We start from the raw sequence: 71,545 nt of genomic DNA, 5'->3' as shown, positions 1-71,545 counted from the left end.
TCATTACTTTGGTCTGGTTGTTGGTTCCCCATCTAGGATGAGGAGACATTTCTCACCTCCCCAGGAATGCCGTCATACACACCCTTCCACTAAGATCTCTAATGACTACATGAACACAGTCTCTGAATCCAGTCTTAGGAACAATGCTCACAGAGAAGGCTCTGCGACACAAGACTTCTCCCTATCCGTTAGCTAGCAAAGAAAACTTCCTGTCTGATCAGGAAGTAACCGTTTGATTATTTACCAATTTAACAAGTACTAAAAAGCACTGGGAGGAAAAGAACATACAGATTTGGGAACACACTTTCCAAATCTATTCCAAATCTCTTTTCTAATCTATTTTCTGTCTCCCTGGATTTGTCTATTATGAAAATTCTATGTAAATGAGAGCTTGCCATGTGACCTTTCCTCGAATTGTTTGACTACCCACCTGGGCAGGTACTAGTCAGGGTCGGCCCTTAAGAGGTCAAATCCGTTCTGGGAGAAGAAGCACCGGCAACAGAGTTACTCAGCCTGGGAGTGTTTCTGTTGCTGTGTAGATGAGAACCTCCCAGCAGAAGAGAGGGAACAAGGGGCAATGGAGATGCTGTGTGTGTCGTGTGACGCTGAAGACATTGCTAGTGTGTGCAAGAGGTGTAGGGGAGTAAAGGGATGTGAGGGCAGAAGACAAAGCTACAGATAGGTTAGGTCCAAAAGAACAGAGCCTAAGAGCTACTACAGGAGGAGGCTGCAGTTGCCACTCTGGACTCAGGAGAGCCAGCCAAGGGACACAGGCCAAGCAAAACTCCGATGTTGGAAGGAAATACGCCAAGAGGGTGAACTGTGAAGGGAAGAGACTTGAAAGCAACAAGCTGAAGCCAGCATCCAGGCTTCCCCCTTTTCCCGGGATTCTTACGGGGTTTCTAAAGCCCTGTGGGACTTAGGTCACCACCTCACAGGGCTCTTCCTTGCCTCTGCCTGCCTCCAGCTGCAGCACTTGTACTTGCTGGCCCTTCTGGCTACACACACCTTCCTCTTTGCCTCTGCCTGCCCCTTAGGCCGGGCTTGGTCAAATCTCTTTGTATGTATCTCCCAGAACATGGCATGTGCCTTCATTGCTAATGTACCAAAGGTCAGTTTTCATCAACACGGATACAAACTAATCCTGAAACTTCACGAAGGCAGGAGCCTCGGCCGGCTCAGCTCTTGTATCCAGAACCTACCAGCATTTGGTATGCAGTTACTTTCCCATTCTGCTTGGTGAAAAAGAAGTGAGCAAATGAAACAAACCTACAGCCCTTGGAGACCTGTTGGGGGCAGTGGGAAAAGAGAGCGTCTTTGAAGTGAGCATTTTCACTGGCGCCTCCTCCAACCTAGCCTGTGCCTTCTAGATAGAAATCTGCTTCCTAGCAGAGCCGAGGATGGCTGTGGCTCCCTGAGTAAACCACACTGGTGCTTTGCTGGCTCATCACCCTCAGGTCACAGCATAGTATGCTTTTTACTAAAGAAAAATGAACGCACAGAGCAATGAGGATGTTTCTCCCAGACTGTAATTGTGTTCAAAAGTAAATTCATTCTGCACTTTCTGCTCAAGAAGAAACCCTTGCAGTGCATTTGCCCCTTTGTTGTTGTTGTTCCTTTTGTCACTGTGACAAATGCCAGAAAGAAGCAACTTAAAGGAGGAAAGGCTCATTCAGGTCCCTGGAGTCAGAGGTTTTAGTCCATGCTTGGCTGGCTTTGGTATCTCTAGGCAGAACTTCACAGCATGAAGCTGAGATGGAGCAGAGCTGGTAATTTCATGGTGGCCAAGAAGCAGCAAGACAAAAAGGAAAGAGGGAGGGACAGAGTGCATTTTTCCAGAACATTCTTCCAGGGGCCTGCTTCCTTCAGTAAGGCCCCACCTCCTACTTTCCACCATCTCCCAATAATACCATAGATTAAGAATCCATCCAGGGATTAATCCATCCAGGGATTAATCCATTGATTACTTCAAAGACCTCAGGATCCAATTAGCTCTCAGTGACGTGATCCAGCAGCTGGGGACCAGGCCTTTAACACAAGAGTCTTTAGGGTAGGTGCCGCGACCGCCTCGACCAGCAAGGAAGACGCAACACTGGACTCTTCTCAATGCAGTTTATTCAGGAACCTTGAACAATCTTCTGACTCCCGGGAAGCCCAGCCCGCCAATTAAATAGCCTATGGCCAGCCAATCCTGACAAGCTACGTGGGCGCCTGCAGATTAGTCGACAACTGCGGAAGCGAGCCCGATACACATACACAACCACATAAGGAGTTGTTTACCGAGAGCTTTTGCCTACAAGAGGCGGAAGCCAGCGCCATCTTTAGGGCGCGGCAGAGCTTGGCTCTCCACAGGTAGGCATTTCATATCTAAGAGCTGACGCCCAGCCAACCTCTCCGAAGCCAGCCCCTCCACACTCCAAAATCACGCCCTCTCATCTTCCCAGCTACAAGAGTGAACGGCTGAATGTGCTAAATCAGGAGACAGAGTTCAGCAGAAGCCTACAGGACTCGGATGTGGGAGGGACAGTTCTGTCCAACGAAGCCTATGCTGACTTCTCTCTGTGCCTTAGCATCCTTGTCTGGGATTGCAGCTACCTCTATGGTCTCTCAGTCTCCTTCCTGCCCAACCATGAAAATCAACAAAATTTGTAATAAGTCAGAATCCTCAAAAGCACAGTGAATACTGCTGAGGAAGATGAGAGACAGACAGAGAGAGCCTCATTTTGGTTTATTTTCTGAAACATCTCATGTCGTGCATACAGGCTGACTTCGAAGGACCTTTACTGATCCTGCACCGTCTGAGCTGAGGAATTGCAGACATTATTGGAGATCAAACCCCAGGCTCCCTGCTAAGTGAGCTCTCCACTGACCAGAACCGTTCCCAGTCCACACATTCAGCTTTCCAACAGGTCTATCGTTAGGAATGTTTCTTGTCTTCAAGCCTGGAGATGCATTCCATACGAAAAAAGATGTTCTAACAACCGTTTTCCTCATCCTCCTACTGCCATGGACATTTGTCCTGCAGGCCGCGCCTCACTCCACACCCCCCCCTGGGGTTCCCCACTCCAGAGCCTCACTTCCGGAGTCCTTACAACAGCCATTAGCTTCAGCTTCCTTCTCGGTTCTCCGAGTCTAACCTGGTGTTCTGTGCTGTGATCCGTCCTGTGCCACAGGCTTTGCAACCACAGCCAAGCTAGAAGAGCAAGAGCTTCTGTTACCCCTGCACATCTCCCTGCGTTTCTTCTATTCCTTCTCCTCAGCGGCTCTGCCTCATTCAAAGCATCCAGTGCGCCCCTCTAATCCCAGCGCTCAGAACATGGAGGGAGGCAGAATGAGTCCCACCTGCTCTACACAGCAAGTACCGGGTCCGCCAGAACTACATAGTGAGACCCCATCTAAAAGCAAATAAGTAAATAAAAAGTAAAATAAAGCCTCCCAGCTAAAACGCTTGCCCAATCTCCCTAAAAAGGTTCATCCAATTCTCTCAGACTTCCGACAATTCAGGACTTCAGTGTCGCCTGCAGCGACCCGGAGCCTCTTTCTCTGCTTTTGTGCTCCGCCACCAACTTCTCATGTCTTCCACAAGCAGGAATATAAAGGACGCAGTGTTGTTGGGGGTGGGGCAGAGCACAAGCAGGTCTATTGTGAGGAGAACATTGGGCACAAAGCCTGAGAGAGAAGAAAGCTGAGGTACCTGCTGTGTCTAAATCTCCACCACACACTCATTCAAACAGGACTTTTAAACATTCAGCTATACAGTTCGTAAAAAAGGCTGTGCAACTGTGGGCCAGATGCATGAAGACCAATTCGCCTCTGTAAGAGAAGCATGCCAGTCCCGATAATTTTGTGCCTACCCACTACGCTTCTATACACTGTAAACCACCTTCATCAGTGTGGCAGTTGGAGGCCCAGCCGTGACGCCCACATTCTAGGAAGCACAATCTAGAAATGGCGGAAAGCGAAACCTCAGCCGGCCAGTGGAATTTGCCCCGGCCTGCGGGGCTTCAACGGGGTTCCTAAGGTGGAAAGATTGGAAGGAATGGGGAAAAAAGGTACAAGAGACGCAAGAAATGAAAGCCAGGTCTGTTCATCTGATCAAGGCTTCCATTTATTAGAAATTTTTACCCAACTTATATAGGGAGAAGGCAGGAAAGGGGGAAGGTTAATCTACTGCTGCAGGAAATAGGAAGAGTGCTTTCATGGGTTAACTATTGTACCTGCAAGATACCATAAGGATGGTTTCTAAAGATATCTTACGGATGCTCTAACAAACGGATGTCCTCACAATCTATCACCCATGATTTAGGGTCTAGATAACTCTTTCACTACATAGCTTTAGGTCTCCACTAAATGACCTTTGCTCTCTACTTGGCTTTGGCTTCAGTAACTACCTTTGTCTCCACTAGATAGCTTTGACTTTGGCTTCCGTAGATAGCCTTGGCTCACTAATTGACTTTGGCTTCCGTAGATACCTTTGTCTTCACTAGATAGCTTTGGCTCCCGGCAGGAATTCACACAGCATTTCTGGAATTCCCCATCATATTTGCTAGAATGTAAAATCACACTCTCCTCTGGGGGCTGAGAGTGGAGTTCAGTGTCAGAGCACACACTTCCCCTCACCAGGCCCTGCATTCGATCTGTAACAATACAGTCAGCCCAGCTAAGTATGAGGGAGGGTGAAAACAGGGTTGTTTTGTTTGGAAACAGGGTCCCATTATGTAGCTCTGGATGTAGTCATGAACTCACAGAGATTCACCTGCCTCTGCCTCCTGAGTGCTGAGGTTAAAGCACAGGTCACTATGCCCAGCAAAAATATGAATATTTAGTTATTTATTTTTAGTTTGTGTGTGGGAATGTGGGAATATGCAGGTAGAGGTCAGAGTTCATTTTTGGGAGTCAGTTCTCTGCAGTCTGGGCTTTGGGGGTCAAATTAATGTTTGTGCAGCAAGGTTTCTTTTGGTTTTGGTTTTGGTTTTTTATGTACTGAACCATCTCACTGGCCCCCCAAAAGGGGATTTTAATTGGGCCTGTTGACACTCAAACAAAATGATCATCCTTTTGCTGAGAAAGCTCAAGTCTAAATGGCAGTTATCAGTTTAGTTAAGAAGGGCAGGGCACGTGTCTCAGCCATCAGAACCATTCCACGCCTGAACCTGACGGCCTGGGATGATTCCACAGTGGAGAAACCAACAGTTGCTCTTTGGCCTCCGCAGACAGCACACGTGTGCTTCCACAGGCACACAATGTTAATAATGCCAATAAGAGCATTGCATATGCATACGGCAGTAATAATATTTTTTAAAGACAAGTCCAAATATTTACTGTTACTTGAAAGAAAAAGGTAAAAGGACAGAGGAAAGACCAAACAGTCTCACAAGAATTGCCAATGAAACTCAGATAAAAACCTCATTTGGGAGGGTACTGGACAAATGAGTGATGATTAGATAAACTCTGAGAAAGTGAAAGAAACAAGAAAGCCATGTAAAGCTGGGCGCCTTTAATCCCAGCACTAAGGAGGCAGAGGCAGGCGGGTCTTTATTAGTTCAAGGCCAGCCTGTTCTACAAAGTTAGTTTAGGACAGCCAAGGCTACACAGAGAAACGCGTCTCAAAAAACAAACAAAACAAAAGTGAGTTCCATGACAGCTGGAGCTACACAGAGAAGCCCTGTCTCAAAGAACAAGAAAACAAATGAAAAACAAAGGCAAAAAGAACAGAAAAGGAGAAAAAGCCATGTAAGTTTCACGCTCACTGACCGACTCCAGATGCCTAAAAGCTCACTCAGTGTGCAGTAGCTGCTCAGCAAATACATTGGAACAGAACCTATCTGAAAAGCCAATATTAAACAACAACCACAAAAAAGCATTTGAAATAGTACAGAAAATATGTCTGGGTTCAATCAAATGAAATTCACGTGTATGCGGACAGATTTGATTGATGAACATTTCAGTTACTTTTCTTCTTGCTTTGACAAGAAACAAGACCAAACAGAAGAAACAGAGGAATGGTTTGTCTTTAAACTGTAGCTTCTAAGGCTTCGGCCTCACCCGCAGAGAGAGCAGGCAGCAATGAGGCGTGTCTGTGGTGGACAGTAAAGGGAAAGAAGGAACCAGGACCAGTCAGCGAGTCAGTGTTCTACAGCACATTCCAGGGGTTTGCTTCCTCTAGGTAGTCCCCCAAAGGGGCTAGAGCATCCCCCAAACTTCCTACCAGCATCTAGGAACCAAGTGTTCAATACATGAGCAAGCCTAGGCGGGAATATCTCATATTCAAGGATAACAATGGTCAAAGACATATGACAGATAGAGCGAGCCAGAAGGAACAAAAGAATAATTAAAATGATTGGGAGCAGTCATTTTTTTTTTCTCTGAACAATGACATAGAATCTGAAGTAATTTGTGTTTTCTTATTTTTGCTTTTTTGGGGCTTTTCAATTATTCAAAATTAGCAATTCATTAAAGTAATTGATGTAGTCTTTAAAAAAAAAAAAGAAGTTAGGGTATCACTCTGTGGTCCACACTGGCCTGAAACTCCCTATGGAGCTTAAACTACCATCTAACGCCTCCTGCTTCAGCCTCCTGTGCAACATGATTAGATGTTTGAGGGACTGTAACAACTTGGCTGTATTTAGCTGCCTCTTCCTCTCCCTTTCCCCCTTCCTTTTCCTCTTCTTCCCTGGAGATTAAGCCCAGGGCCTTGCACATGTGAGGCAAATATCTAACAACTGAGCTGCACGGACCGCCCATATTGTCTTTAAAGGCGATGTCAAATCCATTTGAGGAGAAGTCGATACATGCCTCATGTCCTTACCTACCAAACAAAAACTGTGGATGGCATTCTAAATAAGAAAGAGGTGAAGAGTGCGTTTAAAACCGCTTCTCGGTGGAAACGCTGACTCCCATGAACTTGTTGAGATAGGGAACCCTCAGCTTTCTGGATTGAAGACTGAGATAAGCTGGTCCTCACTGGCCTTTAAAGCTCTTCTCCACCCTGGGATTCTGGTCAGTAGGGAGTGATTGGTGCCTCCATTTACCCACAGATACCATGGTGACATAAACAGAAGCTGTGCATGCTTCAGCCAGCCAGATTTAAAAGCCAGAGCCCCTGACTCCCCGCAGCACTCCTCACTCCGGCCGCTCTTTCTCTGCAGGTGTAGCTGACACCCCATGTCATAACGTGGCAATGCATGTGAGGACACTGAAAACCTAACCCAAAGTGGCTTCACCAAGCATGAGCCCACCAATAAGAGATGTCTAATTCTCATTCCAGAAGGGAAAGAGACTCCTTTGCATTTTACAGAGTGAGTGGTTGCAACTGAAGTCATCGGGAGAGATCAGCCAGTGCGGCCGTTATTAGACCTCACTATAAAAGGGATTTTGTCCCTCAAACTCATTCATCTTCTCCTTATTGCTTTCCTCCTCCACCATTCTGTGACATTGGCATAAAGAGACATTTGCCAGTCACTGAGGAAAACAAAACCCTGATTTCAAGAGCATGCAGGAGAGACAGTGGCTGCCTTTAAACAGCCAAGAAGCTCAAGAAAGAAACTCAAGCAACCTTTCATAAGACAGAGATGACCAACTTCCTCCAGCTTTTAAAAGGAAACTTTATTATTAAAAATTCCCTTTCAATAAAACATCATACACCAAAGTTAGCCATACCCACAGTCCACGGAACTTAATGAGCTTACATAGAGTTAAAATTGGCATCAAAAACAGAAGCTGGGAAGCTTCACTTCACATTTTACACTTTTGGTATTGAATATATTTTATGCACATGTCCAACACCAAATCCAAAAACTCCATGACAGAATTAGAGCCGGAAAAGAATTAGCCTTACATCCTCCCATAACTTGTGTCCATTACCCAGATCCACATCTTTGTCATCTGCTTATATTTCACAGCAATTCTCCTAAACTTGTTTCACAAACTCGAGAGTAAAGAAATGTACTTTATGAAGACAGTATCATCTTGGTGCCAAAACCAGGTGAAGACAAAAACAAAAACAACTACAAAACAATTTATTTAATGGACACAGATACAAATTTTTTAACAAAATATTTACAAACCAATCTGAAGAACACATTAAGGAAAGAATACATTATGACCACATGGGTTCATCCCAGGGAAGCCAAGTTTGGTTCTGCATACAATAAACACACCATATAAACAACCTCAAGGTCAGAAACCACGTAATTATTTCAAATCACACTGAAAAAGCATTTTAAAAAAGTTCAACATGCATTTGTGTTAAAAGTCCTAGAGATTTTAGAAGTAAATGAAATGCAAATAATGAAGGCTCTATCCAGCAAAACAGTAGAGCCAACAGTATAGCTATATAATGGAGACAAATGGAGAGCATTTCCTCTAAAGTCGGGAATGAGAAGTGTTCACTCTCCCCTACTCAGATTCTTAGCTACGGCAATCAGACAAGATAAAGACATAAAGGTGGGAATAGGAAGCGAATAAGTCAAACTTGCTCTGCTTTCAGACATGATTCTTTATTTAAGAATTGAGTCTATTATTGAGTCTACTAGAAAAATCCTGAACCTCATAAGCATAGGGAGGTGTGGGAGAAAAAAATCAATATTAAAAAAAAACAGACTTTATTTATATTAATAGCCTACTTACTCTCTGATGAAGAAATTAGAAATTATATTCTATCCAAAATAACTGCCCCCAAATTGAATATTTAGGAAGATATCTAACCAAAAAAGTGGAAGGCCTCTACAATGAAAGATGTTGAAAAAGAAAAACCACAGAAGATATTAAAAGATGGAAAAATATTCCATGTTCCTGATAGGCAGAATTAATATTGTGAAATGTCTATACTACCAAAATTAATATGCGGAATTAATGCTATACTTATCAAGTTCCCATGTCATATTTTACAGATCTAGGAAAGAAAACTGTTTATACAGAGCCTCAAATGACCACAAACACTGAAAGCAATCCTAAGGAGTGAGATCAATTCTGGAATTACAATTCAGACCTCAAATTATACTGTGGAGCTACAGCGGTGAAGAAACCGTGCATTGGCACAAGAGAAGGAAGACTAATGTTATAGTCAGAAGACTCGGAAGCAAAATGGCAAAACCATGTCTGGGTAATTTTTTACAAAGGAGGCAAACACATGCTTTGGGGGGAAAAGATAGCTTTTTTTGTTGTTGTTCAACAAATTGTGCTGGCAAAGTGCATTTCTACCTGTAAAAAAATGAAATTAGGCTATCTTTCACCTTGCACAAAAATCAAATCAAAATGGATCAAAACCTTAACTTAAACCTGAAAAACAGAAACTAAGGGGATGCTTTTTATTCCTTCTTTCTTTCTTTCTTTCTTTCTTTCTTTCTTTCTTTCTTTCTTTCTTTCTTTCTTTCTTTCTTTTTTTCTATCATCTATCCATCCATCTATCTATCATCTATTTATTTGGTTTTTATTTTGTTTTGTTTTTGAGACAGAGTTTCTCTTCCGTAGCCCTGGCTGTCCTGAAACTTCAGACCAGGCTGGCCTCGAATCCAGAGACCTGCCTGCCTCTGCCACCCGAGTGCTGAGTGTGAACCACCACCACCTGGCTCGGGGGTTGCTTTTTAAGATATCGAGGTAAGCAAGAACTTTAAAGTTGAACCCCAGTATCAACAGATGGACACCTGAACACAGAAAGTGTCTGTCCAGCAAAGCAGGAGGTCAGCAGCTTACTAACAGCCCACAGAACGGGAGAAAGCACTTAGCAGACAGGGGCTGGGACCCAGATGTTGTAAATAACTGCAGAGACTAAATACTAAGGGAACGAAACTGCCAATCAACAAATGGACAAGTGAACCACATAGATAGCAACACAAATGACCAATAACTATTCTAAAAGTGTTCAGTATTCCCAGCCACCTGGGAAATTCAAATTAAAACCACTTTGAGATCCGACCCCACCCCAGTCAGAAGACTGTCATCCGCAAATCCGACAACAATGTTGGAGAAGATCTGCTGATGAAGAAACTTTCCTAGTTGTTGGTGGTGGAGTAAGTCAATACAGCCATTGTGGAAATCCATTTGGAGAGCTCTCAAAAAAATAAAATTATCATATGACCCAACTATTTCAATCCTGGGCACAAACCCACAGAGCTCCATCCCCTAAGAGAGCTATTTGTATATCCATGTTTATTGCGGCTTTATTCAGCATAGTGGAGAAGTGGGATCAACCTTGCTGTTCACCAACGCAATGGATAGATAATGAACACATGCACAATTTACTCGGTTCTAAAGAAAAAATGATAATAGAGGATAAACATACTAAAATCTGTACACCTAAAGAAGCTAAGCAAGAAGGAGGACTCTGCATAGGATGATCAATCCTCATTCAGAAAGGCAAACGGGATGGACATCGAAAGAGGGAGAAAACAGGGAACAGGACAGGAGCCTACCACAGAGGGCCTCTGAAAGACTCTACCCAGCAAGGTATCAAAGCAGATGCTGAGGTTCATAACTAAACTTTGGGCAAAGTGCAGGGAATCTTATGAAAAAAGGGGGAGATAGAAAGATCTGGAGGGGACAGGGGCTCCACAAGAGCAACAGGACCAAAAAATCTGGGTCCAGGGGTCTTTTCTGAGACTGATACTCCAACCAAGGACCATGCATGGAGATAACCTAGAACCCTTGCACAGATGTAGCACATAGCAGCTTAGTATCCAAGTGGGTTCCCTAGTAATGGGAACAGGGACTGTCTCTGACATGAACTAACTCAGAGGCTGGCTCTTTGATCACCTCTTCTTGAGTGGGGAGCAGCCTTGCCAATCCACAGAAGAAGACAATGCAGCCAGTCTTGATGAGACCTGACAGACTAGAGACCTGATAGGCTAGGGTCAGATAGAAGGAGAGGAGGACCTCCCCTATCAGTGGACTTAGAGAGGGACATGGGAGGAGATGAGGGAAGGAGGAAGGGATTGGGAGAAAATGAGGAAGGGGGCTACAGCTAGGATACAAAATTAATAAACTGTAATTAATATAATTTTTAAATTAAGAAAAGAAAAACTGAATTGGGAAATAGGAAAATGGATGAATTTTAGAATGTACATTAATAATTGAGATCACACAGCGTCAGAAGGACATAAACCACATACTCTCTTTAACGTATACATGGATATAAACAAATGTGCACATGTGTAACCTGAAGAGGAGCGCAAGAAAGACTAAAGCTGAGGGGATGAGGAAGGACCGAATGTAAGCAGTGGACATGGGACAGGAGAAGGACTTAATATCCAGACTTGATATTTAAAAAGCAATTTGTGAGGCTGGGTGTGGTGGTGCACAGCCCTAGTCCTAGCACCTGATAGGTGGATCTTTGTGAGTTCAAGGCCAACCTGGTTTACATAGTGCATTCTAGGCTAGCCGGGGCTACTACAAGGAAATGCTGTCTCGAAACAAAAAATGACTTGTACACTGGGCTCATTGGTGCCCACCCGTAAGGACACTGCTCAGAAAGTGGAAGGACAACACTGAGTTTGGACTTGAACTGCGTGGTGGCACTTTGGTACAGCTTATTACTAATAAATAAGTCAGGTAATAGTGTTTGAGAGTTCTGAAAACATCAAAAGGGCTGGAGGCACCCAGCACATTTTAACTCTGCTGCTTGGAATGTAGAAGTCTAACAAAACTTTGTCAGCATAGATTAATTTTTAAAAGTATTTTTTGGAACAAATTCCTTTGTTCAGACTGAATTTTATAATCAATTTTCTCTTTACCACAGCTAAGCTGGCTCTGATTTTCCACCTTTTCGTTGTTTTTGAAAGAGTTACTTTTTCATTGAGCATGGGTGTGCACAGCTTTAATCCTGGCGCTCAGGAGATAGAAGCAGCTGGATCTTTGTGAGTCCCATGCCGTTTAAGAAAGAAGGAAAGGAAGGAAGGAAGGAAGGAAGGAAGGAAGGAAGGAAGGAAGGAAGGAAGGGGTATTTGTCTGTGGCATATTCTTACTATGTTGTCAGCATGATCTGAAACTTGTTGCATAATCCACACGTGTCTTAAACTCATAATCCTCCTGCTTCAACTGTCTAGGTGCTGTGATTGCAAAAGTGGGTCGCCATGCCTGGCTCTGCTTCTATTTTTTAAATAAAAACTTGCCAAATCAATTACACTCATGCTTCTTAAGCAGCTTTATGGAGCTTTAGTTCACATACCATACAATTCCAGGACTTAAACGCACACCTGGATGCTGTTTAGTCTTGGGACAGAATCATACACTCATCATCACAATCAACTTTAGAATATTTTGACGGCCCTCATAGGGAAATTTATATTCCATTGTCATTCCCAGGCACTCATAACCTCAAAGAGACCACTGAGCTGCCTCTGTCTTTGTGGATTTACTCATGATGAACATTTCATAAGACTGGAATTCATAATATGTAAGCTGTTGTGATACCTTTTTCCTTGTAAGTACAATTATTTTTAAATTTTTATTTTATTTGCATTGGTGTGGGATCTCCTGGAATAGGAGCTGCCATGTGGGTGCTGGGGATTGAACCCGGGTCCTCTGGAAGAGCAGCTGGTGCTCTTAACCACTGAGCCATCCATCCAGCCCGTAAGTACAATTTTTTAAAGACTATTATGTTATTGCCTATGTCAGAACTCCACTCCACTTACTGCTGACCATGTCACTGTATAGACATGCTATGTTTTATTTTCTCCCACATCAGCTGACCTTGTTACTGCTATGACTGTCAGTATTTCTGTATGTAGTAGATGGTCAATTCTACATGTCTTAGTTACAATCCTATGCGTGGAGATGGCAGTTGAGGTTGAACCTGACTTCACCTGTATTTCCTGGCTAACCCTCCAGTCTTGTGTTTCCCTCTATAAAGGAGAGAAAGGAAGGAAGTAAAGAGGAAGTGGAGGAAGGACGAGAGGCTGTGTCTGTTCCTTTGTCTTGTCTGAAGGTCCTGAGTGCACAGCAGATACCAGAAGGCTGGGGTTAAAATGCTGGCATCAAAGTAATCGGGTCAAATTTCCTACAAAGGAGAGGTTTTGTGAGAATAGGGACGTTTGGGTTGGCAAGATGGCTCAGTGGGTAAGGAAGGGTCCTTGATCCCAAACCTGATGACTGGAGTTCCCTCCTCTGAGCCCACATGGGAGAAGGAAAGAACCAGCCCCCATAAGTTGTCTTCTGACCTAGCACACACACAGTGGCATGTGCTTGTACATGGTGCACACACACAATCAATCAAATCAAATTTTTAAAAGAAAAGAAAGTCTGATTCTACATTTGAAGAGCTGAGGAAGTGGGGCCCACAGCATAGGCAGGGCCTGGTAACTGGGCTGGGAACAGGGTGCTTAAAGAGTAAGAGGTGGCAGGCAAAGCTGAGGTGGCCCCACACAAACACACCCACTCTAGAAATCTCGTAATCAAAGGTGTTGAACTCTAACCTCAAAGATTTAGACAGCAATTTTGTACAGAATTGGGAAGCCATTGAAGAGTGAGGTTTAGAGGCCTCAGTCACATGACGAGACTGAATGGGCTGGATGACAGCAGTGACTGGCACTTAGGGCGGACCTCTGTGAGGAAACATTGCCACAGCAAGCCGTATCCTTAGGAGGCTGTTGCCGCAGCCCTGGGCTGAGGTAAAAGCACTGAGGATAGTCAGCTGGCAGAGTTAGTGGCCAAGTGGGCAAAAGTCACATTCATCATGGGGCTGGTTCCCTAAAGGACCCATATCTATGAGCAGAGAACTCATCATCTTCCTATTACATAAATAGACTTGACACTCAGTGCTAAAATTGATGCCAAGGGCTCGATGCTAATCAAGCTGGAATCACAAGCGGGAGGGCAGGGTGGGTAGGCCCTCTGCCAGCTGGGCAGGGAGCGCAGGAGCCCAGGACACTGCAGTCAGGCAGCCCATCCCTGCTCTGAGAGTCTGAGCAAAGCCCTGACAGGCCTGGTAATGCCTTTCAGGGCCGGCTCCTGAAATGACACCTCTCAAGGCTTCTTTCTGAGCTGACCAGCCAAGTGGGGCTCAGTCCCAGAGATCTATGGCTAGGCCATCCTCATTGTCTGAAGGTGCTGACTGAAGGAAGCAGCTGGCTTGGCACCTGCAGGTGGCTGAGAAGAAGCAAAGGCTGGGGAGGGGAACAGTTGACATAACAGTGGTTTGCAGTGGCGGTAGTTGGTGACTGGATAAAGCTCCCACTGTGTGCTCCACAGTGAATCAGGGCACTCGGGGCTCTCTCGGGGGATGAGTGCGTTCCTCCTTGAACCAGCAGTAACCACTTGCCACCCAAGCCACGGTGCAGTGCGCTTCTTCCCGTCTGCACACACCAAAAGGAGCATGGTCCACTCCACCCATACACTGGAGCGGGGTCTCTAAGAGGCAAGCCTATCTCCATCCCAAGGCAGGTTCCACTCGGCATTCCACAGCTCTCCTGCCTCGAGTGCCGGTCTGTGGGTGAGAGGATCCCAGGCTCATAGCTGTGATATGCTCGCTGAGTGGTGGAGACTCATTCAGGGTCCTCAGTGAGTACCCGCCACGCTGCAAGTACCGCTCTGAGTAGGTCTCAGCTTGATGTTTTCCTGCTGAGGAGGCTATCTAGCCTGGTCTTGACCTGCGGAGGGGACGAAGGCGAGTCTGCGGTTTGCCAGGGTGCTCTCAGCCACCTGGGGTGCCTAAGAAATCAACATCATTATTTTTCTTTCCTGTTATCTATATTATTATCAGTATCCTCGTCGAGGCCAATAAAAGACGGAAGGGGGCTGGCTACCCAGAGACTGCGGGATTATCTGTTTATACCGAGGACGTTCCTCACCACACAACTTTACGACCCCAGCCAAACTGGGTTCTGCTGGGCAGAGAATGACCGGCGGCTGCGCGCACCAGCCCGCTAGCTTTCCCCTCCAAGGCAGGGCGGAGGATGCTTTCCTAGGGTGTTCCAGAGCACGCCATTCCCCTTGGCGAGCCTCTACCCTCCTCGCCCTCCACTGCACCCGGGTGTAGCCAGGCTCTCGTCCCTCGGGCGGGCGAGTCGGGGCAGCACAGAAGCCCGAGCAGCGCGGGGCCTGAGATCCGCCTGCTCTGGTGGCCTTGAGTCCCCCACCTGCGCGTGACTCCTCCTCCTGTTCCTGTTCCGCAGCGTCCGCAACCCGGCGACTCGCTGTTTCGGCGACCGCACCTGCGTCAGGGTGGGGTGGGGGACTCTCCGGAGGTAGAAGGGGAAAGAAGGAGGGTCTGGGGAGCACCGCGGCGCCGGGTGAGGAGCCTGGCCCCCGGTGGCGGGACCCCGCAGCCTGGAGCCTCCCACCCGCGGGCTGCGGCACCGACGCGCTGTCCGCGGTGCTGACGCCGGCCGGCCGCTCGCTTCGGAGCGGGAGCAGGCGCCCTGGTTCCCGCCGCGTCGGAGCGCGGAGCCCCCGCCTGTCCTCGGTTCCCGAGCCGGCTACACCCAGAGAACTCCGCCGGAGTCCTGGCGCTGAGGTTGGATCCGGGAACAAACGGGTGAGCAAAGGGAACTTAAACTTCAGGCTAGAGCCCAAGAATCGAAGCCGGGTTTGGTTTCCGATGGCTCCCAGCCTCTGAGCCCTCAAAGCACCAAGTTGAACAAAGTTTCCCCGTGGCTTGAGAGAGGAAGAGATTCCGGAGCCCAAGCGCAGGGAAGGAAGGACCCGGTTGTCTAGCGCGCTGCCAGCCAGCACGGCAGTGGGACACCTGCTCCGCTGGGGCGCACTGGTGTCGCTAGAGCGACCTGGAGGCTCAACAGCCCAACTCTCCACCCCTTCCTCCCTTCTTCACTCACCCCTCCCCAACACCCCGCCCCAGGCTCGGATGACTCCGCCTCTCCGTGCCGGGTAGCTCTCCGGCGGTAGCAGGGAAGGGAAGGGAGCGCTTTCCCGGAGGGCTCAGCTCGCCTCTAAGGCTCCGAAGCCAGCACCGCCAGCTCAATTACAGGGTGAAACAGGACTGGCCGCGCACCCTACACCCAGGCGCCACCGGTCCCCAGCAGCCTCATGGGACGCCCCAGGGGACTCTCTCTGTGCCCTGCCACCGGGTTCCGATCCTAGGCGTCTGGACTGCACGGTTCGACCTGCCCACAGCCCGCGGCCTGTCCTGAGTGGAGTATGCGGCCCGGGGCCCCGTGGACTCCGGCCACCGGGCGGCGCTGGCCTAGCTTCGGGGCCCGGAGCCCGAGGGCAGCCGGTGAGGAGCCGCGGGAGGCGGTAAGGCGTCGGGGCGCGGGGAGAAGCGCTCCAGCCCAGGTGCCCGCTGGGCCGCGCGCCCCGTGCGTGGCCTGAACGCCCGGCAGGAGGCGGAGGCGCCCCGCCGTCCCGGTCTCCGGGAGGCTGCGGAGGGGCTCCGGCGCGGCCCCCGACCTCGGTCCACCATCCTCACGCTCCTGCTCCTGCGGCGGGGATGTCACGGCCCCGGCTCCGAGCGCCGCCCCAGCCCCGGGGCTGAGCTGCGGACCATGTCCTCCCGCAGCCCCCGGCCCCCGCCCCGCCGCTGCCGCCGCCGCCTGCCGCGCCCCTCCTGCTGCTGCTGCTGCTGCCGCCGCTCGCACCTCAACGAGGACACCGGCCGCTTCGTGCTCCTGGCCGCGCTCATCGGCCTCTACCTGGTGGCGGGCGCCACCGTCTTCTCCGCGCTCGAGAGCCCGGGCGAGGCGGAGGCGCGGGCGCGCTGGGGCGCCACGCTGCGCAACTTCAGCGCGGCGCACGGCGTGGCGGAGCCCGAGCTGCGCGCCTTCCTCCGGCACTACGAGGCCGCGCTGGCCGCCGGGGTCCGCGCCGACGCGCTGCGTCCGCGCTGGGACTTCCCCGGAGCCTTCTACTTCGTGGGCACCGTGGTGTCGACCATAGGTGAGCGGCGCGCCCCGCGCGTCTTCCCTCTGCACTCCTGTCACTCGCTGCCCTTTCCACCGATCGAAGCCCGGGCCCGCGTCCCCCGGCTCCTCCCTAACATTCTGATACTCTTTGCCTACTTTTGTCTCCGTCCTCCCGTCCTCCCGTCCTCCTACCCCTCTTTCCTGCGTTCGGAGCGAGAGGTGGCCCGAGCCGACCATCTCTAGCTCTCACCAGCTGTCACTCACAGCGGACTGTGTTGTCAGCCAGGCGCCAAGCGCTTTGAGGGCTCCATGTCCAGGCTCTGCTCCTCCGTAAGAGGGTTTGTGAGAACTCATGTCAACGGCTGCTAGTTCCCACCCCGCCCGGGCCTTGGTGTGTTACAAAACAACCATTTCCCCGTCCACTCTCAGTGTTTTAATTTCCTCTTCGCGTTCTCTGCTCCTGCCCCACCCCCCTCAAAGTAAAGTCCGTTATTCACAAGCCAGCCTTCCGCTTAACCGCTTCACACCATTCGCCTCGCGTTTCCACTTCCTACACCCCTAACTTCTCCAAGTTCTTGACCTCTTGTCTTTGTTCCCCCTTTTCGACCAATAGTGGTGCCAAAGGACAAACTGGGGTTGGTCGCCTTTACGTTCTACTTTTTATACCAAACAGCTCACTTTTCGTAACCTCGGGGGAAATGGGCAGACTCTTGAGACCACAACCCTCCTTCTCAGCCGGACTGAAGTCCCCCGGTATTCTCCCTGGAGAGTGAGTCTCCAGCCCCTCTCACCCACGCCTCTTCCTAGGCGCTTGGCATCATGTAAAACAGACACCTCCCCCCCCCCCATTTAAATTAGCTGTGCAGAGGGCAGAGGATACAGACTTTGACGAGGCTTGGTCATGTCTCACTCACTCCTGTTTTGCATCTCAGGGTTGCAGCAGTACTTGCTGGTCACAGTAGTCGCCCCAAAACCTCCTCTTCTGCTGATGAAATTTGGAAGAAAGGGGCTGTGCTTTCAGGGCTGAGAAGTGAGGAATTTTATAAACATCATTTCCTCGTGTCAGTTCAGAGCACTGGCCACGAACTACTTCCCTACTGCTGCCTGGAGGCTGAAGAGAGGCAGCAGGTTCATTCAGGATGTGCACAGAGGGAAAGATCTCTCTGCATTTCGCTCCGTGTTTGTATGTATAGTCTGTGAAGGTGCTTCCTTGCCTCCAATCGTTTTCTCCTGTGTCATGCTTGATCTGATTATTTTAAATAGAAAAGACAAATACGGACTGAGTCCAAAGTCTATACAAATTAGATAAAAATACCCTTTAAAAATATATCATGTTGTTATGGTGATTGAAGATATAAAACGACCCCCTCAAAAATCCCCTTTTAAGAGCTACATCGAGTTGCTATAGCAACTAGAGGATTTTTTTAAGTGCTTAAAAGTACTAAGGATGCTTAATCTTGGAGGATGACATCATGTGTTTATAGTTCATTGTTAGCATGTACTCTTCTTGTAAACACTCCCTGTTGCTTCTTCTACCTAGAGGTACACCTGTGAGCATGTCATGTCACAGTATCTTCTTCCCAGTGACACGCTCTAGCCTACTAATGTAGCTGCAAAAGAGCAGAAGCTGTTGCCAGCGCTCTCTTCCCATACAGGCTGTGAATCCATCCGGAGACCTTATTCTGCGACCTGTGCTCGCTGTGTGTCTTTCATGAGCCACACTGTCCCCTCAGAAGCAGTGATTCTCTCTCAGCTCTGTGGACAACATCAAGCCAGCTTATTTGGAAACTGTTCCATGCTTCAGTCTTTAGTCTACTGTCAGGATTGTCTGTCTGTTAGTCACGTGGGATGGAACTGTGTACTCTCTTGACTTGTGGTTTTAGACGTAGGCAGGCAGTGTGGACAGGCTACACGGTATGGCTGAGTTATGAATGACCTAGCATGTTGCTTCTAAGATCTGCCGGGGAAAATTAACACCAGCTGTGGACGGCTCAGGATGGAACTGGCCAGCTTCAGGGCCAGTAAAAGCCTGTGTGGTATGGTGTTAGGAGATCTATACACAGTTAGTGAGGGGCTCACCTCAATTCAGAGCTGAGTTTGTGTGGTGTGTATTACAGTAATTCCATGCATATAGCAATGGGAATGTCCTTGTGTGAAACTAAAATATTAATGATGTGGATCTATCCCTGCCATTTGAGTAGTCTCTGCAAGCTGCCTGCCTGGTTCAACACAGTGATTTAAACTGGTCCTGATAAGGTAGTCAAACAAGTTCTACTGAGTTATCAGCATGATCATCCCCTCAGCCGTCTCTGTGAAGAGCTACATGTGTCCGTGTATTTCCTGCTTAGATACTTCCCTCCCTTGAAATGTCCAGTTGTTATTATTACTTATGTATTTATGGATGCAATCACACAGGGAACCAGAGCTCAGTCAGGCTTCTCTAGTCTGCCCCTTCATCCGGGAAAGAGGAAACTATCACATTCTGGGTTTCACTTGATCAGCTATCACATGGCGTGTGGTTCATGCATCGATGTAGAATTCACGTGTCCAGGTTTGTATCCTGCTTAAAAATAGAGTATTTCTTTTGTTGTTATTTCTCTGGCTCAGATAAACGATCTGTATAGTTTTGGTATAGACAACCCTTCATTCACTTAATAACTATGAAGAACTGTGTGCTCCAGCCCAGTGCAATGTTTTGAAAGGTCAACCTTTGTTCTACATGCCAGGGGTTTAAGCATATTCCAACATGGGCAGCTGAGATACAGTGAATGTTAGCCATCCTCACTAAAGATGACCAGAACAAAAAAGAGAACGTTGTCAAGTCTGTGTGGTATAGTGTTAGGAGATTTATACAGTTAATGAGGGATTCACCTCAATTCAGAGCTGAATTTGTGTGGTGTGTATTACAGTAATTCCATGCATATAGCAGTGGGAATATCCTTGGGTGAAACTGAAATATTAACGATGTGAATCTCTGTTTCTCTCTCTCTCTCTCTCTCTCTCTCTCTCTCTCTCTCTCTCAGTGTGTGTGTGTGTGTGTATGTGTGTGTGTGTGTGTGTGTATGCACAAATCTGACACTAAGGCAGGGACTAGTTTAATTGTCAGGCCAGAAACTGATTAAGTACAGAAAACTTGAAGGATAGCACAGATGTTACAGGCAGATGAGCTAGAGGCAGCTGTGGGGCCTTAAATGGCTGGATAGGCAAGAGCCAATAAAACTACAGAAAGTCGAGACAGGCACCAGCAAGCAGGGGACACTGTGTTGAAGAGTGGTCCTAGAGCTTTCTCTCTCAATAGCATGCATTCCTGGGCAGCAACAAAAAGAACAGGAACTGGCCTTTAACAGTAGGCAGCACAGGGGAAACTTCACTCTGGCCATGTGTATTCAAGGTCAGATGGAACATCAGAGTGGCAGGGAATATTTGTCCTGACATTTGGCTTGAAAGGAGCCCCATCTCCTGAGCTGGGCACTTTGCAACTGTGTAAACACACACATGTTCACACAGCACAGACCCTATGGGGAAATGTGCCTGCAATTACTCAGCAGGCTCTACCAAGTCTCTCTGAGTAGCTCAAGCAAGATATTTTAAAAGTCCACTTTATACTCTAAATTATTCATCCTGATTGCTCATACAGATCTGAGACCCTGGGTAATTACTACTTCTCCCATTTACCCTCTGTGACATATTTCCTAGGGGGTTGGAACTAAGTTTATTTTAATGTGAACATGTTTGTGTCTGCATTCCTCCATTTAGCAAACACCAAAAACAACAGCACTCGTGGCAGATGCAAGTGTGGCCTTTGGCGCATCATTATCTTCAGTGTCTGGGTCAGATGAACAAACAATGATGACAGCAGCTCTGGCTCCTCTAGTTCCTGGCTGAGTTCTTAACAGCAGCACTCCGGCTTGGAGAAACTCAGAACAGCCCAAAGAGTATTAATCCATCATCTCACATCTTAAAGGATGTTTTATTGGTTTGCTTTGAAAAGATTAAAAGGAAGCTCTCCCTTGGGGCTTTAATTATGCATCTGCTGTCAGATTTACACATACAGAAGAACATCTTTAAAAGTCTTTCTCAAATGGCAGCTCAATCGAAACAGAAATATTTTTGCTTCCTTCTATTAGGTTTCCTGGCAGAGATTTTTAGCTGCAAAGCTAAAATCATGCCCGTAGAGACGATATGGTGTAGGTACCAGAGTTGTCGCTTTTGGCACTGCATAATTTAGCTTGCTGCTTTCGGAATTAGGTATACTTAATTATTCGGCCACGAGATTAGTAACAAGTCCTAACTCCACCACCCCCCTCCTTTAAAAAATGGATTTTTCAAAAGTGCTTTTGCTGCAGAGGACACTAAGGCATTATAAGACCAAGATGTCACTACCATAATTTGTTTGGGTTTCTTCTAACATGTATGTAATGTAGCTGGAGGTGGCTTTGACACCTGACATGACATATGTGTCCCAGAAGAAGGGGAATGCCTTCTCTCACTTCTTTCATTGACTGGTTTTTATTGGAAAGTGATACTGTAACAGAATTGAAGGATACTGGGGAAAACATATATTGGATTTAAAGCTGTTGATGAACAGGAAATACATTCCTATGTTCCCTCTCTCCTTTCATACCCTGACCCGGGCCACAGTAAAGAGCAATTGTTTGAGTGATTCAGAGAACAAGTCACTCTAACACAGCACTGCACCGACATAGCTCTTCTGTCTGTAGGTCCTAACTGACGAGGGAGGCACTATTTCCCCCTGTTGTATCATCAATGTCATGTCCATGTTTCCTCTTGGCCTGCACACGTGGCTTTTGATAGGTGCATACTATTCTTTGTAGTTGATGCTTCCTTACTGCAGGCTGGCTGGGTGGTTCCCAGTCTGGGCTATTTTGAGTAATGCCACAATGAGCAACTTCATGCATATGGCCTGTTCCTTCTGGAGAGCATCTCTTCAGGGTGAGTCTCCGGCACTGAAACTGCTGAGTCAGTGGGTGCTGTGTGTGAAGTCGCTGAGTCAGCAGGTGCTGCTGTCTTCACAGCTTCTGGCCAGCCATCTTGGAGGGGGGAATTGTTGGCTTTTTCCTGAGGTGAGCTGCTGGCTTCTATAAAACCTCACGGAGGTTGCACAGCCATCCACTAATTGCTCCATGGATACAGGCCACATATATACTTGATTTTCTCCAAGATCCTGCTGAACTAGGCATCTTCAGCCTCCACTGCTGCTTCCTATGGGAAGCATTGGTTGAAAGGAGAAAGACAGGGAGAAACAGATGGGGACAGCTGCAGGTTGTCAAAGACTAAGACGGGAGGAACATCTGGGCCCTCATCGTTCCTGTCTCTGAGGGAATGGTTTGTCACTGTTCCAAGTCTCAGCCAGCTGATCATGAGCATCCTTCCACTTAGTGCTGACTCTGACCATGGACCCCAGTCTTAAGTGGCTCAGAGCTGCGCCAAATGGAGCAAAGGCACATCCTTAAGTTCTGTAGCTGGACGTACCACGAAGAGATCTAGAACTTTCCCTAACCATTTAGAAGAACATTTTGTAAACAAAAGTCAACAACCCATTATAGACTGTAGCAGAGCTGTGCTGACTGGAGAACAAGGAAAGAACCCCAAGCTCTAGAGCACCCCACAGATGCCATCTACTATCTGAAACATTTCTGTCTCTCTCTTTCCTCCCCTTAAAACAGAGTCTTGCTATGTATCCCAGGCTAGCTGCAACTTACCATATGTCCTAGGCTGCCTTAGAACTCGTTTCCCAAGTGCTAGGATTGCAACACAAAATATTACACTTGGCCCTTGAAGTCTTTGAGGAGCCCTAGAGCTCTTCCCAGACTAGTCCAATAGAAGCCAAGTTAAATGTATTCCTCCTCTTACACAAGGCCCCGGGACGGGGGCGGAGGGCATGTGTTCCCTGAAGATTCACAGCAAGACTAATGAGCACTGAAAACTCAAGCTTTAGAAAAGTTTTGTCAGAATTGCTGAAGTAGATGTTGCCACTCTTGCACACTCGTGCTCACAGAGAGAAAGGGACAGGGAGGAAGGGAGGAAGGGGAGAAGGATAAGGTTCTTGTATGTTCTCGCATACACTGCTCAAATGAGAAGTCAAGGGCTGAATCAGGCTGAAGTTTTCCCAAGTTGGTACCTAGGCTTCTAGAACAGTGTGTGCTCAACTCCACATAAAAAAGAAGACTGTACAACTCCCTGATCTGAAAGTGCTGATCACAGCCTTTAGTATGTGTTTGGAGTCAAGAGTAGGACTACCCTTGCCTTGCAGACTGATCATCTTAGGAGAAGCTAGGAGACAGCCAAAGGCCTTTAGTCATTGGTCTGTTCCTGGGGTTGTCCCAGCCACAGGTCTTCTCTGAGTGCTTGGCCCTTCCCCTTACCTCTGTCCAGTGCCACTGATACCAGGTTCTGGAATCAGTACATGGGCTAGCAACCAAAATGTATAGGGAGCCCAGGGAGTCCGCACTGGGAGGCTCCTGAATCAGATCTTCACAGAGGTAGACTTCCCCCTGGAGCAGAAGTAGAGGATGGGAGACCGTGAAGCTACAGGAGCCTCTCACTTTCTCCAGGACTGAGAAAAGCCAAACCACAGTGCTAAAGGTGCTGGTGGAGGGCAAAGAAGGAGACTGATGCTCCTTGGGCCTCACCCATGCTGGCGCTTGGATGCTTAGGTCCCACAATGGGCTGGGCCCTCCCACATCACTCACTCATTAAGGGAAATCTTTTTAGGCTCGCCTGCAGCCTTCTCTTATGGAGGCATTCCTTATCCAATGACTTTAGCTTGTATCAAGCTGATATAGAACCAGCCAGCACAACTAACCCTTTGTCAGCTTGACACACAAACGAATTGCTGTTAAGCCATAACTTCCCTTTCTTATTCATCCCCGAGACTACACATTAATAAAGACATCACAAGAGAAAACATTCTGCAAACTTACAAAGGTCCACAGCTTTTCAAAATTCAAACAATTAAAATTAGGTCTCTTTAAAATCCAAAGTCTTTTAAAATCTAATGTCTCTCAACTGCAGGCTTTCTATAAAAATGAAAAATAGGCTAAATACTTTCTTACTTTCTGAGGGAAGAACCAAGGTACAGTCATAATCAAATCAAAACAAAACCAAACTCCAACTGTGTAAATAACTCAGTGTCCAACGACATCTGGAACCCTCTCCCATGTCAAGTCTCTGACTCCGCCCTCTGTGGCACACAGCTTGACTTGGGATGGCTCCACTTCACTGCTGTTTTTCTTGGTGCTCGCATCTCCAAAACACTGGGGTCCTCTGCTGCAATTTGGGTTCACTTTCACCTCTCATAGCCTCTCATAGGCTCTCTTCATGGTGCCAAGCCTCAACTGAGGCTGCACCTTCAGCAGTGGCCTCTCCTGGCCTCTCAGTACAAGGCCTCAGCTGTTCTCCGTGACCCATTCATGCCTTCAAAACCAGTACCAGCCGGTGACTTTATACACCAAGTTCAGCTGCCAGAGTGAGGTACAACCTTGGACACCTCTGAAACAGCTTTTGTGTGCTTACTCTAAGGAAATATTTTCCAGATTTCACTAGTGATGCTGTTCTCTTCTTAAACACCACTATTTTCTCAGCTCCAGCTAACCAGCATCAATTGTCCCAGTAACACAAAGGTTTTACTTCAGTGGCTGATTCTTCAGTCCCAGCTGACTAGATTCTTAATTCACAATATGCAATGACCCTGATAGAATCTTTAAGTGACTCTCAAACTTCTCTCTGGAACTTTGCAAGTCAGGCCTCCATCTTTTATTTCTCTTAACATTCTTATCTTCCACGCTCAGACAGAACAGCTCACCAAGGTTTGAACTTTCAATGGCTATTCTAGCCCAAAGTTCCAAAGTCCATCCACAATCTTCCCAAAAACATATGGTCAGGTCTGTCACAGCAATATCCCGCTCCTGGTACCAATTTCTGTCTTAAGACTACTATTGCTATGTTAAAATACCATGACCAATGCAAATTAGAGAGGAGAGGGTTTGTTTGGCTTATACTTCCACATCATAGTTCATCATCAAGAGAAGTCAAGACAGGAACTTAAACAGGACCGGAACCTGGAGGCAGGAGCTGATGCAGAGACCACAAAGGAGTGCTGCTTACTGACTGGCTTCCCATGGCTTGCTCAGCCCACTTCCTTATAGAACCCAGGACCACCAGCCTAGGGATGGTACTGCCCACAGTGGGCTGAGCCCTCCCCCATTAATCACTAATTAAGAAAATGTTCTACAGACTTGTGTATGGCCTGATCTTTTGGAGGCATTTTCTCAATTAATGCTTCCTCCTCTCAGATGACTCTAGCTTGTGCCAAGTTGACATAAAACCAGCCAGCACACATACCAAAAATAAAAGGAAAGGGTTCTTGCTCATGAGCTGCTCTAAAGGTTGAAAGGGCTCATCCTGTGTGCATGCCTGATGAGTCCACAACAATAGCAGCTTTCCAGAGCTGGCCAGGCTTTGTTGGTGAGCCCTGGGCTGCCCTTGAAGCTCCCCTGGCCTCACCACTCTGTGCAGGGCCCTTTGGATCTCTGCCACACCACTCTGAGATGGCCTCTGTCTCCAAGGCATGCTACGGTCCTGTGCTGTTATATAACCATTGTCATGATTTGGTTTCATTTGCTTTAGAGGCAGGATCCTGTGTAGCTTACCCTGGCCTTAAACTTGAGGATGACCTTGACCACTTGATCCTTCTGCCTCTACCTTCCAAATACTGGGATTAGAAAGGTGTTCTTTAAAACACTTTTTTTCTTTAAGCATACTTAGCTAGAGTTTTATATACTTATTTTTTTATTTACTCATTTACTTATGTGTTTTTTGAGACAGGGCCTTATGTAGTCTAGGCTAGTCTTGGATTTGCTAACCCAGTATGACCCTGAATTCAAAATCTTTCTACTTTTATTAGCCAAGTATTAGGATTGCAGACATGTGCCAACTCTGACCCATTTTATGGGGTGCTAGGGGTCAAATCTGGGGCTCCGTGACTGCTAGGCATGCACTCTGCCAACTGAGTGCATTCCAGGCCCCATCAAGTGTCTTAATCATTCCACACTGATCTGCCAAAGGCCTAAGTGATTGAACCCCTGGCTTTTCTGCCTCCAGCCTCCACAGAGGTGCCCGCAGCCCTGTTCTTTCCTCCTTCCTCTTCCTCAGCAGTACTCAGTCGCAGAAGTTTGTGGTACTGAAAGTAACAGAGAAAAACATGAAGCCAGGTGTGATGGCACATGCCTGTTATCCCAGCACACGCTTGGAGGCAGAGGCAGTGAGATCTTTGTGAGCTTGAGGCCAGCCTGGTTTACAGAGTGAGAGCTACACAGAGAAACCCTGTCTCAAAAAAAAAAAAAAAAATCTGGCCCAGGTAGGTCCTACCCTGTTTCCTGGGTGGATCTGGTAACAAGATCACTGGGTAGGGCCTGATGGAGAATGATTCCCAAGCTCCTCTCTCCAGACTATGCCAGTAGAAGAGCCTGTATTCTGGGATTGAGGGAAGGACCAAAGCGTCATCTCATCATCACGTTGGCTGACTCCCCTCCCTGTCATATCTCTTCTGGCCAGTTTATCATGCACATTTTCATTATGTTTTCCCAGAACATCCTCAAATCCTTTGAACCAAGAAAAAAAATTTATTTTGTGGATATAGCAGCAAGATAAAAGAGGTTGAGTGCCAATCATTATGCAAGTCAGTCTGGACAGAATGGGAATCCGGGGTCCTAACTGCCCAGGATCTTATCTGCTGTTCCTGACTTATGCCCTACCGCACACAGGAATGGGTGTGACCCATAGCCCAGCCTTGGGTCTGCCCATTGTGGGAGATGGAAGGCGAGGGGAAGGAAGCCGAAGGCAGGAAGTCTATAATCTGGCTGTGCTGTGCTAGCCTCCACTGCTTTGCTGAAGCAAGGGCTGCCTGCTCCATCCATCACAGCCCACGCCTCTCTAGGAGGAGGCCACAAGCAGGCAAGCATGGTGATGTCTCGGAAGGCTTGGTACAAGAGTCTGCTCAAGGTCACAGCCTAAGGGTAAGCCGTGGCCTGCTGTTAGGCAATGTAGAAACCATGTGTCTGTCAGTATATCCCTTGTCTAGCCTTAACTTCTGGCTTCCTCATTGCACCTCCAACTCTTCCATCTACCCACACAGCCCTCACACTTGCTCCAAGCACTTCAGCAAGCTGCTGGGCCATTGCTCATGCTGTTCTCTCCACCTAGAAAGCCCTTCTCTTTCTTCCTTTTTTCTACCCATTGAAAATGGTCTTCGGGGTACCATTTTGGTACGTAGCCCTTTACAGCCCTCAGACATGTGCTAATTACTCATGTCTGTGGCAGCTTCCCCAGCTCTAACTAAGCTTGTGCTGGGTAGGATAGGGAGTGGGCAATGCTGGCACATACCCTAGCCCTTTGTTGTTGTTGTTTATCCTTCTTTCATTAGGGCAGTAGCTTTGTCTTAGTAATGCCGCCTTTCTAGTGCACTCAGTAAGGTCATGGCCAGATCAGCACTGCTATGCTGAATGACTACTATGAAGTAGTGCAGAGATCATGAAAGCACACACTGGTTCCTGTCAGTCTTGGAACATGATGCTTGGCACGAAGTACACCGTTAGCCAACGTATGTTGAATGGGTGAAGTGAGTGAGTGAGTGAGTGAGTGAGTGAGTGAGTGAGTGAGTGAGTAACTGACAACCCTGGACCGCCCCCAGGGCTCCTTCCCCACCCCCACCCCTGTGGCTGTTAGAGCTGAACGTGGTCCTGCTGTCTGGCCACAAGCTGGCAGGTGTGCGCTGCGCAGCCGGCTCCATCATCTGGGACTCCCCTGGCTGGCAGTCTTTGTGGCTGTTGAGTCAGATGGGTCCTGCTCTGACCCTGATTGAGGGCTTTTGGACGTAAAGATGCCTGGCCAAGCCAGAATTGCTAGAGTGAAAACAAACTAGGTGAAACAAAATCTCAGCCCTGTCACATATACAATATTGCCCCTCCCACACACACTTCCTCACTGGGCATGCTGGGAAAAGTTCAGTCCTGAACAAGAATACTCGATTCTGGCCTTGTTTCTTCCATTGTCTTAGAGTCCAGTCTTAACCCTGGTCCTACCTGTGTCCCTCACTCATGAGATCTCCCACTCAAGCTCTATCCCTAGCCCATGCCTTCACCAGCTCAGGACCACCCCACATAGATGGACACTGGCTCTCAAAGTTGATGGAAGTTTTTAATCCGTAAGAAAATATAATTCCACAAACCAAGAAAAGCCACACCCACCCACACAGCCCAGCACCTCCACGATGCCTCCAGAAATACTCCAGGAAGCTTTTATTGGAATTGGGTGTCCCAGCTTTCTGGAAAGTTACAGTTGAGATCAACGCAAACTCTGAATCACAGCCCGTGTGCCTTCTTCTCCCTTTGCCTTTCCAAATGGCCGAGATCTCTTCCCCTGCTGCCAAGTGCTCTGAATTCTGAGCACCTTCAGAATGCCTGATTGGCTGCTCATCCTAAACCCAACCAGAAATGCTGCAGGGACAGTTCCTGCCTGAGGGAGAAGGAAACACGTTGGTACTTGCTGGGGAACAGCACTGGGAGGCATGGAGGGTTCTCCTCTTCCTCAGAAAGCTGAGGTGATATGTTAGCCAATCCTGAAGAGGGTCTAGCAGCCCCTACCCACATGAGTACAGATATAGGACCTCAGGCCCAACCCTGCCAACAGGCTCACCAGCATCCTCACACTTCCTGTTAGGCACATCCTCCCTGTGGGGCTAAGCCTGTGGTTAGCATCTGTCTCCTTTGCAGATGTTGGGTTCCTGGGAGGTGAAGACCCTGTATCTCTGGCCCTTCTTTCCCCAGTGCATCAAACATGGCACATGACTCCAGAAATATTCTTGAATTGAATAAATGGTTAGGGTTTCCCAGTCTACCTGCATGCCTGTTAAAGGAAAAGTAGAATGTGAAACCTCCACTTACAAACCAAATGACAAGCTGGACAGGAGAGTCAGTTCAAGGTCACACGTTGCTGCACAGTGAGTGAGTCTGAGGTTCACCTGAGCCACGTGAGAACCTTTCTCAAGCAAAACCAACCAAACAAAAAAAGTTAAAATAAAAGAAGAAGGAGGAGGAGAAGCGGAAGAAGAAAAGAAGAGGAAGAAGAGAAGAAAGGAGGGAGGGAGAGAGGGAAGGAAGGAAAGAAAGACAGCAAAGATAATGGTTTGTAAATCACTTTGTAAAAGAAAACACCAGTTTTTGAGTTACTCATGGCAGGGCTGTTCTGAGCCACGTGTCTTAGCACAGTGAAAATGGACAGAACTTGAAATCAGCAGCTGTAAAGAGTCCACTTCTCCACCTTGCAAGCCCCTGATGCCTAGAGCAGTCTAGGTCCCTTGGGTTACATTCATGGGCAATAAAAACATAAGACCGGCTGGGCCATTGAGAAGAGCATATAGCAGGCTTGCAGCAAGCACTCAGGCCATGGGGCTGCCCAGCAGAGAATGGCCTGTGGGGTAGAACTGGCCTCACAAACCTCTATATGAGCCATGCGTGAACGGCAAGTATGCATCACTCATGTCTACAGTTTAAAGATGAGGAATCTCGCATCAGGAAGCAGCTCACTCTGAGCCTATGTGCATAGTGCTAGTGGGGAATGCTGAGGACTCCGCCTTGGTTTTAGGTTTTGTTCTAACTCTGTGGTTCTATCACTTGCTCCTGCTCCTTCACTGAGTCTATTTCTGCGCCTTGCCTGTCACCCTGGACCATGACCTGGGCTCCTTGACATCTCCTTTAAAGAAATGCTTTTCTCCACCCGACTCCAACAGGTTCTGTTTACACCCTTGCAATGACCAATAGCTGCACAATAGGAAAAAATAAAAATAGAAGCGAGGTTTGGTGGGTGCACACCTACAATGGCAGCACTTGGGAGGTAGAGGCAGGAAGATTAGGAGGTCTTGAACTTGGTTTACAGAGCAAGTTCCAGGCCAGCTGGGGACATGTGGTAAGATTTGGTTTCTAAAACAACAAAAAAGGCTATGTAAAAGGCCAGAATATTAGTTCCCGCCTTAGCTCTTCTTTTCCTAGTCTTCATTTCAATAAATGTCACCAACACCACAAAGTTACCCCAATTCTTTATTCCTAACTTTCCATGTCCAATACACCATCGAATCTTGCCAGCTCAACCTACAGAACCCGTCACGACCCCCTCTTCTAGTCTCCCTCACCATCATTCTTACCCTCCCCACGCCCCCCGCAGCATCTTCTTGTGGGACACTGCCGGGTCCTAACCCATCCTAGATTCCCCTCTGCGTCTTGACAGCGTGTTTTCCAAAAACAAAGACATCTTAAAAAGGGGAGGCGGGGTCTCATGTGGCTCAGGCGGGCCTATAATTCATCGTGTAGTGAACTTCTGATCCCCCTACATCCACCTCCCACATGCTGTGGTTACAGTCATGAGCCACCAGGTCCAACTTAACAGAGAACTTTAAAAACACAGGTCAGGGCAGTTCACTCTCTTGCTTGAAACACTCCAGTGAATTCTTACTGCCCAAAATCATGCTCTTCCCCATTTTCTGCAGGGCCCGTGCTTTCTCCTTTTCTCATTCGATGAAGCCATGCTGGATACCTTAGACATTAGGACATTAGCATTTACTTTCTTATCTTGGGCACAATGCTCTGTGAGTCACAGATGCCTAACTTCTCAACTGCAGTCAGACCTCATTGTCTAGAACTAAAATGTCGCTCCTCAGGGAGCCTTCCTGGGCCCCTAACTATAGTCTCCTCTCACTCGGTTACTGCCTGCCCTAACAGCATGCATTCTTTTCAGAAATCCGTGTCACATTTCCCACCCACTCCATGCAATATGAGAGTACCACTGCCTGGTGTTTGCAGAACGGGTGAATAAGATTCCAAGGTTTTGTGTGTGTGTGGGGGGGGGTGTCTACTTATTTCTTAACAATTTTGTACATGTGTGTAATATATTTTGATCACCCCCACTCACTGCCATTACTGTCTCTTATCCCTCTCTCCTCTCCACTGAACCCCTCGTTGCTGCAAATAAACTACCTTCTCCTAGCATGTCTCTCCTTTCCTTTTCTTTTCTTTTGAGAGAAGGTCTCGTGTGTCCCAGACCAGTCCTGAACTCACCAGGTAACCAAAAATGACCTTGAGTTTCTAATCCTCCCACCTTCGCCTCCTAAATGCTGGGATTACAGGCCTATGCTATGACATCCAGGTCCCATTCTAACACCTGTGAAATAGGAGTGGTCACAGTGGAACTTGACTCTTCCGGTAGGTGGGCGGTCACATGAGGCAGTGAGAAGTGGAGCTTTGGCCCTGGCAGCTAATGGGCTTTCTAGGATGGAGCCATGCGCGTATGAATGTGTAACTGGGTTGAGATCACACAGTGAGCAGCCAGATGGGGGCCAAGGAGCCACACCCCAGACCTTTTGCTTTTCCACGATGTCTGACAGGACGGGAGGGCCTGAACCACAGCAGGGGCAGGGCAGGCTGCCTCAAGCATGCAAGTTACAACAACCTGCAACTGTGTTGATGTCAGACCTTGAGGGCCAGGCAAAAGTGTGCAGGCTGGGAGCAGAAGCCACTGTAAGTTCCCGAGTGTTGTACAAGAACATCCTTGCCACGTAGTCAGGCGGGCTAGGTGGCATAAACCACCAGCATCTCCATTGCCTAGAAACAACCAAGTAATTGTGAAATCACTTGTCTTTGCTGTTTACCAACATGGAAGTCAGCCCACTGCCAGCTGTCCCCTCGCTTTATCAAGAGCTCCGTGTCTCTAGCAGTAATGCATTCTTTGAGTGACATGTACTTAGCTTGTATATTTAGCTCTGGCCCACTGTGTGATCCCACACTCTTCCAAAAGGATTGCCATTGTAAATTGTTTTGTAAGCTCTGAGTGGCTTGTGGTGTTCTATTTTGTAGCTACAGTTTGAATGGACAGTTTATGCAATTCGGCTGATGGAATGTGCAGGCTGTCTCTCTCACAGTGACCTCGTGTGGGGACTTTACCAGGCTCACGGGAGATCCCTCAAATAATAGACTGCAATGCAGCGGCACAGGATGGAATTAGGGTGGAAGGAACCACTGATAGGAGCTAGAGGTTGGTGAACGCTTTTGGAAGTGGCCATAGAGGACTTCCGTTTCCAGCACTGGTGATGAGCAGTTTACAGCCTTTTGCAACTTGTAACTTCAGTTCCAAGGGATCCAGTGCCCTCTTCTGGCCACCACAGGCACCTGTACTCATGTGCATCCATTCACCATCAGACACACACACACACACACACACACACACACACACACACACGGAGGGGGCAGGAAGGAAGAGAGAGAGAATATGAAAATAAATCTCGGGGGTAAAAAGACCACATATGGAGATCTAGGGCAAAGGATAGCAGGCCTGGAGCTCTCCACAGTGCACCTGGAGAAGCTGCTAGATGAGGAAGCTCCCTGCCCCATAGTGGCTCCTCAGAGTTCCTCCCTCCCAGTGTCTCTGGAGCAGCCTCCTGTGTTCTGCAGAGAGAAAGGTACTGGGGCTGGGTTGTAGCAGAAGCCAGCTTGTAACAATGACCTGAATTCATGGAGTCTTTATCCTTAGAATCTCCTTTACCCTCGTTTAAATCCCTGCTTTATTTCTTTTTTTAAATATTTTCCCATAAAACTTCTGCTTTTATGGCCATTTATGGCTGAAGGGCACCCCAGATGCCTACTCCAACCTGGTGCTCTGATGAATTCTATCAACTCATGACCCTGTCCCCTCCTAGGGCTAAGTGTGGAGGAGGGAGCGGACACAGGGCCTGCTGGGAGAAGCCCTTCTTCTTGATTCCGCCAGAGTCAGTACCTCTGGGCTGCCCTCACTCTGCTCACCTGTGATGTTTGCAGACATTCCTGCTGGGCTCTGTACCAAGATGCTCCAAGCACAGGGCATCCTGTGGCTAGACTGCACCTTAAACCAACAGGCGTCACCAAGACCAGCACCAAATGCTTTTTGGGGTGAAAGAGCCTAGAAGCAGAGAGCCCAGGAAATCTCGGGGCACAGATGCAAGGTGAGGGTGTCACGCTGACCACCCATCTTCATCTCCTGGAACATTTATCAGCCCTTTTGCTCCAGTTCAGCATCCAGAAAACATTGATGCCGGTTATCTATTTACTCAAGAAGTGTTTGTTGGATGTTCTCTGTGTGCGCAGTCTTAAATCTGCAGCAACACAGCCGTGGGCACATAGATCTTCTACTATCACATTCTGGTTATGGGAGATAGGCAATAGGCCAATAAATGAGTGAGTGTCGGATGGTGACAGATGCTGCAAACATAAAGCAGCAAGGTAAGGGTCTGGCTCTGTAGATCCATTCAAGCATGTTTTCCAAGCATGTGTGAAAGCCCTGGGTTTAGTCTCCAGCCCACTTCTGACCTATCAGATGCTATGTTGCATATAGCACTTACAAATACATGCAGGGGGAAAAACCTTACACAATTAAAAAAGATGGCATTGCTGTTTACAGAAATAGGGAAGGCTGAACCAGGACAAGTTGGAACTGAGATATAAAGTTGGGATTTGCCAGTTTATAGGTCCTTTTAATATTGTCTTACAACAGGATGGAGAGAGATGCAAGAGCTCAGAAGATGAGGTACAGCTCAGTGGTAGACTATTTGTCTACAAGGACGAAGCCCTGGGGAGGCTGGAAAGTTTCCAGGACCAGTAGGAGTCGTGGCATGTATACTTCCAGAATCCACTAATTAATAGCAAAATACATGTGCCCTCTGAGGTCCCCCAGATTAATTCAGCTGTGTTTGTAAGAGCATCCTTCCTTGTCACAAGCCCGTTTGGAAACAAAGAGCTTAAGTGTGCAGGAGAGTATAAGAAACATAATCACAGTGCTGAGTAAATATGTAATTGCCAGGGCCCGGAACTGACTCCATGCTGTCATGGGGCCCAGGACTCCATGCTAGCTCTCCTGGGCCCAGGAGCCCACTCCACTCTGCAGAGACGACTACACTGCACAGGGAGCGCCCTTGCCTCAGAAGAGCCGTTTGTAACAGCTGTCTCTGTGCTGGGTGACAGTGCCAGGTGTCCTCCTTCCCGAGGGAGCCCTTATGTGTTACCTTTGGCCTCAGCCCTGAGCAAAGTGTTTTCCCAAAGAAAACGAGAATGCAATTGAAATCTGGTTGGGCATTTTTATTCTACAACCTCTGTCCTCCGTCCTTAGCCTTCGCCTTTGAGATTCTGGACTTATTCTGCATCTGTCAGCACAAATGGTCAGCACCGGCAGATGTTGGCCGAGTGCGAGGCAGCCTGCGCATGTCACTCACTACACCTCGCCTCCACCCTGCAGTGGCAGGTACAGCGTGTACAGTTATCTGCAAACACGGAAACTGGAAGAGAGAGAGAGAGAGAGAGAGAGAGAGAGAGAGAGAGAGAGAGGTTATGGGGAACTGGAGAGATGGCTCAGCCTTTAGGAGCTGTTGTCCTTACAGAGGACCCAGGTCTGGCTCCCTGCACCCAGGTGGCAGCTCACAACTGTCTAGAACCCCAGTCTAGGGCACCCAGTGCTTTCTTTTGGCCTCTGCAGGCACCCAGCATGCACAGGGCACACATGCATATAAGCAGGCAAAACATTAACACAAGAACTAAAATAAATAAATCTAAAACATTTTCAAATGGTAGGTTGCACTACATTTGAGATGGGGGAGCCAGCTGGCCACAGAGCTGGGCCACCCCACCCCTCACAAAGGCAGTGCTCCCTAAATGACAAGTGTGCAGACATAAGGCTTATCAACCACTGAGCCACAGGGAAACAAGAACCCATGTCCTGTGTTTGCTGACAGTGGCTTCCTGTTTGCTCCAGGGAAAGCTCTGCTTGTTCCCAGCCCTTCCAGATCGCAATATAGCCACAACCCCTGCTGGAACCTCAGCTCCAGCCAAGGGCAACAGACCTTGTACAGATCTGAGTTCACAATGGTATCTCTGCCTTCACCCGCCCTCAGCTTTCACATTTCCACACAGCACCAGAGGGCTGCTCTGTGGATCCTGCCTGGTCCCATGGCTTCTATTTAGTTGACTTCTGCCTGTGAGGGTAGGAGCCCCCTCAAACTTGCTATCCTCCACTCATTCATGGCCTCCCCTCTCACCCAGTCTTACCATTATTAAAAATAATAAACCATAGTTGGGCATGGTGACACACGCCCTTAATCCCAGCACCTGGGAGACAGAGGCAGGTGGATCTCTGTGAGTTTGAGGCCACCTGGTCTATACAGTGAGTTTCAGGCCAGACAGGTGAGATCCTTTTTCAACAAACAACAAACAAACAGAAACAAAGAATGGGCCAGCAAGAGTGAGTAAGTGGCTAGCCTGAAAATCTGACGTTGATCCCAAGTCCAACATAGTAGAAGAGAACTTCCAAAAATTGTTCTCTGACCTCCATTCATTGCACTCAGACGTGTACACATACACATAAATAAATAAAATATAATAACCTTTCTTTAAAGAAGCCAAAAGCCAAAAAGAAATAGAAGAAAGATCAGGAAACTCCCCGTTTCTACCACTATAATAATTCTGGAGACTTACCTCTGCATCTTCTCTCTTGATGAAAATTTGGGGTACTGCTTTTCATGTATTCTTTACGTATCACTTTTACTAGATACATAGTATTCCTTAGAGAGGATTTACCACGTTTGTCATGAGTATGTGTGTCATGAGTATGTGTGTCTCTCCGTGAGGTTTATCTCACACCCCCTCCCAGGAGGCCCTGGTGATGCCTGAGTAATCCGGTTGTCTGGGGGTGGGAAAAGGGGTGGGTTATGTTTGGTACATGGTATCTGTTAGCTCCAGGGGGGCCATTTAGAAGGCTGGAAAATTACAGAGTGCTCACACCCAGCCCACGTCTGCCAGCAAAGGGCACCTACAACAAATCCTGGGAAATCGCAGCTTTTGCAGTCTGAGCTCCTCAGGCAGGAGAAGAGTACACAGGGCTCGTGTGTCTGAACAAGAGTGCTGGGACAACGGTGCGGCTATCCTTGGGCCTGGGAGGGAGCACTGGAGAGGAAAGGCTTTCCCGGCTGCTGCCCTGCACACCAGCTCAGTGGCTGAGGTGCCAGGAGGCAAGCTCCTCCAGTTGCCAGTTGAGTGAGGTGATCCGGGCCACGATGAGCCAGAGGTTTGCTGTGGGGAGAATCCCTTTGGTGCAGCATTGCCCTGGTATGACTGCATGTGTGGAGGGGGGAGGCAGGAGCACGGGCAGTTGAAGAGGTGAGAGCTCGCACACCTGTGTGTCTCAGTCAGGAGGAGGACCAGCCGTGCACAGCAGCAGAAAAAGGTGGGGCTAGGAGGCTGTGACAGTTAGTGGAGGTTATACCTCAGAAGGATGAGGCCCTGAATTTGATCTCCAGAGCCCACGTCAGAAAGCTGTGCAGTGGCATGCGTTCGTGGCCCCATTACCTGGGAAGCAGCAATGAAGGGCCAGCCAGTCTAGCCTAGTTGGCAAGCCTTTGGTCCCACTGAGAAATCCTGTCTCAGAAAGCAAGCTGAACAATGATAGACCTCTGGCCTCCATGTATACTGTATACATGCTCATACGCACATACATGCACACGACCACACACGAACATGTACACACATAGACACACACACACGGAAGAGGTGAGAGTGAGAGCATGTTTCTAGAATGCTGTTGGCCTTTCATTAGGTTGTCATTCTTCCTCCGGCGGTAGTCTGGGACGAGGCTGTCGGCTTCTGGGTGAAGAACAGAGGGACCCCGAGATCTGAGGTTCCATTTATCTCAGGAATGGCTAGAGAGATTTAGGGCAAGGCCCATGTGCTAAGCAAGGCTCGAAGTCTCATGGGGGAGGTGGAAGTGAGTTTTCCATCGGGTGTTACAGGGAGCTCTTTTAAATGAGATTGCCAGTATCAAAGGCAGTGGAAATTTGGGAGTTCCAGAAGCCTGTGATGATACTGAAGTGTTACAGCTCCTTGGTTAAGCTACTGGGCTAAGCACAACAGAGAATGCCTGTGCCTGGTCTGCTTGTAGCTGAAACACAGGCCTGGTGAGGTGCAGGCCCAGTAAACAGAAGGCAGGTCCAGGCCTAGCAGGTACTTCCTTGGATGGTCAGCAAGCTTGTGGTGGTTGGGCAGGTTCAGCTGGCCTGGCTGGCAACAAAGCACCAGGAATTCAGTGGTGAATTTCCAGGGAGAAGGAGAGCCTTTCCTCCCCCAGAATAAATGATGAAACTCAAGAGGCCTTGGTGAAGAGATGATGGTATCATGCAGCACAGTTTATTTCATGTGGAATCAGGGATTTATAAACCTTGGACAGTGGGAGGGGTTTCAAGGGTGAATGTGTTTGATTCACTGGGCTAGAGGTGCTGTGGATACTTAATTTACATGCAATGGCACCCTCCTATCACAAGAAGGAGAGCACAGTTCTTAATTATCCTATGGGTGGGGGGACTCTTCAAGTACAATTGAAGGTCATTGCTGAAAACTAAGATCTCCTTAGCATAGGGTGGGGTATTTCCAAAAATCCCCAGTGCTAGCTGAGCAAGTTTTTTAATCAGGAAAAGATCTTGCCTGTTATCTTTCCTAAGGCCTATGTGATGCTCCTTAGAGGTTTTAGGGTTCAGGTAGAGAGGGCACTCCACTGAAAAAGGAAGTCCACAGTTATAGACCGAGCTCAGGCTATCCAGAAATGTCAAACTTTTACCTCACCAGCAGAGTCCCACATTGGGTAGGGTGGAGAAGGCCTGGGGCTTCAGCACCACATCTGGGGATCCCTGCTCCTAAATCTCATGTTGGTGAACTAGCTCCTCCTCCTGCAATCACAGGAACTGCTATGAGAACTGAAGCCAGGTTGCTGACACCTCACTGTGAAAATGCTAAGTACCAGTTTCCAGACCTCAGAATCAGACATGGTGAAGGTGATAGAATTTCCAATCCCATGCCTAGCTCCCAGGAGACCAGACCGGAGGCAGATCCAGGGTTTCTTGACTGTGCTGGTCCAAGCTCCATTTAACGAAGCCCCAACAGAGCACATGCCTGGGCACCATACTGAGTCACCTTCTAGAGTGTCCAGCATCAGAGCACAAGTCTCCAGCAGCCAAGCAGAGCTTTTCTCACTTTCAGACTTCTGCTCTGAGATCCCCAAGTATTGTCATCAGAGATCCCTGAGGTGTCATCATTAGAGACCTAGAGAGAAGCTCAGCCACAGTGGGGTCCCTGATGGAGCTCTGACTCCACTCTACCAATCCTTCATACAGTCACCTGAGCTTCAGACTGTACATCTGAAGACAGGATAACAGTGAAGCCTGCCTAGGTAGGTGTGAAATATAAAACACGTTAAAATGGTCTAAAACTGCAAAAGCTACTCAAGCCTCAGCGAGGAAAGTGTCACAGGCCAGTGACTGCAGGTTTAAAAGTGTAGCTGCCACCTGCTCTCGTTCTGATGGTGGTGGTCTGTGGTGGTCCTGGGGATAGGATCACCATCTGGTACCCTAGCAGATGTTTTGTTGTTTGTTTGTTTTTGTTCCATATTTACACAGAGAGATGGCTCAGCAGTTAAGAGCCAAAAGACCCAGGTCTCATTCCCAGCACTCAGGTGGCGGCTAACAACCATCTGTAACTTCTGTTGAAAAGGCTCTGATGCTCTCTTCTGGCCCCTGAGGGCCCTGCACATACATATTGCACAGATATATAGGCTGGCAAAACACCCATACACATAAAATAAAAATCATTAGTTTTTCTAAAATTTCTACCTCAACTTTTTCCTTTGAAAGGATTTGTAGTCACATGCCAACTTGTGAACCGGCCTGGGGGTGCTTTTGTTGTTTGTTTTGGGGGTTGGGTCTTAGGCAGTCCAGACTGACCCTGAACTTGCTATGTAGCCAAGGATGATCTTGAAGTTCTAGTCTTTCTCCTCTGCCCCTCCAGTGCTGGTGTAATAGGCCTGCGCTACCATTCCTGGTTTGTGCAGTGCTGAGCATTGAACCCAGGCCTTTGTGCACACAAGGCAAGCTCTGTTCCTTCATTTAGAGGTGAACGCATGTTTCCATTAGCTGCTGTAGAAATCTGGATGCTTTGGCAGCCTGCTCTTGCTTGTGACTCCGGCAGGCATTGGCTGTTCTGGAAGACAGCCGCAGCCTGCGTACCCTCTCCTGGCGTTGGTCCTCTCCCCTCATGCTATCCCTGCTGTACTTGAATGGTCACAGCATGGTAGTGCTGGGTAATGCTGCCACGCCATAGACTCCTGAAAGCCCATCCTGGCTGCAGGGCTCCAGAACAAGATGTGGGTTTTAGAGCCCACTCAGGAGACCTAGGCCTCCTAGAAACAAAAGAAAAAGTAGGGATGTGGCAGACATTATGACCTGTCTCTGTGGTCCTAGCACTTAGGAGATGGAGGCAGGAGCATCAAGAGTTCAAGGCCAGCCTGGGATATATGAAAAACTGTGTCAAGACAAAAGAAGTAAAGGTGGTGGCTAAAAGGCATTTTACAGTTTATCAAGACATGAAGGTATTAATTTGTTATGCTTTTATTGCATTTTCTTACGTGTGTGTTTATGTGCACATACTTATCTACCACATAGAGCATGTGTGTGGAGGTCAGAGTTCTTTCTCTCTGCTAGTACATGGGTGCTGGGGATTGAGCGCAGGTCGTCAGACTTGACAGCAAGCACCTTTACCCGCTGAGCCATCCTGCCCCAGAGGGCAAGATGTTTATTTTTTTATTGAGATAGGGTTTCAATAGTCCAAACAGGCCTCAGATTCAAAGCAATCTTCCTCCTCAGCCGCCTGGGTGTTGGGATTAACAGGCATGTGTCACCATACATCACCAATTAAAAAAAATATTTATTATGTAAGTTCTTTTAAAATTTTTTTTAATTACATTTACTTATTTTGTGCATGTGTGCGTGGGGGTGAGGACTCAGACCCCCCCGCGCATGTGTGGAGGTCAGAGAACAGCTTGCCAGGAGTCGGTTCTCTCCTTCTGCTTTGTGGAACCTGGGGACTGAACTCAGTTCATCAGGCTTGGCAGCAAGCACCAGTACCTGCTCAGCCATCTCACTGGCTTTAGACTAATTTTTTTGTTTTTACATTTCTTTATTGCACGTGTGTATGCCTGCTATAGTGGGCACATGGAGGTCAGAAGACACCTCCAGGAGTCAGTCTCTCTCCACCATATAGGTTCTGGAAACTGAACTTGGGTTTGGAGGCAAGTGAGTTTTTCTGCTAGGTCATCTTGCCAGCCCCTAGACTCATCTTTTTGAAGAGTGAAAATCTTGTTGTCCTGTCTATTGAGTACTTCCTAAGTCCTGAGGTTTATAATGAATCTGAAAGACACCAGAACTGGCCTTGTTTGCAAAGGCATCTGTCCTCGGGCTGAACAGGAGGGAGACAACCAGGGATGACAACCTGGAGCAGCCAAAGGCAGATGCCCCATCCCCCAGGGAAGGCTATTTTTTTGGGTCTAAACATCCCCCTGCAGTTAGTGGGATAAATATAAGCACAGCCTCCTGACCAAGGCCCTGGAGTGGACCTTGCATCCTGGACTCCCTGCTGCCTCTGCTGCTGCTGGAAACAGTGGCCAAGCTTGGCCGTTGGGCTCCTGCAGCCCGCCAAGCTGCTGGCCCGTGTGGGTCTGGTTTGGCTCTGTGACACCGTGGCCGGGGGCTTGGCCGGGGGCTTGGCCGGGGGCTTGCCCGGCATGCACTAACTTCTCACAGTGCCACAGGCTAACACTGAGGTCAAGGCTTTGGTTTCTTTGTAAGACTCTTTGTTCTGCCTTTCTCTCTGTCCCCCTCTGGTTTGGCAGATGGCAGAAATGGCTTTGAAATGGATCCCTTCATGCAGACAGAGGAACTAGCATTAAACCTCAGAGAAAGCATTTCTGTAGTCTACAGTTTCTGTTTTTTTATTTGTTTATTTTTGGTTTTTGTTTTTTTTGAGACAGGGTTTCTCTGTGTAGCCTTGGCTGTGCCAGAACTCACTCTGTAGACCAGGCTGGCCTCAAACTCACAGATACGCCTGTCTCTGCCTCCCAAGTGCTGGGATTAAAGGTATGAGCCACCATCACTGGCTACAGCACATAGGTAAGCTAGAAAAAAAATGGCACCTCACTCACTGTATCTTCATTAAGCTGAGGTGATAGGATAAAATACAAGCGAGGGTAGGGGTTTCTTTGGCAGACCTATGCCACAGTGTGTCCCTGAGAAATTACACATGCAGGTCCAGTGTAAGAGCTTTATTGGGGGAAGGAAAGCAAAAGGATGTTTTAGAGTAGGGACACAAAGAAGATAGAGGCAGATAGGGAGAAAGGGAGACAGAGAGAGAGAATAGGGGAAAGACAAGAGAGCAGAGAGAGAGGATGAGGAGAGAGAGATCTGGGGTGGCTGGGGCCCTTTCATTTGCAGCATCTAGCACACTTGATGGTGGCAGGTGATGACACTAGGTCCCTGAGAGCAGGCCTGTGTACTAACAGGAGCTCTTCCCAGTGTGGCCTGGCTGGCCCTCCCTACTTTGCCCTTTGCAGGTACCCAACCTCAACAGCAGTCTAATAAATCATGTTTATTAATGTCTGCTCTCCGCCAAGTACTCTACTGAGTATAGGGACTGTTTGTCAGGTCCTCCCAACCTGTCTCCATGTGACAGACAAAGAGATGGAGGCATATGTTGTGGTGCTGAAAGCCCCAGCACAATGTGGTAGCTGGGCGGACCCAAATCCCTGACTGCAGGCCCTGAGGTTCAACCACCATGTCCCAACATATGAGTAATTTATTCTGCATCTCTGAGGTGTATGGATACCCTCAGTCTCTCCAGGAGGGACTCCAGGCCCACCTTCCCAGAGAGAGCTATGATCCTGGGAGTGCTATGAGGAAGCCATCTCACTTTTTTGTTGTTTGGTTTTATTTTAGCTTTCGTTTCATTTGGGTTGTTCTGATGTGGTTTTTTGAGACAGGGTGTCACGTAGAGGACGGCTCTGAACCTCTTCCCTCAGAGCATCCTGGCTTCCTCTAGCACCTCCGTTGCTGTCATCTCTGTAGATAACGCCTTCACTGCCACCAGGATGGGGAACTTAAGCTACCCATTTTCACTTACAGAACTAGAAACTAGGGGTGGGGAGATAGCTCAGCAGCAAAGCACTCGCCCAGCATGTGCAGGATTGCAAGTTCAATCCCCACCACTGCAAAAGAACAAAAGCAAGAACAACCTCCATTGTAGCAAACACTGAAATCTTTATAAAAGCACACAGAAGAAACTTAAAATGAAAAGTGTATTCCCATCACCCAGAAATATGCTCCCAAAAGGAAATGAGTGCCTGTGTGTATACCACCAAATAAAGTAGGCACTGGGAGGGAAGTTCTATCACAAAAATAATGAGTGGCCACCAAGTGGAGGCAGAGCCTTTTGGACCTAAGCAAAGGTGGCTCCTGAAAGCCAGAAGCTTGTCTGGTGTCCACGAAGGGGCCGTGGTGCCCTGCTACTGCATCAGAGCAGCCCACTGCACGACCCTCATGGAGCGAGCTAAGAACAAAGGCCCATAACCAAAAGATGAGTGTCCACCAGACCACAAAGACTAAAAGAGCAAGTGGCGGTGCTCTGGGGTCCCATCTGCCAGCTAAGAGCAATCACAGGGCCCAACCTAGACTTAGCTCCACTGCTAGACAGCATCCAGTTCAGGATGGGACCTGAACGCTGCCTTCAGCTTTGCCCCCAAGTCTTGGCAGTCAAGCCTGACCCCTTTCAGATGCCCCCTTCACAGACACGCTCCCCATGGCGCACTGTGTGCCCTTGGCTGTAGGACAGTGCTCCTCATCACAGCCATCCCCACTCCCTGTCTTCATGTATCAAAACCACAGCACACTTAGTTTTAGCCCAAAGACTGAGAAACCCTTCAGAAACTCATTAAAGGAATGAAACTCTGACCAAGAGGGAAGCTTCGATCCTAGAACAGTGTTTGCCGGTGACTGACAGAGTCGGTTCCAGCAGGATGTCAAAGCTGCTCTCCCAGGGTAGGAGGAAGCCTGGAGAACTGTGCAACCTCACTGGCCAGACAGGATGGAAAACACAAAGGGCTAAATAATACTTCAGGACAACAGGCAACAACAGGACACAGGCAACAGGGCACTAAATGCCTGACAAGAAGAAAGTACTGCCAGGTGGGCCAATGAGATCGCTCAGGGGACAGAGGTGCTTGCTGCCAAGCCTTATGATCTGAGTTCAAGTCCCAGGACCCACGTGGTAGAAGGAGAGAACTGACTCTTGCATACTGTCTTCTGACTCCACACACAGGCATGGTATGCACATGCCTCCCAATAAGTAAATTAAAAAATAAATAATGTAGTAAAAAAATTCAAAAAGTGCCACCGGGCGATGAGTGAGTCACAAGGTGAGGATGCAGGAAGCACGTGTCTCCTGGTGATGGGAGGTAGTCAGCGCTCAGGCAGCGAGGGTGGGAGAGTGGCATGCCAGCCGTGTGTTGGTAACGCCCATGTGAGATGGTGTAAGGAGGAGGCACAGAGGCCCGGCTACCTCTGTGCTCACTGGGAGAAGAAAAGAGTAATCAGTGTCCAGTGCATTATCCTGTGACCTTTGCCAAGGTCATTGACAGCTCCAAACGTTGACCCCTGTCTTAGTCAATGTCCTATTGAAGAGACACTATGACCACAACAACTCTCATAAAGAAAAACATTTAATTGGGGCTGGCTTGTAGGTTCAGAGGTTTAGTCCACTATCATCATGGCAGGAAGCATGATGGCACACTGGAGAAGGAGCTGAGCGTTCTACATTCCGGCAGGCAGCAGGAAGACAAAGTGACACAGGACCTGGCTTAAGCATTTGAAACCCCAAAGCCTACCCCACAGTGGCACACTTCCTCCAATGAGGCCACACCCACTCCATCAAGGCCACACCTCCTAATAGCACCACTCCCTAATCATCAAACATTCAAGTCTATGAGCCTCTGGGGGCCATTCCTACCCAAACCACCACAGCCTCCATCAGAAGACAGTACAAACTGGTGCCACAGCCCTAGGGCAGGCGCCTCTCTGCATGGTACTATTGACTGGGAATGTGTCTGGAATCGAAATCACAGTCTCACTCTCTTACCTGCAGGCTTGGGGAAGGGGGTAGGACCCAAGAAGATAAGGAAAAAGTTTTGGGTGTCACGACTGTGCCCCGATCTCTGCTCTTCTTTCACACCTGTTCCTTTGCCAAGCCTGTGTAATGACTCTGGACTGTGGCTCCAAGTGCACTCCGGGGGTGCTGGGCCTGGGGTTCCAAAGGTTCAGTTCACACCACGGCTCCACTCCCTGTATAACCATCATTGGCCAGCCCGACATAGCTCCTCAGCTCGGCGGTGACAGTTTCACCCTGCTGACCCTTCCAGGCTGTAAGGAAGCCCTGTGCCAAAACACTCTGAGGGGCTGCCGTAGCTGCTTTGACGGATGCCTTGGCCTGTCCGCCAGCCTCTGGATGGGGCACGTCAGCAGGTTGGCAGGGCACACACGGGATTCTCTGTGAATGCTCCGGGTATTTCTCTGCAGCTTTGAAGCTGGGGGTCTGTCCTCACCGTGCCTTCTTGTCTCCCATGAACATCCAACAGGCTACCTTCTGTTGGAGTTGTTGACAGACGCAGAACGCCATGGTCTATCACCAAGTCATCCCTGAGAGCCTGTCAGCTAGCCTTCGGGGTTTTAAAGGGCCCATCTCTTAGGGGAAGCCTGACTATTCCTGGCCATCCCTGGAGCCTCCCCATGGTGCTGCGAAGTAGGGAGCAATAAGCAGGGCTGGGCAGGCAGAGGGACTCTTCCTTAACCTGCTGCTCCTAACCCTGGGCCCTTTTTGGCCACACAAAGTCTTAGGCCAAGGCTGGGGTTCTGAGTTTTTGATGGGGGTGTGGGGGGTGATCTAATCCTCAAAGGGGATTAGTCATCCAAGAGACAAGGGCAGAGCTTGGGGGCAGGATGGAGCCTGACTCTATGTAAATGAGTCATCTTCCCGCCAGCTCCGCAGAGCCTGCGTTTGACAGCTGCTCCCCAGGAGAGGTTGTGGGGCGGCAGCTACCCGGAGGCAAGAGTAGTTAACCGGCTTTTAATAACTCATTTTGTTGAATGATTTCTGGAGAGGAGAGAACAGTTTAATCCCAGAGATGAAGCGCAGAGTGGGGGTTGACTGCAGCCCCAGCAGGAAAGCTGTGCCAGAGCACAGAGCTCCAGGGAACAGCTCTTTGCCACAGCTTACCAGAACCTTTCTCCTATTGAAAAGCACTGACCTGGGCTGGAGAGACGGCTCAGAGGTTAAGAGCACTGACTGCTCTTCCAGAGATCCTGAGTTCAATCCCCAGCAACCACATGGTGGCTCATGACCATCCATAAGGATTCTGGTGCCTTCTGGCATGCAGGTGTACATGCAGACACAATATTGTATACATAATAAATAAATCTTTAAAAAGAAAAAAAGAAAAGCTGACCTAGCTAGTGGCTCGGTGATAAGGAGCTCGCTGCACTTGTGGACATGCAGAAGACCCTGGATTCTATCTTCATCACCAAGAGAGAAAGGCATTGGTCTGCTTCAGGGGGTTGAGTTCTATTTTCCCAGCTTCCTTGTCCCCTCAGCCTCCCTGGAACTCAGCTTCCTGCCATTAAAGAAAATTACCTCAGAGACTCCAAAAGACAAGCCAGGCAGGCAGAATGAGGGGAGGGGGTACTTTTGCCATGTGGCTGGCTGTTTCCTGCCTCTGGATCCAGAGTCACTGAGCTTTCAGTAAGATGGACACTCACCCGTGTACCCACAAAGCCAAACACTCCGACCACAAGCAGCAATGCACACAGAGCAGAAGGCCTCAGACACAGCTTTTCCACCAACAGCCCCATCTGTCATCTATCTACCTATCATCTATCTTCTATCTTTCTATCTACCCACTATCATCTACTATTTACCCAGCTAACATCTATCTGCCTGTCTTTACATCTATTTATCATATATATATATATATATATATATATATATATATATATATATATACCTATCATCTATCTATCTATCTATCTATCTATCTATCTATCTATCTATCTATCATCTATCTGTCATCTATCTTCTATCTATCTATTTATATAAGTATATATGTATCATCTATTTATCTACCTACCTACCTACCTCTCTGGATTGAAAAGCTGGTGCTTATGCTTACCTCTAGATGGACCTCCTGCCCAGCAGAGAGCCCAAGACTGGAATTGAGCTCAGAGGTGAATCTAAGTAAGGCCCAGTAAAGGGAAAAGACAAGACCATGACAGAGCCAGGCTGATCTTGTTCCTGTTCCTAGATTCCTACATAGTGTTTTAAACTCCACTTTTCTCACATATTGGCCCTGAAGCCCTTCAGCTGTGATGTAGGGGCCATGCCTGGCCCAGGGTGTTTCCTGTGAAGCTAGTGCTCTCACATCACCCGCTAGGCCCCATGGAAACCCATGCCCTCCTGCTGTCCTCACGACCACAGTGAGAGATTGGCACGAGTGTCTTAAAGGGAAAAGCAGAGGGGAGGGGTAAGCAGTACTTTGTCCCTGTCATCTCGCTTGTAGACGGAGCCCCTCAATAGTCCATGAAAGGAGGCCAAGCCTTGGGAACGGTGATGTCCTGACTTTCTTCTGAGGCTTCTTTAGACTTCTGTTCCTAGAAAGCAGAGCTGGGTTGAATTCATTCATGCAAAGCGATGAGGTAGATAGAAGCCTCTCCTGGCATTCTTTTTTCCCCACAGACTCCCGACGCACTCCAACACAGCCGCAGTCAGGCACCAGAAGCCTGAACCCCACACGTTCCCCAGACCCTAGCAATGGCGTGCCTTTCTCAGTCCTGGAGTTTGGCTCCCACGCTCTCGAAATTCCAGTCTTCGAAACTGAGCACAAACACGCCCTCCGCCCCCCGGGCTTTCCCACTCACCCAGCAGGGGACTTGAGGAGGCGTCCATTGGGTGCACCTGGCAGCTGGGAGTGTCTGTAGGCTCCCCAGGTGATGCTGCTATGTGACTAGATGCAAACACTGCCACCATAGACAAAGCTCCCTTATTTCTTCCAAACTCTTGCATGTATGTCTCTCTTCCCTTGTCTTACCACAAGTTCTTCTAGCTACAAACATCACTGTGCCATGATCCTGGGCACGTTAAGAGCTTCAGCACTGTCATCTGTTGGGGTGGGTCCTATCTATGAGTCTCACAATGAGTATGATGTTGATTTCCACCCCCGTCCGTCCAATCTGAGGCACTCTTCATTAGGGATATTCTCAACTGTGTATCATGAGGGATTTAAAATACTGCCAAAGAAACGATGGCATTGCTTGTAAGATGCATGACTGTCGGAGAGACTGTGAGTTAGGATCAAGGAAGCCTGGTGAGTGCACTAGACTTGTGACAAGGGTTAAATGAACTGCTAAGTATGAGGCACTTGATGTGATGCCTGGGATCATGAAGGCTCAGCCAGTGACCGCTGTTCCTCGCCCTCCTCGGTTCCAGCCCTCTGTCCCAGCCCTCCTTTTAGCCCTGGCTCTCTCAAGAGGTCCAGACTCATCAAGGTAACTGGCTGTCCACCCAAGACAGTAGAGTGAGGCAGAACGCGCTGACATGCTGTGGTCCTGAAATGCCAGGTCTGTGCTTTGTGGCCTGGGAAGCCTCTGCCTGCATTTCTCAACTGACCAGACCTCCTCCATGGAGCGTGGCTGAGAACCTCTTTTCCTCTCTCTTTTTTTTAAATTTATTTTTATTTCCTGCACGTCGGTGTTTTGCCTGCATGTATATCTGTGTGAGGGTATCAGGTCTTCTGGAACTGGAGTTACAGATAGGTGTGAGCTGCCATGTGGGAGCTGGGAATTGAACCTAGGCCCTCTGGAAGAGCAGCCAGTATTAATCGCTGAGCCATCTCTCCAGCCCACCACCACCACCACCACATTTCTTATAGAATCAGGCTGTGTTCCATCTCCATGCAGCTTCCCCCACCTCACAGCCCACCCCACACTTCCTTCTCTTCTACATCCAAGAAAGCCTCAGCAGAGCCCAGCCTTTCATGAGTCTTAGAATCCTTGAATATTAAGTTAAATTTGAATTTAGCCAATTCAAAAGTTTCAGGGTAAGGTGGTGCATGCCTGTAATTTCAGTACTTGTAATCCTAGTTCTGAGGCAGGGAGGTTGCAGAAAGTCTGAGGCCAGTCTGGGTCACAGAACAAGGTTGTCTCAAAACAGTGTCAAATGAGATGCTAGGGCAGGTGGATTTCCATTGCCAAAATTAGCAACTCAAAAACTTCAGACCCGAAATTTCAATTCTAGTTCACATAGGGAACTGTCTTTTAGTAAAAATATGCCCACAGTGGAAATCCTACCTACGGCTGGACAGAGTCCAGCTAAGAAATCCTCCAAGATATCTACTGACATTTATCATAATGACTATAGCAGATTCATATGGAGATATTTGTTAAAGTACAGATCACTGGGCACCAAATAAACCCCCTAGAATGGATCATGTCCTGCAATCTGCACTATAGTCATCTAGCCCAGCTGCTTGTAGCACTCTGATTGTTGAACCATCCTAAAGAAATTCTTAGTGGCATTTTCAGTCTCAAGAGAATTCCAGATTTCCCTGTACGTTATACCCCTCTTCCCAGAGTCAACAGTGCAGCACCTCCTGGCAGAGGGTCCGACAGGGTAATGAGCCAACTCTCCCATGGCCTAGGCCAGGGTGGAAAGGTCACAGGCCCCAGGACAGCCCCTGACCTATGGGTCCATGAGCATCTCTGCTTCCATGTTAACTCCCTTCACAGAGTAGCTGGATGGGAAGAGAGTGTCAGTGTCCAGTGTCCTGCAGAGGGTATATGGTGCTCATTATCAATGTGTGCTCTATCTCAGTCCCAGGTTCCTCAAGCCAAACTCCAGAGGTTCTCTCAGCAGGGCCATTTGTGAAGGGTAATGAGCCTCACCTGTTTTTGTCGGAGTGACATAATAAAGCCTTGAGTGCCTGCTCTTTGCTGATTGGGACGGCAGATCATCTGTGGCATAAACGACACAGCAGGCTTGGTGTGGCCCTGGGGACAGGCTGCACCTCTGCAGGTTGTGATGGGTAGGGGGAGGTCTCCATTTGGTGGGGATTGCCTTACCCCTGACTGTGGCTTCTAAGTCCTTCTCCAGACTCAGCCTGGATGCCCAGGAGCTGCCTGGGTTTGAGGGAGCTGCTATCTACTGAGGAAAGCAATGTCTAGCCAGCTCCTCAGCCTTCCCGGGTGTCCTGAGCCCTGAATGTTAATAAGACAATAAAAGAGACACTCAGTGGCTGCTCATTGATTCGCCAGACAGCCTCCAGAGCTGTTGTCACCTATGGATACCTAGCTGCATACCAGTGTCATTCCACGGGTACTGGCATTGTCCTTCCAAGGGGTTGTGCTGAGTACAGTCTGAGTGAAGGCTCCAGCACAGCTTCTAGCCCTGCTCTGTGTAGGGACAATAGGAGCCAGCTGTGCACAAATAAGTTGGTATTAAAGGCCATTTATCTGGTATTGGTCATCTTGCTGAGGCCCCTGGAAGATTGAGCTATCCAAGAAGCCAGATTCACACCCTAAACCCAAGTGGAAGCCGGGAATCCAGACATGGGGAGCAGGGGTGTTAGGGTCCCCCCACACACACTGGAGGGTGGAGGAGACAAGTCCTGGCCACATGGATGGGCCTGTGGCAACCCCATGGAGAGCCAAGTACCCTGCCTGTGGCCAACCAGACTTTCACCCAGAAGCAACAAACATCTCATGCTCAAGCCCTGGGTCAGCCGTTTTCTAAGTGACCAGCTTGTCTTATCTGTGCTATGGGAAGGCAAGTCCACCTTGGTGGCAACAGTAGAGGAAGAACAGTGGTGCCTCCCCAAGTCCGGGTCTAGGTGGTGCTGTGGTGGCTGTGGTTCGGCACAGCCACAAAGGGCTCTTAGCAACAAGATTCATGACACGTAAAGATACTCTTCTTCTCACCGCCATCTCTCCTCCTGAATGTGGGGCCTGGCCACTGCTTTGCTGTAACCTGTGGTTTCTTCCCTGGAGTGGGTCCTGCCTCTCTACAGGTTGTAGAGACGATGTGAGCGGATACACTGGGCCAGCTCAGTGTGCAGAGCAAGCGCTGTGGAATTGGTTTGTTGAGTGGAAGTGGAGAGCAGCTTCTTTCCATCGCTGTCTTTAAGGGCCTTCTGCATCCCTTAACATCATCTTCCATAAACACCAGAGTTTCCAAGTAGCTTTCTCTTTGGTTTGGCTTTTTGTGCCCATTTTGAGATTGAGAGGCATTCTCAGATACCAAGTCCAACCTTATAGTTCACTTCCTGTCAAAGTTTAGCTGGCTTCTCCCTCTCTGACCTGACGAGGGGCCCAGGAGTGTGAGTGCGGGGGAGGGCACGGTTGTGCTGGAACTTTTTCTTATGTCACTGGCCCTTAATAGCCTCTTTTAGCTGTTGCTGGTGAGATGTACTGCCCACTCTAAGAACGGGCATGCCCTTTTTTAGAGCCTTGGGTTCAATTCCTAGTACCAACCAACCAGCCAATACTCATGGTCAAAGAACAAAACAGCGTGAGAAAGGGATCAGGAAACAGCCTTGCAAGGACATGCCTCCGTTGGCCTAAAGACCCCTCATTAAGGCACCTACCAGGAGTGCCTAGGGATCAAGCCTTCAGCACATAGGCATTTGGGGGCCATTCAAGATCCAAACCAGTCAGCTGTGGTGGTGAATGCTCATAGGATGTAGAAGCAGGAGAATTAGGACCTCAAAGTCATTCTTGAATGCATACCAAATTTGAGACTAGCTGTGTTAAATGGTAAATTGCTCCCTAGCCTTGAGAAGATCCAAAGAGTAAGCTAGGCACAGTGGCATGCACCACCCCCAGGGAAACGGAGGCAAAAGGCAGCCTTGGATAGTGTCTAAAATATCCAGTCTATAGCACCTTTGAGATAACTGCTCTCATCCCCGCCTTCTTCCTTTCCTGCCTGTGCAAGTTCCCACCCAGACAGCTGGCCCGCACAGCCTCAGACTTTGAGGACACTGTCTGGCTGTCCTGGAATTCCCTACATTCCACTCCAACATCCGTGCAGGTGGGTGAGAGCCCTGGAAGCCTCAGGCAACACCCAGCTAAGAGGAGCTGCTTTGTTTGCCATCTGAAGTTCAAGGGTCTTTTGACAGCCCCGCCCCTGCCTATAACCTTAGGTGGCCTGGGGGTCTGTGGAAGGAGCCTGCACACAATGACTCTAATGCCACAAATCCATCTCCCCTCAATATCCAGGCTAGTTTCTACCCTTTCAGATACCTGGGGATATGAAGGGGATGGAGGTGAGGGAGCCCTAGCTGTCAAACTTGTTTTACCTATTTAGTAAACCTAGCATGGATAGGTCCCGCCTGATGTTTAATCACACACCTGTAATCCCAGCACTCTAGGGATAGAATAAGGGGTCCAGAGCTCCAGTCCTTGGTTACATAGCAAATCTGAAGCCATCCTGGACTACATGAGACCCTGTTACAAAGAACCACATGCATGCCACAGGTTGTTCTTGAGACTTCAGCTGAAAAGCTGAAAGAACAAGAAAATCCAATTCAGCATCCCCTTCTTGAGAAAACTAAGCAGCAATTTTCCAGGCTCAGGATCGTCCATCTCTTTAGGAATTAAACACAGGAATCCCTCCACTAGAGGCTTTGTTTCCCTGCCAGAGCAGAAGCATGTTTTGTGACAAATGGAGGTGACAGTCTGTCTTCCTGCAAGCAGCAGGCCAGGCTCTCACTGCCCCACCCCCCTCACTAACACAATTCTCGAGACAGGTCAGAATTTGGCTTTTGGGTGGGTATGGAGCTCAGTGGTAGAGCACTGGCCCAGGCTGGCCTCAGGATGGCTGCAATCTCCAACCATGATGAAATAAAAGAAAACAACAACAACAAAAAACATCCCCTTGTTTTTCTCTGAAACTCTAATAAAACAGTGTTCAAGCTTAAATAGTAAGTTATAACAAAAGAAGACTAAAATCTCTTCCAGTTTTAACACTCTAAAGATCAAGATTTTTTTCCTTATCACGGAAGTGTGAGAAAACACATAAAACATACAGTTTAACATGTCCAACACAGCTAGCATTTGGGTGACATTTTGAGGACCCCTATATGTAAATCCCAAGACAGCCCCAGCTCTTACGATTTGATCAGCAAAATAGGCATCCCTAAGAAAAGATTGTACCATATTATTGAAATAGGCTATTTTCTTTTATGTCCAGCTTTGTGTTCAAAGCTCTTTTTTGTGATATTCATAATAGTGTATATAGCCATGGCTTATGCTTTTTTTCCCAGTGTATGAGGTTTCTTTGTAATGAGATGATTTCCTTCCCATGATCTACTCATGTTGCTACACTGGCTTATCAGCCTAGGACTTTAAGCTGTATGAGTGGGGGAGGGTGGAAGGGTAAAAGGGGGCGAGTGCAGGTGCCCGAGGCTTTGAATGCCCCTGGAGCTGGTGTTGCAGCTGGTGTAGGTGCTCAGATAAAGTCTGCTACAAGAGCAGTATGCTCCTAGCGGCTGGGCCCCTGATCTCTCCAGCCCCTGATCCAGGACTTTCTAAGTTCACTTTACTTACTTTGTTTTCGAGACAGAGTCTCCTATATCCTAGGCTGGCTTCCAGCTGACTATATAGCCAAAGATGACCTTGAACTCCTAATTCTCCTGCCTCCGCTTCCTAAATGCTGGGATTACAAACATCCATCATCATGCTGTGATCTACCTCCACATACACCAACATACATAGAGTTGACTTCTTTATGAGCCCAGGAACTTGAGTTTGGCTTTGGAGTATTGTAAACCCCCCCCCCTTCACATTCCTGGGCAAACTACTAACGTTTTGTCTGTTTTGTTACTGTTACTCGCTTTTTTCATTCTTTTGTGGAAATTTTGGAATGCAGCGAATTAAACCACCTTTCTTGGTGAGTGATAGCATGATTTTTTTCCCTGAACTTGAGTCAGTAAGCTTAAGATGAACAGGTAAGTTGGGCATTTCCTCCAGGAAATCAAGAAAATGATTAGCATCCAAGCTTAAGGAATTTGCCCTGCAGGTGTTAGGCCTAGTTAAGAGACGCTAAGCCAAATAGGACAAAGCATCCTTAAGCTCTTCCCAGAGCTGGACCTGCCTCACAGCACGCAGGTTGCTCCTTTCTATTGGGTATGAAGGGACTGGTATGCCTCTGAGCTGCTCCTATAGGCATGGAAATGTCTCATGGTGCACGCCCTCTCTCTTTCTGTGTGTGTCTGTCTGTCTGTCTCTTTGTCTCTCTGTTTCTCTCCTCCTCCCCAACCCTCTAATGAGCACACTGGTGGGCCACCAGGCCTTCTGTGGGAATCCATTAACAAACCCGTTAAAACCTGGCTTTCAACAAATGGGTAGGTTACCTTTTAATTACAAGAGTTCAAAGCAGTAAGCGGCTGCCTGGACGTAGGGCAGGCCTTCCAGGACAAAACTCCAGCCACACACCAGCACCACAGGATCCGCCTAGATCAAGTCATTTCCCTTGGGCATGGTGTGAGCAAAGGTGACTGATGGAGGTCCTAGAGGGACAGAGATCTGAAACCCGGCAGCAGATGTCCAGATTTGCACTAAAAAGGATGAGGGGGGTTACTGGTCCCCAAAATGATCCTTTCTGTGAGCTTTGCAAGTGAACCAGTGAGTGCTACCTGGTCATTCTAACTGGTCCCAGAGGAAGCAATTCCAATTGCAAAATGTTCTCCCGGAAGCCTAGCCCAACAAGCCCGTCTGCCGGGAGTCCATAGAAAATTCCGGTAGGCTCACACGTGTCATTTGTTGGTTTGGGGGTAGCTCAGTGGTTTGCCTCTATGCACCTGCTGCTGCTTGGTGCACGATTGGACCCATCATAGGGCCTACCTACCCATGTTTAAATATCCCCAAGGCAAGGGGCTTCTCCATCTTGTTGGGGTTCACTGTGATCAGGCGTCAGCAAGAGAGGGAACCGTCTAAGCACTGTCCCGCCCCCAACTGACTTAACATTTGCCTGCTTCAGGGCCACTCCAGAGAAAACGCCTGCCCCCGCTGACCCTGGCTGTCCTCTCCCCAGGTTTCGGCATGACCACCCCAGCCACGGTGGGCGGGAAGGCCTTCCTCATCGCCTACGGACTGTTCGGCTGCGCGGGGACTATCCTGTTCTTCAACCTCTTCCTGGAGCGCATCATCTCGCTGCTGGCCTTCATCATGCGCGCCTGCCGGGAGCGCCAGCTGCGCCGCAGCGGCCTGCTGCCCGCCTCCTTCCGCCGCGGCTCGGCGCTGTCGGAGGCGGACAGCCTGGCGGGCTGGAAGCCCTCGGTGTACCACGTGCTGCTCATCCTGGGCCTGTTCGCAGTGCTGCTGGCCTGCTGCGCCTCGGCCATGTACACCAGCGTGGAGGGCTGGGACTACATGGACTCGCTCTACTTCTGCTTCGTCACCTTCAGCACCATCGGCTTCGGGGACCTGGTGAGCAGCCAGCACGCCGCCTACCGGAACCAGGGGCTCTACCGCCTAGGCAACTTCCTCTTCATCCTGCTCGGCGTGTGCTGCATCTACTCGCTCTTCAACGTCATCTCCATCCTCATCAAGCAGGTGCTCAACTGGATGCTGCGCAAGCTGAGCTGCCGCTGCTGCACGCGCTGCTGCCCGGCGCCCGGCGCGCCCCTGGCACGGCGCAACGCCATCACCCCGGGCTCCCGGCTGCGCCGTCGCCTGGCCGCGCTGGGCGCCGACCCCGCCACCCGCGACAGCGACGCCGAGGGCCGCCGTCTGTCGGGCGAGCTCATCTCCATGCGCGACCTCACGGCGTCCAACAAGGTGTCGCTGGCGCTGCTGCAGAAGCAGCTGTCCGAGACGGCCAACGGCTACCCGCGCGGCGTGTGCGTCAACACGCGCCAGAACGGCTTCTCGGGCGGCGTGGGCGCCCTGGGCATCATGAACAACCGGCTAGCAGAGACCAGCGCCTCCAGGTAGAGCGGCCTACCGCCCCCAGCGCCGCGGACCCGGCCCGGGCTGCGCGCCGCCGGGCGGCTTTGCTTCACTGCTCTCTGAGACGGCGCTTTCTTAATCTGTATCCAATAAAAACGAAACCAAAAAAACAACCACAGAAACAAACATGTTTTCTAAAGAAATGCTATTTGGCCAGGCCTGGCGTTGTCAAAGGCAAGTGTTAGATGAGACTATAATTTTTTTTTTTTTTGAGTCCCCTCTTGGAGAATCGTGGTCTGCAATAGATTCCCCCCCCCCGCCCTCTCCCCAGAAAGAAAAAGTGGCACCCCAAATTCCCCGTCCGCGCCAGCGCATACTGCGGCAAGGAGAGTGCATTCTTGGGCTTTGCAGACAGGCACTAAACCCTTCCCCATGCGCATAAGCAGCTGGCAACCCTGAAGCATATGGTGCCGCCTTTCATGGCTCTGAATTACCTCCTCAGCCTTTAGAATCCTGGCCCAGCCTAGCAGCTTCCTTCTGGTCGTCAGAAGTGATATAGTCACAGTTTTGACAGGTGGGGGCGGGGCGCGCCATCTGTTGCCTCCCGTGTGTATATATAGAACAGCCACTACACACAGGGAACGGTGTAGTATTATGCAATGAGAGGAAACACAGCACCGACCTGCGGTCGGTGGCACCCCCTCACACACACACACTCGGAAATTGCAAATGGTGAGGGGCTTTGCTGGCCTTTCTCAGCCGCAGCTGGTCCACTTACTGAGTTGTTCTTGTGGAAGCCCAGGGGGACCTGTGGGGAGAGGAACTCTCCCACAGGGGGTCCTGCCCCACCTCAGCGTGAACTCTGAAACGAGCCCCCAACCTTCCTTTCATTCACAAGCCTCACGCACGCACGCACGCACGCACGCACGCAGGGCTGCTTTCCATTGCTGACTAGGACAGGTTGTCTCCTCACAGATAAGATTTTGTTATTGTTGTCTTCTTAACTTCTTATCGACCAGAGCAGCTCTTCCCCTTCTTAGAGAGCCTGGGGGTGCAGAGCACAGCGGGCCACCCACGTTTGCTCTGACTCAGGCCTCTGCCCTCTACCCACACGGGGCCTACAGCTCCAGAAACCCAAAGCAGCCATATTGCCAATGTCGAGCCATTGACCTCCTGCGCCCACCACACAGAGTTTGGGGGCAAGCACAGTGAGGTCACATTCTGAGTACTGTGTGGTCTCGAGACCGAATGATCAGGCGGGGTTGCTTTCTTTCTGCAGTCTGCACTGGAGGTGCAGGAGGCAGGAGGGAGGGAGCCGCCAGACCCATGGATGGGAGGAACCCTGGGGCTAAAATGGTGTTCTGAATGGTCCTCAGGCTGAAGGGAGAATCTCCCAGACTGCCTCTGCAGAGGGAAGTCCAGGAGCCGCAGGCTTCCCTGAAATGGCAGAGTCTGAAGCCGTGAAAGAACACACCGCTGCCCTTTGTCTCAGCTAAAGAAATGTCAACATTTGGGAAAAGTCGTGTCGTTGTTTGTAAATATATGGTGTGACCCAATGCACACGGAATTTTTACAAAAGTGTCATCTCCATACCGTCCCTCTCCCTGGCAAAAGTGCCTGGAGCGTGTGTGTGTGTGTGTGTGTGTGTGTGTGTGTGTGTGTGCGCGCGCGCATGTACACTCACACGCGCAGAACATGTTTGAATGTCAAACTCCTCTTTCTCCTTCCAGTTTCAGTTAGGAAGGGGGAAAACTAACCCAGGACACGGGGACTCCGTTATTCTGAGTAGTTGCTAATCTGGTTTGAGGTTGGTCTTTAAACACAGGCTCTAGTCTGGTGTGGAACCAATGAGATAGGACTGGCAGGAGAGAGAAAGTCTTGCCAACTCTTCAAGGGTAGACCCCTCCAGAAGCCGTGTGTCCAGGATCCACTGTGACTGTCCATCAGGGCCAGCTCACGACCTACCGTCTGGATAATGTGCCAGAAGGGGACTACATCCTCTAAGACATGTGTCTTCAGTATAGGGCTTCTGACTGGAAGCAAAGCACAGGCCTTATCCCTTTAAAAGAGGAACAGATTAAAAAGCATCCAATTAGAGATGTTACCTAGGCAACGGGGAAATAACTTGGGGAGCTGAGCTATCCAGAGGGGGAAGTAGAGATCCCCATGGCAGAGGCATCTGGACCAGGCAAAATAGCAGTTTGCCCATGGGAGGAAGTGCCGGCTTCAGCGCTGTAGGGCCAAGGTGGACAAAGTAAGACATCCAGGACGCCACACTGGCAAATGCATAGGTCTGCATGGAATCCTGCCTCCTTGGAAGCAGGGGGAACGAGCTGCAGAGTCCTCCTCCAGGGGAGAGGAATGCCAGGAGTCCTTGGCAGCCTCCTCCGTCACCATGCTTCTCAGCTCGAATAAGTTGCTTATGTTGCACAGCCTGAGCTGTTTGCAGTTTCTTTCCTGTGCTTTGGCTTCGGAGGAAGGCGATTGGCTGCAGTGAGAGCAAGTTTCACAATGAAGCATGTGCGTGACGTGAGGGGGCCGGGGAAGGAAGCCCCTGTTCTCCTCCCCTCTCATGACTTCCCAAGGAAACGTCTGTCCTCCGAGTACAACACACAGTATCTCAGGATCCAGTGGCATGTGTACGTTGCTGCCCCTGTCCCTCTGGCCCCACCACACAGCACCAGTCTCCGTCTCACTATGTACCACATGCCACCATTCTCTGCTCAGACCAAAGGATTCAGTGCCCCAGGTGCCTGGGGGCTGATCTCTTAAAAAGCTGGCGCTCGCCAGGCCCCCAGGGAATTGATAGAGCAATAGAGTCAGGTGTTGTGGTTTCCTGTTTAAGAGAAAACTGAGGACCAGGAATAGGCTCTCCATAGTTTGAAAACAATGACATTGATCAAGACCCCTTGCTAAGAAGGGCTCCATGTCCATAGATGGCAACACCTCTTCCATGATCACGGATATATCTAGTCTGACCTATGGCTGGCAGCTCACCAGTGTTTTCAATTCCTGTGGGCTGTGGCACACCTGCCTAACCTCAGGTCCACACTCACAGCGTCCTACTGCGCTGTGGGCTCCTATAATGACATTCTGACTCCCATAATCCTTTGTCTTCTGATTGTGGCCACACAGAACACAGGAACCAGGGGCTGGGCCTCAGGCCTTCTCAGAGTTAATTGGGTAGGTAAAGAAGCCAGTGTTGGTGTCATTGCTCACTAAAGTGTAGCCAGTCCCTGTTTCTTCCAAATGAAGCCTCAGGTCCTGGTTGGATGGCCTAAGGGCTCAGGCAGTTGAGGGTCTTCAACCCTTGCATAGTGACAGGGAGCCCTGGCCCTTGCATGTCATGTCATAGGCAGACACACGCACAGCAGCCTTACAAACAGCTACTAGCCCATTCTGCAGAGGACCCTCCTAGCCGGAGCCACTTTAAGAAGGACTTTTCCGGTTTAATTCTCTAGAGGTCTCCTAGAGCTTTGTTCCTCTTTGTGTTGGGGGAAGGGTTATATACAGTGTGCATGTGTTTGTGTGTTACACAGAAGCCAGCATCCAGCCCCAAGCCCACCCTAAGAAGACCTCCCCCACCCCTGTAGCCTCCTCTTCCCACAGGTTCTGGCGTGAGGGTACCTGAGCCCTTATTAACAGAGATGCTTCTGGGGGACAGAGCCCAATACCACCTTACCCAGTCAGCCACCACCGGGCCTGTGGGCCACCTGGGTCTATCTTAATGTAACCTTTTACACTCTTGGGGGGGGGAAATAAAAGCACAATTCTCTACCAGTGTCTGGCAGGCCTTGCCAGCCAGCAGCTCAGAGCACTTCCGCATCCAGGAGAGGGTGTGGGGCTTCGTCTGTCTGTCTCTGGGGTTGCTGACCAAAGTCTGGTGACAGTGAAGGCTCTTTCTGCAGAGTGGAAAGGGGGAGGACCTATTGAAGCCGTTCCTGGCCCCACATGGGCTCAACAGCACAGACCCTGGAGCAGTCCCAGCACCTGCAGGCGTCCTGCAGTGGCGTCACTGAGCAAAGCCAGCCTCACTGTGCATGGAACAGAAGCGAGACCCGAGACTCTTGCCCCTCCTCCCAAGGAAGCTGGCCCTGGCTTTACAACTAATATTTTATGCTGCATTCTCTGGGGAGGGGTTCCAGCATGCAGGCAAGCCCATGGCACCTGGAAACAACACATCTCTCCTTCTGAGCAGCACTTTGCTCTGAGAGAGGACTAAAGGGTATTTAAATCAATGATGAATAAAAAGCAGCCTGCCACCCTTTAAGCTGTTTGTTTTCTGTCTGGTTGGGCCTCCTCCTCCTCCTCCTCCTCCTCCTCCTCCTCCTCCTCTTCCTCCTCCTCCCGACTTCCTGTTCTCACTGCTTCTCCAGGTCCCTTCAGACTTGGGACTCTACAAATCCAGCAGAGCTATCCCTGGGCCAGGCTGGGCTAAGGTTAGGAAAGTCAGGGCACAAACTGAACCACGGCCACATTCTCATACTTGGTTGCACTTGACCCTCTAAAGTGATCTTGAAAAGATGCTCAGACCAGGCCCTACCCAGAAGGGACCCTGGGCAGGCACCAGGACTAATACTTTTTTTTCTTTTTTTTTTTTTTTTTTTTTTTTTTTTACTTAGTGCAGGTGATTCTCCAGTTTGCACTACAGATACAGAGCAGTCACATTATGGAGAGTCCCCACTCAGAGCCAAGCTCTGGATGCTGCATCCAGATCTGCAGTCACAGAAATGGCTCAGCTCCTGGCTTTCCTCATCTCTCAAGTGGGATCATGACCCTGCATCCTACTTCCCCAAAAGATTAGGAGTAAGCAGAGGCTGGGAACTCTTGAGAAGTACAAAGTGCTCCAGGGATGCAAGGAGTTCTCACTCTGAGGGGCATTTTATGAGGGAAGTCCCTGTCACTTCCCCATGGCAGACAGGCTTTAACTAGTGCATTGTCCTGGAAAACCTCTCCTTCACAGCAGCCCTCGGCTCTAGCATCGGCTCTAGCATCGCAGAGTCTACTGAGACATCCTTTCTCCTCCATCTGCCCCTCCTAGTGATACAGTATTACAGAGGAGTCCTTGAAGTCAACAGAGCCTTTCTCAAGAAACTAGGGCCCCAGAAATTCAATAGCCACCAAAGCCACCCTGACGTTTCAGGGTCTAGTTTGGAAATTTTGAAGAGTGGAATTCATAGCCCGCAGAGGGTAAGTGATAGAGAGAAATTTATTATAGATCAATAGGAGGGCACTTAAGAGGGGAAAAGAAAGAGAACAGAGTTCCTCGATAGCAGGAAGGATCCCAGGAAGGTACACCAAGCTTGGCGGCCTTGGATATTAATGTCGGAGGAAGAGAGAGGAGGAAGGCAAGCTGGTCGACCAAGTTCGAACTGCCAATGTCTAGGACTTTCAGTTACATCTTCATTCATTCGAATTTCCAGGAGAGGGGTATTTTTTCAGAGGAATTGAGATAAGGAACATACACACCCACCCAGGAACTCACACTCACACTCATACACACACACACACACACACACACACACACACACACACACAACATTCTCCCATCACCAGCTTCTGGCCATAGCAGAAACAAAACAAATAATGTAGCAGAAACATAGCTTAAACACTCCCAGCATCTCTGAGCTCTGGCCAGGATGAAGCTGCCACCAGGCCTAAGGACATTTCCTGCTTTTAGCCAAGAGAGAATCTGGTCATGTAAGGGGAGAGGGGTCTTTTCACATTAAACTACCTAGCCAGTTTCTCCTTCATTTATTATCATTTCTTTCGTATGTCCTAATCCATGGCCACACCTACCCAGGCTCCACCTACCTCTCCTGGCCTCACCCACCAAAGTCTACACTCTCCAGCCTCATAAACTCCCACCCTACTGACCACAACCAAAGGCACCGGCCTCTTCCCTCTGCTCCCTGCACCAGGGCCTTTCATGTGATAAGATGGAGCAAGGAATTTAATGGGAGATGGTCTGCTCAGAGGTCAAGAGCATGGGCTACTGCATAGGCCCCAGGCTGGATTCCCATCACCAACACGGCTGCTTACAACTGGCTGTAGCTCCCATTCTGGCCTCTTCTCACCTCAATGGGCACCACATACACACAATATGAATATATACATGAAGGCAAAACACTCATACACCTGAAATAACAATAAATAACAGAAGTTCCATTAAAACACTGGCTTTTTACCAGTTTCTGCCTTTTGTTTTAGTGCTGGAGTAAGCTGCTAAACTGACTTGAATGTCTGTGAGCTCACCTTGCCATTTAAAGTACCCTGGCCCATAGCATTTCTGGAGAGAGGGCTTCCAACAGCCCCACCTCTAATTGTGACCATTAGCTAAGCTAAAATGCTAGCCACACATGGGTGCCAGTCACCCACTAGCTCTGCCTACCTTTGATGAGGGTCGCCAGCTGTGGCCCAGCTCTGTGAAACATACATATCTTCATGGAGATGATTCAGGTGGCCCTTAACTGTTTTTCAGATGCCAAGGCTTGTGATTCCTGAATGACATTTTGGGAGCCCAAAGGACAATACCGGGGTGGACAGCACCATCCCATACAGAATGGTCCAATGATTGACTTACATTCCCAGCAAGGCAAAAGTCTAATTACGTCTCCATTCAAAGGTAGGACCCCAAGACAACACACATCACTTTCATTCTCTTTCTACCAGCCCAAACTTTGCCATATGACCTAACATGGCTACAAAGGCTCTGAAAACTATTTTTCATCAAGTTGGCCTTGGACTTAGAGTGGTTCCTGTTCGGGCTCCTGAGGGTACAGTCTGTAGGGGGTGATAGTCAGGTTGGGTTTGTAGCTCTTTGTTATTACTAGTGTGATTCTGATGCCTGTGTAGCCATCACCTCAATCTCCCAGCAATTGAGCCCCATTAACAAGCCTACCTGGAAGGAAATTGGCAAGGAATTCTGGGAAACGTAGTGTTCATACTTCCAGCCTCAGTAAAGTAAAAACAGTTTAGAGGCAGTAAATATAAAGTGGAACACCGAGCATCATGTTGGGTCATTCACAAACTCCTGTAGTTCTGGATCCATGGGATCCAGCAACCTCTTCTGGCCTCTGTGGCTACCTGCACACACACACAAACACACACACATAAAGAAAAATAAAATAAATCCTTATCAATAAAAGGGTACAGCGCTCCTCTAGGACGCCTCAGGCATCATGAAGCAAAGACAGTTACATTCTAGTCCTTTATTTGGTCAGCAGTTTATTACGGAGTCGAGGCCTCACTGTATTACCCAGGTTTGTGTAAGCACAGACTCAAGGTACCTCCGCCACCAGAGGAACTATAGAACCTCATTCCCTTCATGCCCCTCTCGTCCACCAGTAGCACACGACTTCATTTTGAAGGACACATTCACAGAGGGTTTGTTTATAGAATTACTAGAAAATGCTTCCAATGGCAGCAGCCAGCCAGCCAGCACTCCTGGCCTGGCTTTTCCCTCTGCATGATTGCAAACTGATCCTCTTTAGCAGACAGTTGCCTTTTTCATGTCAGCAAAATGAGAGGCTGGCCTTTGGTCTCTGTCACCTTGACGTTCTGACGGTCTAGGGAAGGGGGGAGAAATGTCAGGGGTCCACGGGGTTCCCCATCAGAACCACAGGTAACGCCTCCCAAGGTCTGTCTAGCTTGAACAATTGATCCCAGCTGTCTCCACAGCCTGGGTCAGCAGGACCAGCCATCCGGATGCCTGAGGGAGGAAACATCCCCCCTGAGGGTACAGCTTCAGCATCTTACAGCCCAGAGAGGAACACAGACTCCAGGCTCTTGTTCTCCCCAGTTTCTAAACCCCAGTGGCCACGTGAAATGTTCTCTAGACATATGTTGTCGACTAATGTCCCACTAGCCACACACACACACTTAGGTTTAAATGGATTTAAATTTCAAAGTGAACTTCCAGCCTTGAGCTGGCCAGGTGTTGCGCAGGTAAAGGAACTCATCACCAAGCCTGATTGCTTGAGTGTGAGTCCTGGAGAGAGCTGACTTCTGAAAGTTGTCCCCTGCCCTCCACTCGCTCACTCTGGCATGCTTTCTCCCGCCTGCCCACTCACGCACAATAAATGTAACAATCTTCAGTTGCTCTAGACACATGTGTTCAATAGCTATGTAGCATTAACAGCCACATAAGATGGCTGATCTTCGGTGTCCATTTGAGATCTGAAATCTCCTAGAAAGACACACCTCTGGGCACATCTTTAGAAGCTTTCCAGAGAGGATCAACCAAAGGGGAAGATGCACAAATGTGGGTTGGGAGCATCCATGGGCTGGGGTCCTGGGCAGAACAAAAAGGATGAACTGAGCAGTCACGCGCTCTGCTTCCCTGTGTGACTGCGGTGTGACCATGCCTGGCACGCTCACTGGCAACTCGAGCCGCTCTTCTCCAGCAGGAAGATGGCACTCTCAAACCATGAGCCCAAGTCAAACCTTCCTGCTGGCAGCAGCTGCCAGGCACTGTGTTAGTGTGAGCTTCTGCTCAGCACGACGACGCAGTGTGTCTGTCCCTCCAGAAGGCACCGACACAGGGCCAACCTTGGGGCAGAGGGCTGAAGCAGACGTCCTGCTCCAGGCCTCAGATCCCACTGTGGTCCCTTCTACCTCCAACCGGCTTCTGCTCCATTGTCCCAGGGAGAGGCCCAAGCACTTTGCATTGTATGTACCCATGTGTACACATCCAACCCAAAACCAGGGTCACGCTGTGACCCCACATCAGTGTAAATCCGCACTCTCAGGCATGACTGTGCACAGTGGGAACGCCCTCCCTCCGCAGCTGCCACAGGCCTTGGGTTATAGATAGGCTACATGTGGGAGCTCAGAGGACAGTCTAAAAATCAGTCTTTGCTTTCCACCTTGCTTGAGACGGGGTCCCTTCATTGTTTTCCACTTCCTATGACACACAAATTTATAGGAATTCTGCTGCCTCCACCTCTCGCCTCCCCATAGGAGCTCTGGGGTTCCAGATATCCACCCATTAACCTACTGTACATGCCATTGCAAGTGGTCCATCAAAGCAGACAGGGCAATACGATCTAGAGGCAACAGCTAAACAGCCAGCCTGGCTACAAACAACTTGGCAGAAAGTGTCCTAACAGAGATCCAGAGGCTGCTTAGAGGATGACCAAACACCCCCAAGCCTCAAAGGCAAGTGCTAGGGTTTCATCTTTTTTTTTTTTTTAAGATTTATTTATTTATTATGTATACAATGTGTTTGCATGTACACCTGCACAACAGAAGAGGGCATCAGATTTCATTTTAGATGGTTGCTGGGAATTGAACTCATGACCTCTGGAAGAGCAGCCAGTGCTCTTAACCTCTTAACCTCTGAGCCATCTCTCCAGCCCCTAGGGTTTCATCTTAACGGATACAAGTTTCTCTTTCCCTAATGGAAGCATTAGAACTTTCCCCCCTCTTATACAAGGAAAATGCCTCATGTTCTAATGATCCTAACCCTAGCAATTTCATTTGTCTATTTTCACCACTTAGTCACTCCTCTGAGGACAATGTACAGAGTCCAGATTTCTTCCAAGATTTTAATTGGACCTATCGTGAGGGATCTGGAAACGAGTAAAACTATCCAAATGAGGAGATGATGGATCCATTAAAAATGTTCTTCATGAGCCTGTGTTCCCTGAACACAGCGGGGTGGAGGCAAGGAGCCAGAAAAGGGCTCCACAATACACCTGAGCCGTAAAAACCCTCCCCTTCTCCTCAGTCAACCCTGAGAGGAAGGAGCAGGAAAAGGGAAGTAGCTAGCCTGCAGCTGATGCACGAGGAAAATGTACAATTCTGTGGCCACGGTGAGAACAAGGGCCCATGCTGCAGAGTGCTGTTGGCTGGGTGGACTAAGAGCTAGGGGACCAGCCCTGCAGCCCTGTGCCGATCTGGCCGAGGCAGCTCTGTGCACTTACCTGTCCCTGGGGAAATCACCTGCCTTGGCTATATACTGGCACTTCTTCTTCTTCCTCTTCTTCTTCTTCTTCTTCTTCTTCTTCTTCTTCTTCTTCTTCTTCTTTTAAGATTTACCTATTTTGCTGTTTCAGGTTTTTGTTCATTTGTTTTGTTTTTGAGGTTGTATTTAAACACAAATTTCTTCGCTGCATAGCCTGACATTGGGATTAATGACTTTGATGGCCCTCTGTGCTGCTCTTTCTATGATGGTTTTTTGGTTCTTAAGGCATTGTGAGCAATCTCAGCGCTGTAAGATGCATTGCACATCAGCAGCATGGCCAGCTCCTTGACACTGTGGACCAGAAACTTCCGGAAGCCTCTGGGTAGCCTGTGCTTGCTTTTCCTGTTGCTTCTAAACAATGTTGGGCATCAGGATCCGGCCCTTGAATCTTCTCTGCACCCTGTTGGCAATACCTCCGGGTTTGTTCCTTTGCTTAATTTTGACATATCAGTCTGACTGGGTCCTGATGAAGTTGTTGGTCCTCTTTTTGATGATCCTGGTTTTCACCAGAGGCTGGAGGACAGCCATGATACTGCAAAAGAAATGGCAGCCACCACGTAGGTATCGCCAAGGAAGGAGAAAGGGGTGGCAATGCCTGCTTCAGGTTTTAATTGGGGTCCTCGGTACACTGAGAATTGATTTTCCTACAAGGTGAAAGACACAAATCTAATTCATTCTTCTGCAGGTGGATATTCAGTTTTGCCAGCACCAGTTGCAGAAAATGCTTTTTCCAGCTGGGCGGTGGTGGTGGTGGCATAGCACCTTTAATCGCAGTGCTCAGGGAGTCAGAGGGAGATGGAGCTCTGTGAGTTCAAAGCCAGCCTGGTCTACAAAGCAAGTCCAAGACATCCAAAGCTACACAGAGAAACCCTGTCTCAAAACAACAACAACAACCACAAAGACTTTTTCTGCTGTGGTGTTTCGCCTCCTTGAAGTGGGCACAGTCCCACTGGTCCACCTCTTTGTTTTTCCCACACAAGCTGCCTTTATCACTATAGCTTTATAGTATAATTTGAAGTCCAGTATGATGATCTCTCAGTATGTCCTTACTCCAGGAGATCTTTGGTGGTTCTATATGAACTCTTGAATTTTTTTCCAGATCTGTGAAAAAGACTTTGGAATATTGGTATTGTATTAAATCTGTAGATTAATTTCACAATGTAACTATCTTCACAATATTAATTCTGTTAATTCAGGAGCATGGGAGTTCTTTCCATCACTTTGTGTCTTCTTTGGTTTTCTTTTTCGATGACGTTTTCACTGTTGAGGCTTCTTTAGTTAGGTGTGTTCCTAAGTACTAAATTTGGGGTTGAGGAGTTATTTGAAATGGTATATTTTCGTAACTACTTTCTCTTTGAGCGCTATGTTGGTATATATGAAAGCTACTGTTTGTTTTTCTTTCTGTTTGGTTTTTGGTTTGTCTGTTTTGGTTTTGTGGGCTTGGTGTTTTGTCTTTGTTTTTGAGACATGGTCTCACTATGCACCCTGGCTGACCTGGAACTCACTATGCAGATCAGGATGAAGCACAAGGCGGAAGAAGACATCGCCCCTTCCCAATGCTGCCTTCTTCCCTGTCCCAGAGGGAGCCGCCTTTAATCCTCTTAGCACAGTTCTCTACCTTTTCCTCTCTAGTTTCCAGCAGCATGCTTAGGTGACTGTTTCCCAATTTTAAATATTTCTTACAGGCTGGAGAGATGGCTCAGCGGTTAAAAGCACTGTCTGTTCCTCCAGAGGTCCTGAGTTCAATTCTCAGCAACCACATGGTGGCTCACAACCATGTAAACTGGTATCTAATGCCCTCTTCTGGCATGCAGGTGTACATGCGGATAGAGCACAAATACGTAAAATAGATACATAATTTTTTTAAATGTATATTATCTTACAAAGATTTACATGCTCACACCCTCCCCCGCCCCGTCCAGTATATGTGTTATCCTAACACTCACTGACATTTACATTTTTGTAGGCAAATGAACAGAATTCACAGCAGAGATGTGCAGGATGCCGCTGAGGCTCGGGGTTACCACAGAGACAGACGGCAGCACTTAAAATGAGACAATGTCTCAGACACAGAAAGGGGAAGTCACTCAAGGCCGGCAACAGGGTCAGTTCCTGGAAGATCATGTGCTGAGCTGAGGCTTGGGGGAGAGAGGGAGGAAAGGGCTAGGGAGAGCTTGACAGTACTGAGCTCCTGAACAGCATGGTGACTAAATGCAGCTGTAGTGGACTGTGTAGCTCAAAAGCCATTGTATCTCAAAAAGCTAGAAGACGTGATTTTGAGTATTTTTGCTACAGAGAAATAAGTGCCTAGGATGTAGTTCGATGGTAGAATGCTTTCCTAACATGTGTGGGACCCTGAGTCTGATGCCCTGAAAAATGTTTGTGGACAATTATGTTTAATTTTATTTAAATATAAACAGCATATACATGTATGAAAAGATCACATTTTGATTCTTACACTTTTTATAATTTTTACATTTTATTACTATTTAGGGTTCAGGTTTTTTGTTGTTGTTGTTGTTGTTTTAGGTGTGTGTACACATGGAAGTGACATGACAACTTGCTGGAGTTCTCTTCTACCATATGGTTTCCAGGTATCAAACTAAGTACAAAAGACACGTTTTTGGGGGTAGCAGGCTTTTTGTTGTTGTTGTTATTGGGTTTTTGTTGTTGCTTGTTTTCTTTTTCTTTGCTGTTTTTTGTTGTTGTTTGTTTGTTTGTTTGTTTGAGACAGGGTTTCTCTGTATGTAGCCCTGACTGTCCTGAAACTCACTTTTTAGCCTCAAACTCACAGAGATCCACCTGCCTCTGCCTCCCAAGTGCTGGGATTAAAGGCGTGCACCCCAAGCCTGGCTTTTGTAGAACTGGGGAATGAACTGAAAATCTCATTCAAGGCTATCTCTCTGAACCTATACCTTCAACCCTAACTTAGTGGTGTTTTTATGTCTTTGAATGCTGTTACATCTTTCGGTAGCCCCTGCTTTCTGCACCCCTCACTCACTAAGCCCTGAAGAAATGGCATTTGAGAACTCTAATACAGTCTTAGGTTACAGAAAAGGAAAGAAAACCAAGGCAGGGAGGGACCAGTTAAAGTCACACAGGTAAGCAGGTTCCGCAGCCCAAGGCAGCCTTCGTGATAGACTACACGGCTGCTCTCTAGTTCTCTGTCCAGGCACACGTGGCTCATTAGTTGCACAAATTCAAAGCAGAGTATAAGGAGAAGCCCAGGGCTCAGCCCCAGGCTGGTTAAAGCATTCTTAGCTTGTGCAAGGACATAAGTGGCTTTCAAGTGACCCTAAGCTTTGAGGCACCCCACTCAGTGTCTTGCTCCAAACACTGCTAACACTGTGTTCTCAAGACCAATGTCTTCACTTCTTCTGGCTCTGAGGTTTTAGAAACCCATGCCACCTCAGTTAACTCATTCTGCCTCATCCATGTGGACTGAAATATGAGTTCTCAGCTACTGCTCTAGTGCCATGTCTGCCTGCTGCCATGTTCCCAGCTCGGCATGGAGTCTAACCACATGGGACCAAGAGCCCCAAATTAAACATTGTCACTTATAAGTTGCCTTGGTAATGATGTTTGTCACAGCCCCAAAGAGTTATGAAGACTGAAGTCAGTGCTAGGAAATGAGCTATTGCTGTGATAGGCCTGACATGGGTGTTTTTGGGGATATATGGACAACTTTGGAGCTCTGAGCTAGGAAAGCAATTGAATGCTATAGGTGGAGCATAACAGGATTTCCTAACAGGAGCATGGAAGAGAGGAATGCTGAGACCAGTGTGGACTATAGAGGCCTGGCTCAAAGTGGGAAACAATATCTGGGCTAGAGCCCTCCCTTTCCTGATGTTTTGGCAAAGAACGTGGCTGGGTTTTGACTTTGTTCTAAGAATCTGCCTGAAGCCAAATTGGAGAGTTTGAGACTAATTTTGTTGAAAAAGGGATTTCAAGAAATCCTAACTTGACTCTGTCACTTGGCCACTAGTGATGACTTATATGCAGGTCTACAGTGACAAAGGGCGTGAGGGGCAAAGGGACATACAAAATGTACAGTAGAGCAGGAAAAAAAGAGCACTAAGGAATTTAATATAGCCAAGGCTTGTGCTGAAAGAGATAAGGAGAGGCTGAAGTGAAATTGAATAAAGGAAGTGGTGCCCTCAGGCAAGGCCCTACCTGGCTAGGCATCCAACTTGTAGAAAGAAAATGCCTAAGGAATTAATGAAAATATTACGCAAATATAATTAAAGAGGGAGCCATGCCAACATGGCATTGCCATGTGGTCCTGGCTTCATTCATACAGGGTGCACGGGCAAAGGTGGCTGTGGACTCGTCCTCTGTGGTTACCAGCAGCCACCGAGGCAGGTGTGTGGCATGGAGACACTGAGAGGCTGTCTTGTGAACCTGGGTTACACTGGACACCCCAGGATGCTGGAGGGGCGAGAGCCCTGGGGTGTTAACCAGGGTGTGCACATGCAGGGCATGTAACCAACCCAAAAAAGAGAAGTGTGCTGCAGTCAGCGCGGCTGGGAGGGCCCAGCCATCTAAGCCCCTCACAGCAGGTGTGGAGCTACGGATATGGAGTCTGCCCTGCTGGGTTGGATCTTGCTTGTCCAGTATTTCCTCATGTCCTCATTCCCCCCTATTGGGATGGTAATGGATATTCTGTGCTATTGGTTTCTTGGAGGGTTTCATTAAGAGATTGCCTTGGGTCTCAGGACAGACTTTGGACTTTTTTACTGCACTGAGATTGTGAAAAGACAGGGGACTTTAGAAGTTGTACTAGATGCATTTTGTATTGTCATACAGCAGCAAGCCTCTAGGGCCAGAGAATAGAACGTGATGTGAATGAGAATGGCACCCATAGACTCATATATTTGAGGCTCAATTCCATCAACTGTCCCCGGTTGATGGAAATGTCTGGGAAGGATTAAGCATGGCCTTGTCAGAGAAGCTTTGTCACTGGGGACAGACTTTAAGGTTTCAAAAGCCTATACTAGAGCTAGTTCCCAGCTCGCTCTTTCTGCCTCATGTCTGTGGATCAAGATGTGAGCTCTCAGCTGGGCATGGTGACACACACCTTTAATCCCAGCATCAGGAGGCAGAGGCAGGCAGATCTCTGTGGGTCTGAGGTCAGTCTGGCCTACAGAGTGAGCTCCAGACCAATAAGAATTATATAGTAAGACCCTGTTTCAAAAGGAAAACAAGCACACAAACAAAAAGATGCATGTTCTCAGCTACTGTTCTAGCACCATGCCTGCTTACTCCCTGCCACGACAGTCATGGACTCTGCCTGTCTGGAACTGTGAGCCCCACATCAAACATTTTCTTTTATTAAGTTGCCTTGGTCATGTTTTGTCATAGCAATACTAAAGGAGTCTTCGGAAGAGCCTCTCCACCCCCCAAACAGCTAGAGCCCTTCTCAGAGCCTCATGACGTATTTACCGTGGCCAATTTTAACAAACTGTGAATCCATGTTTTGACATTAAGGGCTCAGCATGGAGAGTCATTTTCTTGATTGATATGACTGAGCTAGCCAATGTTGTGCAATAAAACATCACAGTATGCTTGATAATAAACATTAAAACCTAATCATTATGTGACAAATGGAGGCTGGACGTATTGCTCAGTTGTAGAGTTCTTGCCTAGCACAGTTTAATCCCCAGCACATTAATGGCATGCTGGTAAAGCTCTGTAACCCCAGCACTCAGAAGGTGGGGGCAGAAAAATTCAAAGTTCAAGGTCATGACCAGCGACACAGCAAGTTTGAGACTAGTGTGGGCTACATGACACCCTGGATCCAAAAAAAGAAAAGCATCCTGGTGGTACCTTTTAAAACTGGAGGTCAGTGATTAAATTGAAAAGTTAAAATGTTTTAGATTTAATTACTCTCAATTTAGCTATAGTTGTCTCCATCTAAGATAACTTGTCAAGTTTGCTAGGGTCGCACTTACTAGTGGATTCTGAACAAGCAATCTGCTGCTGTGATAAGAGCTACTTATGGATAGAATTTCTTTCTTCTAAATTGAATCATTTAAGGTTTGCCACATCAAGGTGAATCAAAACTACAACGTAGTCTCCTAGATGATGAGTGAGGCCAGGTGGGGGAGGCATGGGGTTCACCCTTAACAATCCTTGGGTAAGGGAAACTGAAGCAAGACGGTCTCAAGTTAGAGGCCAGCCTGGGCTTCATGTTGAGACCCTCTCAAGAAAGTGAGTTAGCACAATCCATACAGAACTATCCGGCATTGCCGCCATCATGGCTCTTGCGCTCTTGACTGTGATATGGATGGCTGCTTACCTGCAGGGGGACAGTTCAGATGGGACAAATCACCCTAGAGTCAAACTGTGCTGGCTGGAGTTCCATCATATTCTGACGTTGCCGGAAACTGTGGGAATGGAGCAAGGCAAGGCGAGAGACCCACTACAGTGGCATGCTGCGAACCCTGAGTTATCACCCCTCAGCACTGCGTCAGGCTTGCACGATCTAAGCAGGCTGTGAGAGTCTGCTTTTAGTTTTCTGAGACTGTAACTCTGGCTGGCCTCAAACCGCCTATATAAATCCAAGCTGGCCTTAAACTCAGGATTCTCCTCAGTGCTGGGATCCCAGGTGGACAACAGCACAAGTGTAAATTCTGAAGCGGAGCAATAAAAGCTCTCTCAAAAAAAAAGAGGTGTGGGCACCCAGAAGGGACATCTGGCAGAAGCTATTCTTTCACGCTGGGCTGCAGGCCCAGCTTCACACTAACAATGTCACTCTGGGCATTTTCATCCTCTTGCCTGACCAAACCCTCCCTCCTTAACCCAAACATACGGAATCTGTAAATCTCTTTACTCATTTGTTCTTCT

At 48.6% G+C, this 71,545-nt stretch overlaps 1 protein-coding gene across 1 annotated transcript; it reads left to right on the top strand.

Moving 5' to 3' along the window:
• Positions 1-16,377: 16,377 nt before the first annotated feature.
• On the top strand, positions 16,378-54,838 carry Kcnk12 (potassium two pore domain channel subfamily K member 12). Its single transcript, XM_055619471.1, has 2 exons — positions 16,378-16,827; positions 53,876-54,838. The coding sequence occupies exons 1-2, from the start codon at positions 16,437-16,439 to the stop codon at positions 54,775-54,777; spliced, it is 1,293 nt and encodes a 430-aa protein (XP_055475446.1). The 5' UTR covers positions 16,378-16,436; the 3' UTR covers positions 54,778-54,838.
• The last annotated feature ends 16,707 nt before the right edge of the window (positions 54,839-71,545 follow it).

Source organism: Psammomys obesus, unplaced genomic scaffold (assembly GCF_907164565.1).
Source record: "Psammomys obesus unplaced genomic scaffold, mPsaObe1.curated_primary_1811, whole genome shotgun sequence".
NCBI lineage: Eukaryota > Metazoa > Chordata > Mammalia > Rodentia > Muridae > Psammomys > Psammomys obesus.
The sequence above is the reverse complement of the archived record's forward strand: the minus strand, read 5'-3'. Positions and strand labels throughout refer to the sequence as shown.

Coding starts and splice junctions, on each gene's coding strand:
- Kcnk12 (XM_055619471.1), top strand. CDS start 16,437: ATGTCCTCCCGCAGCCCCCGGCCCCCGCCCCGCCGCTGCCGCCGCCGC. Junction 16,828..53,875: donor CACCGTGGTGTCGACCATAG/GTGAGCGGCGCG, acceptor TCCTCTCCCCAG/GTTTCGGCATGACCACCCCA.